This window comes from Rhipicephalus sanguineus, chromosome 7 (assembly GCF_013339695.2).
Source record: "Rhipicephalus sanguineus isolate Rsan-2018 chromosome 7, BIME_Rsan_1.4, whole genome shotgun sequence".
Classification (NCBI taxonomy): Eukaryota; Metazoa; Arthropoda; class Arachnida; order Ixodida; family Ixodidae; genus Rhipicephalus; species Rhipicephalus sanguineus.
The window spans coordinates 14,078,578-14,150,666 of NC_051182.1; the positions used below are offsets into that span (position 1 = coordinate 14,078,578).

The following is a 72,089-nucleotide window of genomic DNA, read 5'->3' on the forward strand; positions in this document are numbered from 1 at the left end:
TCCCAGTTCACTCGCAGTTAGGGGTCCAGCAGTATGAAAGGCGCTCATTCGAGTGGTCCCTGTAACAGTGGACCGTATTGTACATGCGCGTTACGTAGTCGGCCTTCTGCATCTGCCGAGCAATTATTCTAGGCGCAAGAGGAAAGCAAAATGCCTTCCACCGAAGCAAAGCCACTACCGGGCCATCTCGTCCCCGGAGTAATCATTAGGAGCGCACGACGGACAGCGAAACCAGCTCTCGAAATGCACGACCCGTCGAGTCCAAGAAAAACTAGAAAAAAAAAAAGCGAGCGGTGCCAATCGAGAAAAAGTTTTGGAGTCCAGGAAACGAAAGAAACACGGAATGCTTTCGCTTCTTCGAGTCGCGAAGCACGAGCCAGTCGTGGTCGTCGTGAGGTTCCCAAATGGTCGCTACACAGATAACAGCCACGAAGGAGAAAGGGGGCGATAAAATAAAAAGAAACGAACGCAAAGAAGCGTAGAGAAGCCAGCCGTGACTTCTCGCAAAAGAACTCTCTCTCGCGGCGAGGAATGGCGCTGCTGTGGTTCGATGACACACGCAGCCGTCGCCTTCTCTCCGTGGCAGGGATGACGAGCAGCAGGAGATGCACGACGACGCTTTCCGGTTTCCAGATCTCCGCGGGGGTTTCGCTCAGAATGAATGGAATGGAAAGAGGAATGTGGCATTCGTAAAACTATGTCCCCTTGAGATTCCGCCCCTCGCAGGCATAAGTACTAAGCGAACTAAGCGATAGTACTTGGAGTAAAGAAAAAATACAAGTCGGTTTACTTTTGTAACCATCGTTTACGTTGATTTGAGCACGCAATCATTGACGTCGGTCCTGCATCAACGTTCATACAATGTAGAAAGTTTCAAGTTGTGGAAGTTTAGTGCACTAATCACCACTAAAAAAAATATGCTGCACTATAAATAAATATTCACTTAAAGGGGTACTTACACGGAAAATTTAAGTTGTCGTTTTCTTGCTTCAAATGAAACGCCAAGCTCCCAAGAACCTAGAAAATGTACTGCTAAATGTGAGTGCGCCTTGAAAACGTATTTACAGTATATCTTTAAAAAGCTTGTTCCGGTTCCTACTGCATCCTGACGTCACAACACGGTGAGTTTCTCGTCACGTGCTCGCTCAAGATATCGTGACCTTTCTACGGCCGCTTCGCACCGTGGCTCTATATTCTAGGCACTATAGACCCTTTTCATAAATACGCCACCTGACGGTGGGCTTTTCGTCAGTTTCGCTTCGCAAAGGAGCATGGGATAGCCAGCGCCATCGTGAGGGCATGGAAAGCGAGCCGTCAAATGCGTGAGTGCCGTGATGTTTGTGTTGGTGCCTAGTTCTCCGTGTCATCCGCTGAAATCTCACCGTTTGCGTGCTTGAACGAGCTCTTAGTACTCTCCGTTGGTCTTTCTGAGGTGCTTCCGATGCACAATGAGCAACATTTTGTATCCTTCAACGGGTTGGAGGAGCAGTTTGGCTCGACTGCCGCGGGTGCGGGACCCGTGACCACCGCCAACTCGCGTGCGCGCCCGGACCAGAAAAAAAGGCTCGCCGAAGCTACAAACTTCTCACCGAAGGAAAGGAAGGACGTCGCTGTCGCGGAACTATGCGACCGCAACCGGTGAAATTCCTGCAGGTCTGCCGCAAGCCACACCACGCAACTATTTTCCGGACGCCACGCGTTAGGTATATTTGCGGCGACAATTAAAACAACACTCTGACCACGATTAAAAGCAAATAAAAGCACGACGTTTCGGCCCCCGTACGGGAGCCTTGTTCACAAGTGAAAAATGACTGTGTGAGCGGTCCGGTTATGTATGTTATAAAATGTGACGTAAGCAACGTGTGTAGGCGTGTGGAAAGTTTCCGTCATTTCGAATGAGTGTGTGCGCCGTTGTCTGGATCGTGATAGATTCGAGATGAAGCCGATGACCAGTTCTTTTCTCTATATGTATATTTGTATGCAGTGGCGTAGCCAGGGGGGGGGGGCACACCGGGCCCGTGCCCCCCCCCACCCCCCCCCGAATTTTTTTTTTGCCATGGCACACAGATCACAAAATGACACTCGACCACATCTGCCTGCCCGGCCTCCACACTTCAGATCAAGGTGGCGCCCCCCCCCCCCCCCCCGAAAAAAGAATTCTGCCTGAGCCCCTGTTTGTATGTATTAAAAAATGTTGACACGTGGCTTACGGTATGCGAGTACTGTCGCTAAGTAAATGAACGGTACGCAACTTCATTTTATTTTTCTGGCTGGCCTTACGAACCCTCGCAGTATTTCTGCACAATCTATCGTAATTCACCGCATGCAGGCACTCGGGAGAAGACTATTCATTCGTAAAAGCAAGGCTACACATGGCGCTGTGAAATAAGCACGTCCGTTTCTGTAGCGCGTTTACAAAACGGCGTCCGCACGTCCGTTTGACACCACGTACGGAGAGAGAGCACGTGCGTTTGTTATTCAAGTTTTATCGCGTACCTTATCGCTGTTCTCGTCGCGATATCGTCGATGGTGGCACATGGGAACGCAGCACGTCTGCACCATTGCAGCACCTCTACGAAAAACGTTGATGAGAGTTCACGATTCGGCGGTGCTGAAGTGTCACGCACTGGCACGTTGCCGAAGCCTGCGTCGTCTGCTGCGGTGCCCTCACAATGGCGGCAAAGTGTAGTTTGCGTGCGCAGCGCTAGGGGCGCCCTTTTTCGAAAAGGGTCTATAGTGGCTCCGTTGGTGACGCATAAGCGGCCATTCTGGAAGTTTTGGTACCTGACGTCATCACAACTAGCCAGACTGCTGCGTGAAGAGAGAGAATAAACGTTTATTAACTATTCCTATTAGCACCTAAAGTGGGTGGGGCCCTTCTTCCAGTGCTCCACTGGCTATTGCAGCTCGCCGGGCCTGGTCCAGGGTTGCCAGTTGACTTCCCAAGGCCTGATCCGAGAGTCGCGCCTCCCACGACCAGTGTGGTAATGTGTGTGTTTTTATGAGCGAAGTCACCAGAATTAGTACTGTAGCCTGACGTCAAACTAGTTTCGATGTCGACAGGTCCGCCACGGGAAAATTGACTTTAATACCAAAATGAAATATCTTATCAGCAATTGCTGAACTTCACACTGGCTCATAGCCGTCTCTGCATACAAGAGATTTGTATGGCAGAGTAAACTAGCCTTCGAAAAATGGCGTTAGTACCTGCCAATGTGCCCTCCATGGCAGGAAAGAAGGTAGAAAAGTTAAACGTTCTCCTTGAACTATGTGGATCACGTAGTCAAGAGTTCGACGAAAGTTCGTCTGGTCAGGTATCATGATGAGGATGTAGATGCGGTCACTGACCAAGTCAAGGTGAAGAACACAGAGACGTTTCGGGACCCATACGGGTTCCTTGCTCACACTAACAAGGAACCCAAGTGTGAACAAGGAACCCGTATGGGTCCCGAAACGTCTCTGTGTTAGCAGCGTGGAGAGTTGGGCGAGTTGGTACGTGTTCATTCTGGTCGAAACTGCGCAATAGATTCGGTTGTTAGTCTGCGCTCGTTTGTCTTGCCTTCCTTCGTGTCCCGTCGTATTGCGCAGTTTCGACCAGAATGGTCTCTGTATTTTTCACCTTGACTTGGTCAGTGACCGCATCTACATCCTTATGTGGATCACGAGCGCGTGGAACGAAAGGCAGATACACTGATAAGCCGCCACAGCAGAGATGTTGTTCGCAGGACCACGGGGATAGTTCCGGAAAGGTGCGACATAGTCCGGATGTAGCATGCAGAGAACATGCGCTCGTGTCCAGTCCTTCATGACAGGGACTGCATTTGGCGCAGACAGCGGACTTGTTGTATGGGCACGCATACACGATACGCGGTATGGACTAAGTGTGACATGCCCTTGCAAGACGTGACCGAAGGGACACTTCCGCTTCGTCCTGTCTTTCGCGAGAAAACTTGTCATAAACGGGCACCAGCTAGCCCGGCACTGCATTCCGCTTACGTGTAGGTACACGCGTTACGAAACTTGAGCGATCATATGTAATCCGGTGGCACACGCACCGCAGCTTGCCGCATAATCAAGCCGCGATTACGTAATACCCAAGAAATTATTATATTTTTTTTTTCTAAAGTAACTTGAAGGGACACTAAAGTGAAATTAGTTTAGACTGATAAATTATACTCTGAAACCTCTATAGTGCCCTTAATTTCACCACTGTGAGTTCAACAGTCGATGGGAAAATTAATGTCAATAGTCTCACTTTTACATTTTTCGCCAAAATCTTCGATGGTGACGTCACAGATTTCAAAGTGTGTTTTTTTTTTCTCGTATTTTGGGCACATTGGCTACACGAAATTTCCAGAACTTTGACACGTTAAGTCTCCGGCTACCTCAGAAGACAACGTGCTTCAGTTTTAACCGATCTACGTAGGTCCTGGCAGACGCCGCCAAAATCTGTGACGTCAGGGTGTTTGGTGCGGAAACTTCAAGGCGGCGTCGCGACCCGCGTTTTCTTCTCGCGGCAAGTGTGCTGTTTCTCGCATCGTGAAAGAGTAATCTACTAAAGCGATAAAATTCGCTTCATTGTCCCTGTCGCACGCACAGCATCGGCTTCGATGGTGCGAGGACGCCTAGAGGCGAGCTCTCCTTTTTCTCCGACGGTTCCTCCTCACCTGGCGTGCATTCCCGACCGGTAGGTTGGCGGCGGCGACACCGGCGACAGCATGGGGGGCGCCGGCTGCGACGTGACCGCCGAAGGGGGCGGAACCGCGGGTGGCACAACGGGCACCGCGTGGTGGTGATGGTGGTGGTGGTGGTGGGCGGCCAGGGCCACGGGGGTGGGCAGGGTGGGCGGCCCGCCCTGGCGGTCCAGAAGCAGAAGCCGCAGCCGATACTCCTGCATCGATGCCTGGTACGACGGCGGAGGCGGCCGGTACTGGAACTCCGGGTACAGCATCGCTACGCACAGGGGCAGTCACAGTTGAGGTCCCCGAATGTGCACAGGCTCAAAAGGTTACACATTCCCTTAGTTTCTACACGTTTCTTTCTTTTTTAAGTAATGCGAAGGTAATGCATGCAACTGCTTCCCACCACAGGTTTTTCGCCCACTTCAATTAATTCCTCCTTACATCACAACACGCCAATTAAGAACTATAAACCACGCCCCTGACGCTTTCCGGGCAGCCCTGCGCGGCGTTACAGTGCAGGTACGCGGGGACGGGTGACAAGCACTCTCGAGGAGGTCACTTCACGAGCGCACGGCGAGGCATTGCGCCCTTCTATGCACAGGGTCGTCCACATCTCAGGTGAACAACTCATTAGCGTTCAAGACCTCGTAGAAGCTGATGATTGGTATTTAATTCTGAACATTATTATGGCGCTTATCGACAGCATGACTAAGCGCCATATATATAACGAACATTTTCAAGTGAAGTAGAACAAGCTCTATAGTTTTACCGGCTTGAATACTAATGAGGTGTTCACCACAGATGTAGTCGACCCTGTACATATAGTCCCCCTCCTTCACTATTCCCTCACCCACCGCTGTTCAGGTGTCAGCTGCTCAAGCTATCGTCGGACGCAACTTTAGAAGTCCGCCTCAAAGGCGTATGCACACAAGCCTGAACCAATGGGCGTGCGCTCCGGACTGACGTCACGAGCCGGTGACTCCGCCCTCGGAGAATATTGCCGAGTGCATGAACGGGACTATTTCTTCAGTCGCTGAAGCGATTGGTTGCCGCGCTTCGGTCGTGTGGGCGGAGCCTCTCCTGACTTCTTAAGTTGTATCCGACTAGACTCCTCCTCCTTCCTCCAATTTTTGGTACATATTTCCTCGAATAAACAAGCACTCACGACTGCAACAAAGAACGAACCCATCGATCGATTCCCTTCTTCAAGTGAAGTCATGCGTAAGAATAACAAGTGCGTCTCATTTTCTCCATGCATTCTGTGACAACGTGATTACGTGGGGCTTTCTTGAATTTCGTTATTCACGCTTCTTTTGTAGTGTCGTAGTTGAACATAATATCATCGTATCGTTCTCTCCGTGTTTTTCCTCGGCCGGCGCTATTACACCGCAAACAACTCGTCAAATTTCGTGCCAGCAGCCCATGCCCACTGCGCCACCAGAGTTCGAGTTTATTTCACCATAATTCTTTCGTGTATTTCTTAGAAACACACACACACACACACACACACACACACACACACACACACGCACGCACACACACACACACACACACACACACACACACACACACACACACACACACACACACACATATATATATATATATATATATATATATATATATATATATATATATATATATATATATATATATATATATATATATATATATAAACTTTCGCGTGAAATGGGGGAAAAAAGAACAGCCAGATAAACTCAGCTTGACTAGCTCCGCCTCACAGAAAAAAAAAAAGAGGTTCCGCGTGAAACTCCCACGACAATAATGTCAGGAACGCCGTCCGGATTAATGTTGACCATGTGGGTTCTTTAACGCGTGCCTAAACCTAAGCACATGGTTGTTTTTGTATCAATTTCGCCCCAAGTTAAAAGTGGGCACAGCAACTCGGTTTTATCACTTGCGCGTCATTCCATTTCTTATTCTTTATAGGGGACTACCGAAGTGTCAAACTTCACTTGACAGAAATAATAATAATTATTGCTGGGGTTTTACGTCCTAAAACGACGATATGATTATGAGGGACGCCGTAGTGGAGGGCTCCGGAAATTTTGACCATTTGGTGTTCTTTAACGTGAACCTAATATCAAAGTACGTGGGTGTCTAGCATTTCGGCTCCATCGAAATGCGACCGCCGCGGCCGGGATTCGATCCCGCGACCTTCGGGTCAACAGTCGAGCACCATAACCACTAGACTACCGTGAAAGGTGAGCTTACGAAGTCGCCGATACTTAAGCGCGCACAAACAAGGACAAAGGGAGGTGACGACAACACTTTGTCCTCGTTTGTGCGCGCTTAAATATCGGTGATGGAAAACCAACTAGCCCAAAAATCAGTGCTCCTTACGGAGTGATTGCCCTCCAAGTCGCTTCTTATAAGTGCTTGCTGACGAGCACTTATTTCAACCACACAACATCGCTCCTTCATCGTTGTCCACAACGGGCAGAAACGTCTCGCTCGAGGAATATGTTTCTATAAATATCCTCTTTGATAAGGCTACGGATTAAGCTCTTGAGATGCATTCGAAGATATCCATGCGCGTGCTGGTATCTTTTTTGAGGCCGAGCGTTCTATGGGAAGTGGGCTTTCAGAAGCAGTCTTGAGGTTCGCCTGAACAGGCGGAGTGTGGACCGAAAGGCGAAGCATTAATGGCTATAGCAGCGCATCAGACATCGGTCTGATAAATTGCACTAAACATTCCGCTTAATAATTACATTAACAGGTACACACGAACACATCGCACTAGATGTGTTCGTTAAGTTGGTTGTAACTAATGAAACATGAAATTGTTCCTAACATCGCTCTCGATGACGGCGAACACTGGCTCCAGTCACAACATGATGAACGGCGCAAACAGGTGCGAGGAGGCGCATCCCGTTTACTCTCGCTTATACGCGTCCTGGAAACTTCCCATACAACGCGACCTGCAATATCAGGAGGCAGCGCACGCGATACGACCTCGCTGAGCCCTTACTTGCAAGCTGTACAGGCTCTCTCTCCGCGTAGCCACCACGACCATCGCTGAGCACGGAATAAAAGAGAGGCGCGTTGCACGCAGCTGCTACGGCGTGCGCGCTGTTCTTCCCCGTCTCCGCTACGACGCACTCGGCCGTGCGCTCTCGCCTCTTCCTTCGAGCACCCACCTTGCGCGCGTTTTACTCGTTCTCACAATGTACCGCGCGCGGGCCGCGGTGGTATGTCAACGCAGTTGGACTTGATACGGGACATCACGGCGACGGCGAAAGTTCGCTCGGAGTGTCACTATCATCCCCATTCGTTTACGCTTAAGGGACCTGATAGGGCACTACATAACTGCTATGGAAATAAAAACACCATAGTCAGTGTTAACATTAGAAAAATAAAACACTAGTAAAGTAGGACAGCAGAAGTATGATTAAAATCCAGAGAAAGTAGGACGTGGAAGATTAATTAACGCTGAGTCCACTTGTGAACTATAATTATAGAATAAGGTCTCATTTGACGAAGAATAAGAGCAGTGAATAATGGTCGCCAGTACAGGCTAATTCATTTTCACTGACTACTGTAAAATGTTGACTAGTGCAGCCGGTGCATGGTACGAGCAACCGGACGCGCGCCTAGTTGACCTCCCTGCATCCTCCTCCTAGTGCTTCGCACACGCGAGTTTCCATAAGAGAAATTCACGTGGAGAGAGAGATAGCTAGAATAAAGCTATGCTGGCACCACCAATTACGGGGGGGAACCTCCCTCCGCCAATCAGAGAAACAAAGTTATTCGGTTCCTATCCTATTTCCGATAGGATAGCCAACGCAGAGCGTTGCACTGTGAGGTTAGGCCCGTTGTTGGGCGAGGAGATAGCCACGTTCAGGATCGCCAAGTAAAAGGCCTTCTCTCTCCATCCTCTCTCTTACGCACGTACATGGAGACGTCTCGTTTTGTTGATTAAGGTGGCTATATCAGACTGCAATGTCCACACCCATGCTGGTACGATTCCACACACTCGAAAAGGAAACGGCGCGGTTGCCCCCCCCCCTCCCCCCCCCCCCACACACACACCGTGAGTACTTCTCTCTCTCTCCCTGCGCCCTATTCAGCGCGCAGGCAGTTCGTTCCGCCTTGATGAAATACGAGCATTTCTTCACCGCTTTCGTCGTCTCGTGCGACTGCCCGTCATCGGAGACCGTGCGAATGACCCGCAAGGACAGCTTTTCCCCGAACTTCCGGTCCGATGACGCAACGAACGACACCGCGTCGCTACCCACGCCAGAAGGAGTCAGATAGGAGTGATAGAAAAACGAAGGAAGCACGCCGGCAGTGTCCTGCACAGCTCTGTCACCGATGTCCGATAACCTTTAGGCCTGGTCGATTTTTATGCGCTTACCTTCCCTAATCTTTCATATCATTTAAGTCCGGAGCACTCTAGGCACCCGGCCTTTCGTCCTCCGTCTCGTGTAGTATGGTAACGCTGTGGTCAATACAGGCCTAAAACAAGGCTAACAACCTCCAAACCAGTGCGAAATAAACTAATAAGGCCTAAAATAATATAAACTACACAAGTAACCAAGAATTAATCGCGATATTTTACCTAAAATCGCGAAAAAACGCTTCAGAAACATCACGGCCGGGCTAGACCGCACGCGCGCGCTTGCGGTCTAGCCCGGCCGTGGAAACATGCGGCCGATACCCGCGCCGCGCAAGAGAGGGCGCCACTGCCTCGGCAAGTATGCCATTGTCAAGGGAATCGATGGGTCGCCCGTGCTTCCTCAGCTTTGACGCCAGTGCAGATGCATTGAGCGCGGGATTTAGAACTGCACCGGGGCCTGCACAAGAACTATAGATTTTTTTTTTTTGTTTTCGTTAGGTAGAAGGACTGCCACACGGCGCTACTTTCCGGACATTTGCTTGAAAATATTTTATAAAGTAAGGATAAAATAAAATGTTAGCGAAGCTAAGCTCGAGGGTGCGGGTTGGACTCCCTACAGTGTGGTTGGATTTCAATGGGGGCGGAATGCAAGAGCACCCACGGCCTTTGTTGCACGTCAGAAGAACCCTGCAGGTGGGCGAAATCAACCTGGACTACGGCGAGCCTCAGAATCACATCGGCACGCAAAATCCTAGGATTTAATTAAAATTTCAAACATAAAATGAAGGAAGAACAAAAGTTATCGGACCACGCATCACTGGTACGTCATTAATGTTGTCGTCACGACTCGGCGCAAGAGCACTGCCAAACGAAGTAGTACACCTTAAGCATAACGGAGAAACATTAACAGAGTGTACGGTCACCTCAGAAAAAGATTAGCACGAGCGATCACTGGCCGGAGGGGATCTTTTTTCTGCGGTGACCACACATACACGACAATGTGAAGCTGATAAGCTGTATAGAGCAAAGCACACATGCATCGGTTATTCCGCGTTCGCCCGCAGTTTCTCACGCAGCTGCGTAACCATAACTATCAGCGGCGGGAATAGACAAGGGCGTGTCCAGAGTATTTATTTTTGTATACGCAGATAGATGGTAGCTTCAATGAGGCATAACTGGTAGCAAACACGTAGTAAGTCAAAAGTCTGGTCAGGTCTACAAATGCATTGTGTGACGGCACACGTGGTGCCATCTTGCAGCGGGTCGCCGCCGCGGAGCAAGACTTCTGCGGCACTGCGCTTTGTTCCTCAACCCTTCAGCATGACTCTCTCAACCGTCACATATGCTCAGCTTTTACTCCCTTTTCAACCGGCCAATACCACCTTCTGCGCTCTGTGCGCTAATCTTTGTGCACGTTCATCATTTCACACTAAATTACCGCAGTCAGGTCGATATTAAGTGTTTCGCCGCGATGCACACTTCGACCTAAACGATTCAGTGCCGGTCTCTCTCCCTTCGTCTCACTGCGTTTCATGTCACGTAAGCAGAGCAATTTGCACCACAAAGTTGGGGTCGGCGTCGGCGAATACGTGACACGTGACACACATGACACGTGACACAAAAGGGGAAAAAAAGTAAAGCGGAATCTGGTGAGGTTTTATACCGATGTATTCGAGTACGGTACCGTACGCATAAATTTCAGCGAGCCTGCTACGCGCAAAAGCTCTCCCAGTAACCCACAGCCGAGGGATAGTTCCGGTCCGGTGAAATATATATACATGTGCAATAATTACGCACACAGCGAGATACGTCACGTTCGTACACATTTTCAATGCACCATAGAATTTGCTTCCGAGAGAAAAACATATTGAGTGTCATTCGTTTTTAATGTGAACATGTGGAAGCACTAGTTAAGAAAAGCGATGTTAGTAAGTTCCAGATATATAAATGTAAACATATGGAAGAAGTACTAGGTAAGAGGAGTAGTATTCGGAAGTTCCAGAAACGACGACTGGCGCCGCTACTGTTCGAAGAACGGGAGGCAGTGCTGACATCGGTGGCCGAATTGTCCTTAAAGTTGCGACAGCCTGGTCAATGCGATTAGGTAGCCGTTTCAAATATGGAGCAACTTTAAAATAAAAAAAGTACAGAGACAATACATCATGGGGTTTATAAATAGTTAGCTTATGTGTTTCAAGATTATATTAGTGACAGACGCCGGAGCGAATCAGGGTTAATTTTCAAAGATCTCGGTGTTTTTTTTTTTTAACTTGTTTCCGTAACACTTGGTAAACAACGTGGTCCATGTAAGGCGCCCTCAGCGTAAATGTACTCGCAGCAGCCCCGAAAAATCGTTGCCACGTCAGTTTATTATGCGTAGGCAACAATCCGTGAGCCGAATAAAACTGACAGCAAGCAACAAATGGACTCCTACTGAGTTGTTCAACAACTTCTTCGGGCACCAGATGTCGCGTATAGATCAGCGCTGCCCGTACGTGCCTTGTCGAGGCTCCGCCAAAGAGACGCACAAATGTCGTTCGCTGTTCATTATTCTCTTTAAACTACGCGCAGATAAGCCACGAGAGACTCGCCCTATCTTCATTTTCATGGCGATAAAGCGACGACGGCGCTCAAATTACTACGCACCAGAGTGAAGCCAGTTTCTAAAATAAATATAGAAAAAAGAAACGACCCAGATATTTTCGCCAAACTACCGCTGCTGCCTCGAAGAGAAGTGGTTGCGCACATTTTGACTGCGACTTAACGATGAGGCGTACGAGGACGTTTTTTTTTTTTTTTTTTTCCCGTTATATTGCAACCGTCGCCGCCGAAACGCAGCGTTTCAGCAGCCGCCTGCTGAATGATTCATGGCGACATCGATCCGACAGTTTCCGGCGACGATCTCGGTTGATGACTGAGGAGCGAGCGAGGCCGTTATCTCCAGATGGACGAGTACGCTCTCCGAACGAGAGAGAGAGAAGCCCTTAGCGAAAGAGTAAACGCGGAACGTTTTTCGCTGGCTCATTAAAACGGCCGCTCGCACGGGGACATTTGACGAGAAGCGCGGCCGATAAGGAAGCACGGCTTTCCGGGCGTGTCGGAAGCTTCCGACATTCCTTCAAAATACTGGCGTAGCCGAGGAGCTCAATCTATCCGCAGCAATGAAATTAGTACAGAAAGTGCCCTTCTTAATAGATTTGTTCGACGATGTGACAGCGGTGACAAGATGCAAATCGAGAATTCATGGGAGATGCACCGACTCTCGGAGGATAGCTTACTGAAAAAGAAAAGTGCTAGAACACAGCACGAAAAGAAACCTGAGACGGCATCGGCATATCGAGCGCGTATCACAGTGGTGCGACTCTTGGCACATTCTGGCAAAATACCCTTTCGGCAAGTCCCAGTTAATTATACCTGTATCTTCTAATACGAACGGCTTAATGATGTCGCTGGACAGCACGCTGTCCCTCATAGCGTCAGAGTAGACATCCACACATATGACAGAGCCCGGCGAGTTCGGCGACGTTCACAAAATTTTCCAAACTGACCGACTTTTCCATTCTGACGCTGCCTTAATTCTTCGGTTTCACCCACGGGGGAATACATATTCATACACTTCGCGGTACTTAATTGCAGTCGTAAGAGTCGGGCAAAATGAGCTGATGGCCGGAAGAGTGGGACGACCGGTGCGATTGAAGCGGATCGTCTGGCGAGTTCGTAAGCGCTTCATAACTGGCAAAAGGCCAGGAGCGAAACTCTCCGAAGAGCGCGGTTGAGGTAAGTTACAGAAAAGAATGCAAAGCCCCGCAGAACCGAGCCTAGCTAGGCGATCTACGTAAATGGTTCATTATCTCATTTATTTATTTTTACTTATAGCAAGCCTGCCTGGAACCTATAGAGGACACCTGCTTCTAGACTACTTCTTTCTTGCAGGTATAGTTGAGCAGTGAAAGGCCATCAGCCAAGTGTCGCCACGGTCGCTCGCACGATGGCGAGGAGGATGAGGTCGATACAATTGCGCAGCAGGTGCGTTACGTTTGCCATTCCGTTACTCAAAGCTAACAAAAATAAACGCGGAGAATCGGTTCTCTCAAACGCCCTACACAAACGGCATCATATTTTTCACAGCGGAGATGTTAGGGCTTGCGACCAAGTGAGTCGCAAATGGCCGCTTTGGTCGGAAAGCGGCTGCTCTGGCTCAGTCGCAAACCTCTGAACCAATCAGATGCGCAGGAACAGGACGTCAGCTTACTTTGCGGGGCCACAGCAATGCGAACAGACGTGAATGCTGCGTGGTGACGGGCATAAGTCGCAGGCAGGTGTGAACATCGGTCGCCTCGAGTCGTTTCTTGGTCGCCAGTCGCAAATGGCCGCGCGAATGGTGGTGAACGAACGCCGGTGTGAATGAACCTTTATAGTCGAGTTGTGTCCGTCCGCAGCGACGTCGTTCGCAGCATAGCCAAGCCGGGAAAAGGGGCACGCGCATAGCGACAGAGAAAGCGTAGCATGGGCGAGCGTGAAAGCCTAGCACAGCAGAGTTGGAAAGGGAAGCGAGGCGGAAGGGAGAGCAAAGCGTAGTAAGGCAAGCACGAGTGAGGCGAGGGGGAAAAGGAAGCGAGGTAGTAAATCGGCGTAGGACGTTCTTTCAGCTCCGCTGTCCATTGGTGTTTGCGATTGCAAAGCCACGCCTAGAATTTTGTAATCCGATGAATCGTTTGCCGCCACCGCCTTGCGACCCCTTGCGTCTGAGCCACGAGTGACGCGGGCAAACTACTAGCACTGCTTAACAGTCTAACAGCGGTCACGTGCACGCGAGGTCAGCTCCTCCTATCAAGACACGTGCGCACCCGCCGATAACGGTCCAGTTACGACGTCAAAGCAAAAAGAGGTCGTTCACCCTGCTCACTTGGACGAGTTTATCCACACAGCACTTACAGGGGTTTATATATGTCAGAACACATAATTACGAGGCAGGGCGTACTAGGGAAGTGCGGCTTAGTTTTGCCTACCTTGAATCCCCTGGCGTGCACCTGAAACGAAGAACACGGGTGTTCTTGCATTTCGCCCAAATCGAAATGTAGCCGCCGAGGCCGAAAGTCGAGCCTGCATTCCTAGCCTATACCGGAAAGTGCAATCGATGCCCATATTTAAGTATTAAAAAAAAAAGACACGTTGACCTCTGTGCGATATTTCATCTCATGTCTTTCTTCCCCGCAATGTTGACATTTCGTTGGGCAAATGAACTGTACAACTATTTCTTTGCACAAGATGTACGCTAACTACCTTTCAACGTGTAGACGGTTCTCACATTTTTTACGGATAACTACAGCACAGCCACTTCGCAGTGAAACACACGTTGAACGGTGTTCTAATTTGGCACTTGCCAGCGTACACACAACAGATGTGCTACAGTATGGAGGCAGCCCGCGAGGAACTGCTGCTAAGGGAGAGGTCACGCTCTGTGGGCGCACACTTACAGTCAAGGCTGACATTTGGGTTAGTTGGTACAATTCCACGATAAAAAGAAGCTAGAACAAAACAAGGACAAATAGTTGCGGTGCATTGTCTAGTTCCTTGTCTTCCTTGTCTAGTGCTACAGTCTTATTTTCCATTGAGCCAGATTTCGAGAGCAGCTGGGAACAAAATAGGTCACTTGTGGTATTTTAGGCGCCCTTTCCGCGAGGATTCGTGTTCGTAAGAAAGTTCTTAAAGGGACACTAAAGTGCAAAACGATTTTTCTCATGTTAGTAAAGTACTCTTTCACGATACCAAAAACACCACGCTTGCTGCGAGAAGGCACTCAGTAAGCGAGAAAACGCGCAAAAACAAAATGCGGGTGGCGACGCCACCTTGAAGTTTCCGCACCATTCGCCGTGACGTCACATGTTTTGACGGCGCCTACTAGGGACTACGAGCTCCTAATCGGTAAAAATGAAGTATATTGTCCTCTGAGGGGGCCACAGACTTAACATACCAAGTTCGGGGTAATTTTGTTGAGCCAATGGCGCCAAAATACGATAAATACACATTGAAATCCGTGACGTCACGCGGGGAGATTTCGGATCGAAATAGAAAAATGAAACTTTGAACTTGATTTTCTCCTCTATTAATAAACCTATGATGGCAAAATTAACGACATTAGAGTTCTCAGAGCACAATTTATCGATCTAGGCCGTTTCATTGTTTCTCTTTAGTGTCCCTAAGTTAAGAACGCTCGTAAAAGGAGATGCCAGCCTCACGGGGTGTTGGGCATGTTATTAGCGAAGGCTGCTGGCCGATAGCATTTACGAATGAAACGCTCAACTAATTCGCGCCACGTTTGCATTCACTCAACCTGTGACTATTAAGTCATCATTGGTGCGGCACTCACCAAGGTTCGGTTAAAGATAAGCTCCGTGGTTCTACGATTGTTAATTCAATCGTTTCCAACTTCTCGAATGAGCTAGTCATCTCGTTTAAGCAAATCAACGCAACTCTATTAATTACGCACCTTCTCCAGAGGACATCTCGCTCGCCACAGAAGTCAGCAAGACTCTGCTGCCGTCACGGCTCTACTTTTTACCCACCCTCATCCCGTGTTCTGCCGCTGCAGTGAAGGGTAGAAAACAGGACGTGCATCGCTTTATATACTAGTCGCTCCAGCTATCCTCTCTCTGCTCTTAGGATGGCAGACCGAATGTGCACACTTTCTCCACACACACACACACACACACACACACACACACACACACACACACACACACACACACACACACACACACACACACACACACGCACGCACGCACGCACGCACACACACACACACACACACACACACACACACACACACACACACACACACACACACACACAAGAAAAAAAATAGATCTGGCTGATGAGTACACTTCCACTGCACAGGCAACAGCGCAAGGCTTTTCGTAGCAGCTCGGTGCCCGCCGCATCGATTAGGCCGGGAAGCTCCACCCCGCGAATGCAGGCGCATCACGCCAGCTTCCTGGAAATTGATTGTTTGTCCGCTTTCTCCCACCCCGAAAAAGAAGAGGGCTGACAGGGCGAGCAGCTCTTTCGCCGGGCGTGATAGCAAAAAATCGAGCCCCAGACGCCTACAGCGACGCAACTACAGGCAATTGGAGCTATGACGTCACTTCCGCGTAAGCACAAAGCTCGCCATTGTTCCTTCCTGTTTTTCAGTTTCCATAATTTTTGGTATAACTTGGTGACGTTTCCAATTGCATATCTCGGCGTGACACTCAGTTCTAACCTGTCTTGGAATCTCACCTGCTTTCCGCAAGCTCTTCAACATTAGCTTAAAACTGTTGCCACTAATGTTAAACTACACTGCCCTTGTGCGACTAAGATTAGAGTGCGCGTGCATAATATGGGACCCTTACACTAGGCGTAACATTGATACTCTTGAACGTATTCGAAGAGGGGCTGTAAGATTCATACTGAACAAGCTTTCCGCGTTAGACTCATCCTCGTGATTTAATGCAAGCCAATGAAATTCCCCTATTACAGGCGCGGAGGCAGAAAGCTAGATTAGGATTTCTTTATCAACTTTTCAACAGAAAACTATCTCTAGAACCATATCCCCGCATTTGACACAACTAACTAGCAGGCTCGCCACTCAAACGCCCCAACCCCGTATTTCGCTCGCACTGACCTATTTATGTTTTCTTCATTCCCGAGAACCATTTAGAGAACGGAACTGCCTTACCAAAACCAGTGATGAGAATGCAAAATAACGTTATTGTTATTATTATGTCATTGCTACTGCTTTTGTAATTGCATTGACCACCCAGCTGCTTGGACCATCAGTCCGCTGCATTGGATAGAATAAATAAATAATAAATACCGAACGTAAGATTAATCATTATCATCATTTGTGTTCGTACAAAGCGACAAATTGCTATACATATATGCACTGATAGACTACGTTGCCTGGTGGCCGGTCAGTGAAAATGCACGAAAGCAGGCTAGCAGTTACATAGACATTGTGTATAAATACAGCTACATGACCATAATAGCTAGGTAACATACGCGAGACCCAGATACGACAAGAGCTGTTTACAAATCATGAAGCCGAAAACGAACAAGTTTCAAAATATATATTTGGGATATTTTGCTACCTTATATATTTCACGTTAATTTAAAGCCTTATCGAAAAAATGTCGCAAATAACGTTCAAGCCCGCCTTTACAATAAATAAAATGAATTGATTTTTGTTAATAAATTACGCCACTAAAATAAAATTGCGAGAGACTGCTCTGACGATGAGCCAGTGAAGGCGTATGAAGGACGAGGTGTTTTCTTATCAGCTTTTGCCGTGACGTCGTGGATTTTTGACGTGACGTGTGCTCGAGCATATAGGTAATTCTTTTTTTTCCTTGGCAAGAACGTAGCGTGTATTAGCGCGGTACATAAAAGAGAGGAACACGACACAGACGTAGAGATAGGTCTGTGTCATGTCCCTTTCTTTTATGTACCGCGCTAATACATGCTACGTTCATGGGTGACCAACTCTCCCGATCAGCAACCCTTGGCAAGAGTTGACGGCATTCTCAAGTAAAGACCAGATATGCCGGAGAACTTTTGCGGCGCCCCAACGCCAAGTTACATCACACCGACGCTAGGGAGGTTAAACAGTTCGAAATAACCGGTTTGCTACCCTAAACTGGGGATGGGGGAGCTTTCAGGTGCAAAGAAAGAGAAATTAAACTAACGTGTAACTCCAAGTGCGATCGGTAACACGGACAGTGTGACACAACTTATAAAGACAACGTCGCGTTCACCCGACATGGAACGGTCTAGCGGGTATTTAAAGAGGCAGCAGAGTGAAAGAAAATAAAAAATGACAGTCAACGCTTCGTTTTTAAATATCGCGCCGAAATCCGTGCACATCACAATATCAGCGTGACGTCACGGATTTAAGAGTGTTTTGTTTTCGTACTTTGGCCACATTGGGTCGACAAAACTTCCCGAAACTTGGTACGTTATGTCTCTGACCCCCTGAGGGGACAATGCATCTCCATACTGCCGATTAAGAACTATACCTGGACCCGAGCAGACGCCGTCAAAATCTGTGACGTGACAGCGAATTGGTGCAGAAACTCCAACGTGGCGTCGCCACCCGAATTTTCTCTGTGCGCGTTTTACCGCTTACCAGGAGCCTTCTCGCGGCAAGTGTTGGGCTTCAGGCACTGTGAAAGAGTAATCTAGAGAGATATCACCTTTTTCCCCCTTAGCGTCTCTATCTGAAGCGACTTGCTCCCTTCGAGGTCGTATACACAGCATGCGAGCCCACCTGCGTACGGGTGTCCCCCTGGCCTCCCTCCGTACGGGGGCACCCTGGGCACGAACCGGCGTCCTCCCGGTTCGTCGCCGCGCAGTCCGAGCATGGCACGGCACGACGGGGCCTCGTGTGACGTCAACCGCCACGCGATGCCGCTCACCGTGATCAGAACGATGCCGACACCTGGTGGTGGGGAGAGAAAACAAACCACGTCACTCACTCGCCTCCATACACAGCCTGAACACGTGCCTATAATAAAATTAGTGTAGTCATTAGTAAGTACACTCACTGCATGAGAAAGGCCAGGTGATACACGAATCAGAAAGAAGTACCACGCATAATTAATTAAGAATCGCCATGCGGTGCTAGTCCCGAATGCATTCACGGTGCATGACCCGCTGCATCAGGTGCCGCACTGGGGCTGAGAAACAAAAACGAAAAATTCAAAGTGATACAGTCGAAGGTTTCTTTCAAGCGCGTCGTTTCAAACTCTTCGCTTCTGTCTGAGCAGAAGTACTTCCACTAGTGTGTACGTGAAAGAATAAGTAATACTAAAGAACTAAGCTCGTCTGGTCTGGCAGCGTGTTGCAAATGAAAATGAGGGTCACTGACTTGGTCACTGATAATGCACTTTTAATTTCCGAGAACAACAAATCTTTTATTCAATTTAAAGGTCTGGCTGGATAGCCTATCACATCCGATTCGTGGCAACTCCGAGGCTATTCTACTAAAAAAAAAGAAAAAAAAACGAAAAAAACAGGTTTAGTAACAACGAGGCATTGTTCCTAAGCGACGCGACCTAGCAAATAAGGACAGCGTAATGCTTATACAGAGGAGAAAGCTCTTACAGCCGCTCTTGTTGGCTTACTTTAGCATTGCAGTAATAATAACACTGAAGAAATTCCAATCTCAACGAACGACGAACGCGAGCACCAGCGTCCTAATCATTGTGTGTGGAGCGCGCCTACAATGTTCATCACACCCACGCAACGGGTCCATGGCCTAAAGCGGCATTGTTCGGCGCACACTCTAAAAGAGATTCGTTTCCTTAGATTGTCTTTTCAGAATACGAGGGAAGATCGACGCGCGTTCTTTCGAGAGTCTATACAATTAGGAACGCTTTGTTGCCGACATTGCGAAATGTGCCGAATGTGATTCGGCGGCGGCGACGCCAGGAGAATTACCAGCGACGGGCACAGTGCCTTCCACTCTCAATTCCACTCGTCGCGTTCTCATCGAAAAAGGACGTCAGTGAAGTTCATTGTTGCAAGCTGGTAAATTGGCGGTGAAACACTATAAAAAAAAGCACTTCAAAAAATGTGTGATACTTCTGTGAGGGATACTTTTTTACGTATGTAATGTGTTCTTTTTCTTTTGTCCGCAGTAACTACTATGTCATTAATATTATTTACTTGTTCCTGTTGTAATTCACGAACTTCCGTATTTGATGCGCGAATGGGCCTTTCGAATAAATAAATAAATAAATAAATAAATAAATATTTGAGAGCGAAAAAAAATAAACATGTTACATCACTTAGACTTGTCAAAATGGTTGATTGGGCGCGCTGGTGATTCATGATACCTGAAACAAGAGCGCGTAGTTTAAACGGGAACTAATTGTCTTTGTCTTCCTAAGTCCCTGATCAAGTTACGCGCTCGTATTTCAAGCGCTATCACTTAGACATTTCTCATGGTAATCATTCAGTAGGTGTCCTTCTGAACTATCCGCGAGTGAAATTTCCGTCCAGCACATGAAATACGATAGCCTTTTGAAGTTGGAATTGAGCGTAGCTTCACGTACAAGAAACATGGGAACGAGGAAGGGCAGACCAGTCTGGAATAACCGCCATGCTACAGTGGAGAAAGGGTTGCCGGCCGAGAACAGCAAAGAAATAGCGACATTCGCCTATCTTGGAGACATACCATTCTGCGGGCTCAGATTCATGAGGGCGGAAACGGTGTGCTTCTAAAGCACGCATGGAGTAAAATATACGTGCACCACATACACAAAAACAAAACAAAAAAAAACGCTAGAAATATTAATGGCGCCCACACTTCGTTCGATTAGACGCGTCGGCGACCATGCACTGCGCGCAACATGATTCGCCGGCTCGATAAGATCAAAGCGGTCGCCGAAACCGACCCCATTTCGCCCACTCAAATATGAGGGCCATAAAAAATGCCGAGAAGGGGAAACAGGCGCGGCATTCGTGACGGCGTGTGTCGCGGTCTGTGGCCGCGAGTGTGCGACGGAAGCTAGAGGAGACGTCACGTTTCGCCAGACGACGGCTCCAATGCGATTCGACGCCTGTCGATTGCAAAGGGTCGACCACAGTTGAACACCTTCATTAGTATTCGAGCCGGTAAAACCAGATGCTCTATTCCACTTCACGAGGGAAATGTCCCTTTCACATGACGTACAATAATGGTGTCCATAAACCCAATAATAATTTTCCGAATTATGTATTAAACATCAGCTTCTACGAGCTCATGTTCAATACATAATTGAAAATGTACGGTGAACACTAATCAGGTGTTCACCTTACATTTGGACGACCCTGTGCGCGTTTATCTATCGACAGGCGCTTTGGCCACGGTGTAAGATGTCAACTGACACCGTGGATCTTCTATACGGAGCGCAGATATGGTGGATGGTTGTTCACAAACGATTGTGTAGCATGCATCACCAAAACACTCACTTTTGGCGCTAAATGTGCATTAACGAAAGAACGCCACCATCTTTAGGACCCTTTCAAATCTTTGGATACTGAAGTCGTAAAGATCGGAGAACTCTTTGTCGCAGTACAACAGTAACGGGGGGAATAATAGGTACGTAGTTAGTTATATGGCAGTATACTCGAACAGAGATGATTTGCCAATGGCGTGACGAGTATCATCACAGTTAGCGAACCAGTACTGCGTACGGATAAGGTATCCGGTCCATCCGTGTGCCTGTCATACAAGGCAAAACAATTCAGGCTGACAACCACCGTTACTCGATGCGCACCACTTCTCTGGAACCGTGGAACAACGAAGGGAAGAAATATAAGCGGGTGAACGACACGTGGTTCGCTGCTAGCCCATATACACTTGCTACCCCCTGAGCCCCCTCTGCTTTGTTCCTGCGCGCTCGCCGCCCTTGCATTCGCTACGGTTCAGATGACGCACGGAATACCAAAAGAGTAATGGTTGAACGAAAACACGATGCTGCCGTATTATACTTCCTCCTACAACTTGTGACGATCCTGAAAGCAGCACTCACATCCACGTATTCCGATGGATTTCCGTGTTTTTTGAGCCGCACTGCGCGTGGAGTGCATGCTTTGCCTTTCATCTTCCGAGTTCCCCTTCGCTCGCTGTGCCGTTGCGATCGGTCCCGACTCTTGCATCCCTCTCTCTGCATCACTAACCGATATTTCTCCGGGCTGTTAAATGTCCTCAAATTGCGGACATGCCAAAGCGGGACGCAGCTTGAATAGGAAATTTCCTCATGCCAACAGGGAGCAGATTAAGCGGCGTATGCGTCGTTCCTATAGCGATAGTATATGTCGCGCTCAAGAGAGGACTACGCCCAGGTTGCCTTACACGTGGGGAGGGAGAAAGCATGAATGCGCACAACTCACGCCCGTTTCAGCGTGCGTACACAGGCGATTACTTGAAGAACATCACGAGGGCTCGTTGGGCTCTCGTGGCTGATGAGCTGCGAGGCCAGGCTCCCAAGACGTTCTCTTCGGTGAAAGGCCGATCTCAAGGCACATCGGCACTGCAATAAACTATTCGCGTCTGTAGTTGTCGCACATACCTTTATAGCACGTCGACTCGAGTTTGATTTGCGTGCGTATGCAATAAGAAGATAGCGTAAACAAGTCCACGTGTCGCCTACCTGCATGTGCGAGGGAGGACTTCTCGGAAACTGGAGCATCTATACGGCATGCCTTGGACAGCGTGGCATGGCATAACGACGTGTCGCCGCGAGACGCCAGCTGATGTGACATTCACGACCGCTCCTCCCTTTGCACGTGCGACTGAAAGGGCGCCGCCGCCGTAGATCGTCGGAGCAGGACATGTACGAGCCATTGAGCCGTATAAGCGAACTGCCGACCTTAGGCTAAAATTCGTTCGACCTTCACCCAAATGTTCGCTCTCCGCGTCGTCCTTTTTATTCTTTCTTTCTCGTTTTAATTTGTACAAAAACAAACTACCCACGGGCAACCGTGTCACAGTCATTTGTGGGCCTTTCGGCTACCGTGTCAACCGGTGCACCCCTCCGCTCATTTCGTGCATGACGAATGCGAGAAACACACACACACGCGAGCGAGTCGAGAATAAAAGAAAAAAAATAACAAGAGCAAAAGAGAGACGGCGGCAAAACACGGTAGGAACAAAGCACGCGTGCGAGCCATAAACAAAGCGCGAGAAACAAAGAACACGGCGAGAAGCGACGCGTGCAGCGCACGTAACGAGAAAAAGAGGAGAGGGGGAGGTGTCAAGGTCTGTGCAAATCACGGCACCCACGTTGCGATATGAGCCGCTCCAAGTGCCATTTCTTTTCTAGCCCTTTTTTTTCCCCTACATTCTCGGCATTTCGTATATACGTTCATTTAGCCCTTCCCACCACTGTGAGTGAGGGAGAGAAAAGTCGAGAAGGGCACAACACGTTCCGGCCCTAAAGGAAACCCCGCCGCCGCTGCATTCATTTCCACCGCCAAAGTGACGCCGCCGGGACTAATGCAACGTTCGCTGGTGAGCTCCCGCAAATGCCGACTCCGCAAAGCGGCCGTGATGCCGCTTCGTCGCGAATTAACCTTCTTCCGGCTTTTTTTGCCGCGAAGCTTCGTTGGTCGACTCCACTCGCTGCATCGGGATGACGCGGCTGTCTGCGGCAGCGAATTCCCCGCTCGCTGCGCTGCGAGGGATCTACGATTACACGGGCACGACGCGAGCCTAATGAAACATCGCTTAATGAATCAAACAACAGGGAATGCGTCGACGCAATCTGGAGTGTTACGGAAATGCGCAGAGCCACCAGCGGTACATGCAACAGTTGGGGACTCGAGCAATAGAGAAATGAAGTGAGCCCGGAAGCCTGGAGCACGAACAGTCCGTTTGTCGTATAGGAAGGAAATGACGTTAACCTGAAGCACAGTAGACAATGCGTGTGTCGGCTCTTGTCTGTGTTCCTTGCGTAACCGTTGGACAGTCCGCACACGTGTCACAAACAGCTGCTTTTCGAGCGACATGAAATATCGTATATGAATGACTGAGGGTAGCAACAACCACGACAAAAAGCGATGAAGCCAGAAGAAAACAGTGTATACAAATGCAGATATATCTATTGCGGTGAAGCCACACGAGGCTGCATGCATGCGCGTTATGATCAGCTAGGCTAAACCACAGTGGCCGTTTTCCCGCCCCACCTTTTACGTAACATTCTCGGAATAACTACCGCCATGACCGCGGATGTAAATTTTTAAGTGCTATATATGTATAAAAAACAAAAAAAGAAAGAAAAAATTCACGATCTCTCACTAAAGGGAACCATGTGGGGATGCGAAGGAGCGCATGGGTCGACTGAAAGTACCGTTCATCACGGGCACCTTGCCCAATGTTAACGCGTCCTTGCATGTGCAGCACACCATGAATTCACTGTAGTTACTGTTGCTGTTACTCGTCCCCAACTATTGTTGCAGCACGCCACACGGGTTCATCGCGCGTCTGCAGAATCTCGTTCCCCAACGCCATCACGTGATTACTGAGAGAGTGTAAGGGTGAGAGGCCACAGCGTCTTACCCAGCCCCTTACACAGGCCCGAACGCGCTAGGGCGTGCCAGCACACGTAGTTTTGTCTTGCGTTACGCCAAGCTAGGACAGCATACGGCAGCCCGGGCCCCTAAAGTGCTCTGCACGTATCATCATCAAGGCGGTCGAAGAACAAGACGAAGAAGACTTCTCCTTGGTGCGAGCGCGCTCTCAATATGTTACAGATGGCTATGGTAGGTTTTAGAAAGCGGACGGTCGCCAATGGCACGGACAAAGCCCAGCGCAAAAGCTGCTTCGAATCTAAAACACGATTACGTGGCGCACCACATAGTGTGCGGCTTCTGCGCATTAATTTTGACCGCCCGGGGCTTCATTAAGGTAACTTAAAACGTCTTGTATACCTTCCACATGGAAATGCGTTGTTGGGAATCGAACCGGCGTCCTGACCCAGTGCGGTGCAACGCCAACACTGCAAAATCACCACGGCGGTATGGCAGCGGATCAGCAATCGTCAGGAAGTACGTTTTCCATAAAAGAGACGGCAATGCGTGATCTGAGTACGGCTACGAATTCTGTAGAACCAGCAACATATAGAACACTCCACATAAATTACCGAATAAAAAAAAAAAACGTTGCACCTAAACGCCCGAGTCCTTCGACGGGCGGGATAATTTATCGCAAGCGTTCGAGTCTGAATTTTCAGTAAGCCCATTCACGAAGACCTTCGCGTCTACCGCAACGCCTTCGTGCTCGGGGTTTGCTGCACACGGTGAACGAAACAATTATGCCCGCGAACGGCATAAACACTATAGATAAGAGAGAACGAGGCCCGTGCAGATAGCAGCAAAATACGCCGCGCATTTGGAGCAGAGAGAACGAACGGAAAAGCGGTGCGCACGAAAAAGGAAGGCTGGAAAATGGCCGCCTTCTGAAACAGAGAGACTGGATTTATAACAAAGCAGCCTGCAGTCCGCAAAGGTGTATGCGCTGCACGAGCGAGCTGGTAATGCGCGAAAGGAAACGACAAAAGGAACACAGCGCAAGCCTTAGGATTATTAATGAAGAAACAAACGTGTATACAGGAGTATTGTTTAAATCAAATTCACTACGAAGAAAATTGTTGGCTTATGGCTTTCAGAAAAGAGCGCTTGTCACCTTCAAAAATTTTTCTCGTGATTTTATCGAAACATCAAGGTTCACTTTATCCTGAAAGCCAGATGAGTGGCATAAAAGTTGTATGCTCAAGACTGTGTAAATGCTACGATCATGTGTTTTACGTTACGTGTGATTGTTTGTCTTCTGCGTTTATCTGTGTATTTCAAGGCATAAAAAATACTTGACTTTATACGTAGAAGTCATTCTATACCTAAACTCGTGATGCAGTCTTTGTGACTCATGTGCTCTTGGATTATGTTGTGCTTCGACATTTCGTGTTCTATACTGGGTGACATATTTTGTGTCATTTCCATTTTTGTCTCTCTCTTTCCTTTTTTGCATCCATGTTTCGTTTGCTAAGCGGGAAGTATATCCAGTGCCGCCGCAAGAGCACCAACCTCTCGTCTACATCGTTTCCACAAAAGAAAAAAAAAAACGAAAAAGAAAACGCTACGTTTCTTGGTATTCCACGTCCGCGAGAACAGCGCGAACAAAAACTGACCGAGAAATACAGTCGAACGCCGCGTTGACTATCGGAGCCCTTTATACGCTACACTTTACTGCAGCCCGCGGCTCGGTACCACGAACAGAAAACTCGTTCGGCACAAACCTTGATGCACTGGCAGTTCTGAGTGCACTTGCAGCCACATGGATGAAGATGCACAGAATCTTCCATTAGAACTCGAGAAGGTGCGACAGCAGTGATTACGCGATTTAAAGAATAGACACGAGACTGCACCGATCATGAGGTCCCTCATCGCCTCGAGAGGCATCGACAACTGTTCTTGGTGAGAAAAAGAAGAAACTCCAGCTGGTTTCCATGCTCAAACTCGAGTTCAGTGCTTGTATCGAGCATTAATCGCAGTGTTCCGCAAAGCCTAAAGCTGCGTGAGCGTTATCAATGCTCGTTGGTTAAACACTTAGAAGTCATGTGATTCGCATATACATGTATCTGTAAACCTTAGAACTTTATATAGGACGCTTGAAGCGACTTTCAAGAGTATAGTTTTCAAGCCATCTTAAGTACAGCGTGTACTTTTCTCGTATCTACTCCGGCGCACAGCCAGATGGCACAAAAATGGACAGGCCGAGCAGTTGGCTGCCCAGAGGATATGTCCCTGGCCGTAAGCATGCCCTGGTTGCACCTTTCCGATAAGGAATTTCGGTTTCTGGCGCGGCGTAGGGACGGTCATACTGCATGTGACTACGTAATATTCTTTTCCTATCTGGCACTTTCTTGGGGTCTTTTTTGCGTGTTCTTGTTTGTTTTTTCATACCCGTTTTTTTTTGTTCCGTTCATTTCACCCCCCCCCTCCCTCCTCTCTCTCTCTCTCTGTGCGTGCGCACGTTTGGAATGTATTTTAGTTGGAAGAGAGCGCAGCGCCTTTGTTCCCTCGCCTGCCCTGTGTTTCGTGTTCGCGCTTAGTACCATAACGAATGCCTCTCGCCGGCTACACCCTGAGAAGTGTCGGGCAGGTTGGTAAGCATGTACTCCTAAAATTTTTATCGCGCTATAAGACGAGGACAGAATAAGGAGGTGTAGACGGGACAAGCGCTGACCCCGCTTACATCCTCACCGTCCCCGTCATTGCGCGCTAAACATTTTCGACACACAATCTATTTACTCGAAATAAAACTCAACCAATGCAGTCTCGCGTTGGCTCCAACGTCCACCATCGCCATCGAAACAATAGGCGAACTCCCAGAGCGCCGTCAGCCGTGGCGCAACGCATCGTCGGCGGCTGCTACGGACACGCCGTACGGGCCGCGCTCAAAAGCGGACTCGAGCGGAGAATAAAAGCGAGAAGGGCCGCAGCTGCTGGAGGCACTGGCCTCGAACGGCGTCTCTGCCTGGTGGGTGGACTTGGGCCCTTTCACCGACGGCCCGATCGAGCCGCCGTTGTGTGCGGAAAGTGGCCGCACGGATTTGAGACGGCCACCACAAAGCTGCAGGCGGAAACAAAGGAAGAGTGGTGCGCGGTTCGGTTACAGGAGTTGTACACAGTCACCCCGCGGTGACACCCTTTCGCTCCAGGAGGAAAAGAAACGATGTAGCGCCAAGACACGCAACAGTGTTTGTTCAGCAGTACAGTGCCAGGAGAACGGTTTTAGGCGGCCTCTCAACGCGCCTTCCTGCAACGCTTTCACGACGCGAGAAACAGAATGAACGAGACACGCTGCACGACATATATGATCCGTTCACTGGGTCTCGGAAGTGAATGTGACCGAGAAAATGAACAGTACTGTCCACGTCCCGAAACACACGAGCACGTAGCAATTAAGGCAGCAACAGAAGCGTCCACGTAACATCTGCCGCGACAGCGCACGTCGAAGGAGTAAACTGATCTTCCGAGTTCTTTACACTCGCCATGCATAATAAATATGCAAATTAAGAGTGACTTCATCAAACACTGCACTGCTTCGCGCGACAGCAGTATTCTCTTAGATCGTATTTCAATGTAACAGCGCACCGCAAAACGAGCAGACCGATAGGAGAAACAACGCAGGCAACAAGCGCTGTTGTGTGAACCGATACCAACTCGTCCAAGCTGCCGTCTTACTGCAGTTCATTCTTGCCAAAATAATTGGGCTCACCTAGCCACTTTTACGCACCTGCTGGAGAACACGATCGCGGTGGCTGCGCAGTCAGAGGCTGCATGGAACAGAATCATATATTCTAAGCAGAAACGAATGAACGAAACGAGTGCCCGTTCACTCAGTCTCTGGATGTCACGCTGTCGCCCCGCCTGCGTTTGCACAAGGCGAGAAAATCACTTGCACTGGTGGTTGTTTGTGCGTTCCTTGTATTAATGAATATGATTAACTCGAAGGCAGTGGTGTATGGCTGTTACAGGACTGGCCGATGACTCGTACAAGACGCGTCAGTGAGATAGGCTATCAGTGCTAAATAACTGAAATTAAATGCGGCGATATGCCCGTTTTTCCGACTGTCTGTATGAGTAATCGAGTGATGTTTCCCCCGATAGCAACGACGTCGTGTTTACGTGCGACGTCGGGTGGTTAGGCTTTAGCACGAGTTATGGCTATGGGCGTGACCACCGGCTTGAGTCGTTGATTTGCGCAGGGAAGGACTTATGTCTTTCCCCCTGGAGCGCAAATCATAATCCAAATGATTAGATTGCAATAAGCGGTGTGAGCAAGAAAAAAAAATAATTTTTTTTTGTAGCGCTTCTGGCTACTGAGCCAATTACCTCAAGAGTATCGCATGCAAAAGTGAAAGCGAAACTACACATTTCCTACACAGATAACGGCTACACAGATAACGGCTCGTGCTGTGCATCAGAGCGAGATTAGGACAAACCAGTTGGCCCAACCGGAGAGCCTGACACACGAGTCAGCGAAGGCAGGTAATCGGAAAACTAGATAAGGGGCGCCCACTCTGTTCCCGCCGTGGGTGCGATTAAGGCAACAAAGGCGAAGCCCGAGGCGCGCCGGAAGCGAATGGGGCGTCAAGGCCTCCGGAAGACAGTCGGAGTAGCAGAGACACGGCATAGTGCACGGCCGCTTTACAGCCAGCCGGCAATAAAATGCTCGGTGAGACATTCGCGAGGCAGCGGGCCCAAGGCCGCGGCTGCCGAATCAGCCACGAACGGGCAGGCCGCAAAATGGCCACACAATTGACCACCACCGGCGGAAGAAAGCGTCAGCTCCTTCGAGGGCATGAATCACCCGCAAGTTCGCCTGTCCGATGATTAGCGTCTTTTCATCGCAAACAAGGTGCGCGTGAATGACGGGCTGCGCGCACCGGATGCACACCCGTCAACGGCGCGTGCCTCGGGTATTTAAAGCTGCCCGCGAGAAAACAAACGACTGCCTCGCTCCCCAAATACTGGAAAGAAGAAAACGAGCGGGCGTCGTCCGCCGTGACGAAGGAAACGCAGCTCGGAAAATACGCGAGATGTCCTTGCGTCGTGTCAAGGTCATCCGTTTCGCAGCCTTCGGCGAGGTCCGCATTTCCGCCATCCGTCGACCCCAGGCCGCTAAAGAAAAACCGTTGTTCGGCGCTCACGCATCCGATGCGTGAGGTCTGGCACGTCGGCAAATCGCTAGGTGGTGCACGTAACAATTAGGCTTCGAATGACGGCGACGCGGCACACAATACGAGCGCACGTCCAGCTCCCTCGCCGAGCCGCGCATGTCACCTGCGTCGTTGCGATGAGCACGACGGCTCCGCGATGGGCGCACGAGGCACGGACGCTGGAAACACTGCGTCGATGTTACGTACACACACGCGCGGCTCCATTGTCCCGCTTTGTTGGAATGCGCTCGCAAACACATTCCGCCGGTCACGCTCGAAGCTGTTCGTTCATTAGCGCGCGAAATAGACTGCGCTCGGAGCAGAGATATAGTTTACGTACGAGCGTTTCTCCACGCGTCGTACGAACGAGGGCGCCCCCATTCGGGGCTTTCACTCGATTGCAACAATGCGCGGCACGGCGGAAGTAGCACTAATGCAGCACAGAGTATCTTTAGATTGTCACATGTACCATGTAGTGTATGTCCTCAGTAGAGCACTGCACGGGCCATGATTCTCGGCCCGAGCCTGGCACTCGCTGAAGTTTGCCTGCCCGAGCCCGGCCCGGTGACTCAAAAGCGAGACACGGGCCCGGCCCGAAACCGGAGAAAAATTTCACCTACCCGGCCCGGCCCGATCGCAGATCGGGCCCGACAGGGAGCCGAGCCAATAATCTAGGTGCATGGTGTTGCACGAACAGGGAATCGACAGCAAGGCGTTTTAAATAGCAAATATCTACGTTTTCTTGGTGCAGGCTGCGCTTACAAGTATGCTTTTATCTACGGTAATTCCTTGTACAAAAGGGTCTCACTGTGGTAACAGTTGACCGGACATACCGGGTACGATAAACGGTTATTCGACAGCGGTATACTGTGCAAATTTTTTTCCACAAATACAATGGGAGTCATCAAGAGCGTTTGGTAGCAGATATTGTAGCAAGAAAAACGATTTTCAGCATGAGTTCAGTTTCAACAGGAAGCGCAGTAAGAACAGAGGAGACAGAGAACAGAACGCTCTCTTCACTTTGTTTTATTGCACTCTCTATTGAAATTTTAAGCGTGTTCTACGATCACACGCAATCGTGCACCCTTCTGGACATGTAGCACCAGCGCCTCTCTAGGCGCTGGTAGCACCTGTCTTCAGCATAGTAGCACCTTGCCACGGCAGCAGAAATACACGAAACAAGCCAAATTTATTAGCCTTGTTGTAAATGCGCTAACCTAGGTAAAAATTATAACGAACTCCGTGCACCACGTGTACTTTTCAAAATACGTATAAACAGCCCAAAGGACGAAACGAACTATTTGTTATAGCATTATTTCCCCATACCCCACCACTGCTATTCATGCAGTCTATACGGCCGAAGAACTTGTATGTTTATTTATTGTTTACTGTGTTTCTTGTTTGCTTTTACTTGTATTTTTTTTACTCCCTCCGTTCTGTAATGCCTTTGGCCTTAAGGGTAGCAATAAATGAAAACGGAATGAAACGAGCTTTTTGTGGCATAGTGTACAGTTCATTTCTTCACACGTGCGAAAAGAGATACCGGCTTTAAGCACGCCAATGCTCTCTTGCTTCAGATATCCTGCCGCGCTACAGTTTCGTGAACTGCTCGCGCACGAAATCTGCCTTGCGAATTGTGAAGGCCTAATTCTCAGACTTCAACCACAGTGGTAGCAAATTTGGGAAGTCTTCGTGGACCTCTGCGGAATCCCTTCATTTCCCTCGTTCCCAAACGTCGTGCCATTCTTCAATATAATCTCTAAAACTCCTCTTTGATGGTTTCTCCTGGCAGGTTGCGGCAGTGTATGCTATGCATGGTTTGTAATGTGCTCCTTTTTTTATTCATTACATTATCGTGTGCGCTGTGACGTAGTGCACACTTATGCACACGCGCTTAGCCGGCCGGGAGCCACCGCCCTTGTATATAACTACGCCCTTCTTGAATAAACGTTCTTCTTCGATGCACCATGCTCAGGCGCATCCACATTGTTAACGATGTAGAAGGTGCCGATTGGACTACGCGGGTATATAGACGCAGGAAGTGGACGACGATATTTCGATCTATTTTCGGGGTTCGTTCCAGTTTGGTAATAAAGGCGCGAATAATCTTCCTGTATGCACATGTTTCGAGGTAATAGGACATCACCCCGGACGGAATTCGTAACTGTCTTTTTTTCAAGCCAGACATATCGTCAAGTGAATATGCTTCGTTTGCCCCACACCTTGTTTGATGGACCTATGCTATTCCTGCACATTCCAACGCTGTTGCGGCAGTGTTGGAATATACCATATAGCGGCACCATATAGCGGACCATATAGCGGAAAACGACAAAATCTCAGACGTTAAAGTGACCGACAACCAATTTTTACGGCGCCTATTTTCTTTAGAACAACCGAAAGTTTACCGGTGAGACTGTCTAATCACGGAATGGTAGCGTGGAAAACGCCGTGAAACATTTGTAATCAGAATTTTTCTATCTGCGGTGAATATGAAGTCGTATACACACTGACAACACATGCTGCAAACAGCGAGCGCGAGAGCGGTTCGTGTTCGAGCGCGGCGGTTTGCTGCGCCTGCGTGCACTCCGCGCGCATGTGCTGCGGCTCGACATGTCCCACTGGTTACCGCGAAGGCAGCGCCGCTTCTCACCTTTTACCTCGTAAGCAGCACAGAAGAGAGCGGGGATAGATAATAATATACATACTCTAATTTTCAGGATTAATATATGGCGCGCATGAGAGCATCAGACTAAGTGACTAAGTGGTTCAGCATATATTGATCGGCTCCATAATCCAGCTTCAAGGCTGTTCCGCTAGGCTACGCGACATAACGGTTTTTTGTTACTTTTAAACACGATTCAAAAATATTAATCCTACTCACAACGCTAAAAGCATGCTGGGATCTGTCACTATATTACACGGTTTTCCATTTCTACCAGGATCTAATCACACGTTCTGGCCAGTTGTCGGTCCCTTAAAGAATGCGGAGACACAAAGCAGGCCGTGCATGTCCATGTCGCGTCGCATGACCACTGGGAGCTGTGACAGAGCCACGGAAGAAGAACGTGTCTTTATAGCGATTCTATGTAACGAGACTGCGCGCAGACCTTTCGTTTTAGTGGACTACGGGAACTTTCAAGAACGTTGCCCTGCTTTGGAGCTCTGTGATCGTTCTTCCGGTGATAAGTTATATATACAAATTTATTATAATATATTACATTTATTACTGCGATTACAACATTACATTTAGGATATGAAATAATAACGAATGCAAATGAAACACAGAATAGTGAGATGCTAACTGTATAAGCGCCTAGCCTGTAGCCCCATATGCAAGAAGCCAGGCCCGTAGCCAGGAATTTTAAAATTTTTTCGGGGGGGGGGGGGGGCACTTGCTGAAAACCTCGACTATTTGATTGAGAAAAACACCTATTTTTATTGTTTATTTTTGGTAAAAACACCTACTTCACCAAATTTTCGGGGGGGGGGGGGGGCTAGACCCCCCCCCACTGGCTACGGGCCTGCAAGAAGCACAAGAAGTTCAGTACTTGTCCCTCATAAAACTTCTCCAAATAGTTTGCCCCACATAAGAGAAAACGTTTTCTCGTGATACAATATGTGGAACATATATGTATGCACAACGTATGTGGAACAATTTTAAAGGGGTACTGACACGAATATTTTCTGTTATCGTTTTTTTGCGTCAAATGAAAGGTCAAGCCCTCAGGAGCCTAGAAAAGGCAGTGCTAAGCACGAGTGCGCCCTGAAAAAGTAATTACAGTATGTTTTTAAAAGCTAGTTTCGGTTCCTACTGTACACGGACGTCACAACACGGTATGAGCTTCTCGTCACGTGCTCGCACAATATATAGTGACGTTTCCACGGCCGCCCCGGGCCGTGGCTCCGTTGGTGACGCACAAGCGGCCATTTTAGAACTTTTGATGACGCACAAGCGGCCATCTTGAAAGTTTTGCTACTAACGTCATCACAACTAGCCAGACTGCTGCGTGAGGTCACCAGAATTTGTACTGTAGCCTGACGTCGAGCTAGTGTCGATATCAGTAGGTGCACCAAGGAAAAATTGACTTTAATATCAAATTAAAATATCTTGTTAGCATTTGCTGAGCTTCACACTTGCTCAGAGCCGTCTCTGCATACTGAAGATTTGTATGGCAGAGTAAACTCGCCTTCGAAAAAAGGTGTCAGTACCCCTTTAAAGGCCAACTCCGGCGATTTTTCGAGGTCGATGGATCTCAGTGAAATTCGCTGGGTACGTTCCTTTGCACGTTTCCGTCATTTATGCCAAATTACAGGCTTGAGACACGCGCAGATTGTTTGCAAATTAATTTTAAAGATTGTCTGCAAACGCCCTCCTGGCTTCCCACAATTATTGGCAACATTGCGTCTGTGACGTCAGTATTGGCAAGGCGGCGGAAGTGACGCAGCCGAGGGCACCGCTAACTTCGGCTCTTAGGCCGCTACAGCGAGCGTCTGCTGTGCACAAGGCGATAGACAGCGTTGGTTTGGCCGACGCTTCGCTGGTCGTCCCGGCTGTCACAGTTTTCATACTCCGCGCCGGCGTGACCGGCATGCCTTGCACGACATCCGGTTCGTTCGTAACAACGTCTACGTCATACATAGACAGTACACTCGGTTGGGTTTCGGTTTCGGTGTTGCGCTTTTTTGCTTATTTAAAATTATTCTCCAATTTGCCGAGTATTTCTGCTATCGGGCCCGTAACAGGAGCGTCTCAGGAACATAAAAGCACCATTACTTTGACATGGCCAAAAAATCGCCGGAATTGTCCTTTAAGAGCTGAGCAAATTCCAAGCCAGGCCCGACCCGAGCCCGCCACCTCAAAACCGGGCCCGACCCTAAGCCCGGAACTTCGGGCCCGAGCCGGGCCTGGGTTTTCGGGCAGGCCCGAGCCCGTGCAGTGCTATAGTCCTCAGTAATGGGCGGCCGTCGTCTTTAAACACTGCAGCCAGCGTGGAAGAAAGTTTCTTGTGCTTGGTTCGCGAGGAAGAACGAAGATTGCGCAAGACAATACTACTACAGGTTCTTAAGTTGGGTGAACAATCGCAAGGAAGGAGAGGGGGCAAAGGCTGGGATGTTAACCAGTTCAAGAGAACCGAAGCAAGGTGTGTAGACAGCGATAGTCCTCGTCGGTTACTCGTCCTTGTTCACGTCGCTTAGGTCAACCGGTACGCTACCCTGCACAGGGGAGATCGAAAGAAGAAAGAGAAGGGGAGCACGCGTCACAGAACAGAGCGGCAGTCTTGTGCGGTATACCGATATCATGATGCGTGCACAGCCGCTCGTGCAAGTCTGTTGTTCGTACAACAGACTTGCACGAGCGGGGACCTTTCGGCATGACATTGGAGGATAGTTACTATAGCGGCCTGTGGTCCATGCTAGCGAGAGCGGGTGTTAACAACCAGCGCCTAGGAACAGAGTAGCGCCTCTCGTATTTCTCGCGCCACATTTTTCTTCTCCTAAAGCAAACACTGTGAGGCCCTTGTCTAAGCAAGTTCTCACGACAGGCTGCGCGAGAGCAGTTAAGCGTCGATAGCGTCCTCTTCAAGGTAAACCCCTTCAAATCAAGTCAAAGTGAGTTTTTATTCGGAGATTTAAAGAAATATGCGCACCCAGTAGTTGCACCAATGACCTATACGGAAAACGTAGAAAGGTCAGCAACGTGGCATGTCTTGCTCAACGAGTACGATGACCTCGCACATGACCAAGTGTCACTTGTCCCGTTAATGGGGAGGCAATCGCCGGGCAGATTCCAAGGGCTGACCTATCGGCCCCCCGAAACGCGCCACGAAAGCGCGGACAAATTAGAGTAGGTCATTTTAGTGCGCCGGCGTCCTTTTCCGTTGCGCGCGCTTGTTGAGCGAACGGCTCGATTTGGCGGCATCGGTGTATAGACCACCTCGTGACTCTGGCCAAACTGTTTTTGAAGCTGTCGAGCTCAACGGCTGGCGCCGTGAATTCCCGCTGTCGTCTAAACGCGGCCGCGCACGCGCCTTATTAACGCGCTCGGTTTATGACACCAAGTATTAATTTACTCATTTACAAGTTCATCTGTGGAGGAAGAGGTATTCTTTTGTAAAGCGAAAGCGTCTCGTTGCGCGGCCTTTTGATCGAAACACGGCAGGCGAACCAAGTGGCGCAAAAACCCACGTGGCCTTCGACACTGATGACGTCATACGATTACATCATGCGACGTTATCAGTTGACATCGACGCTTGGTCAAAGGTGGGCCGACCCCGGGGGCAGTGGAATACCGTGCGGGGACCAATACATATCGACCGAGAAGAAAATGAAAATGGCTTTCGTAACAAGGGACCCTGTGAGTTTTGCTGCAGCTCGTCCACTTTGCTGTATACGGCGTCACTCGGTTTTTGAGCGCGGGATGTCGGCGACAGGAGGTCGACCTTGGCGAGAGGCGGAAGCGGGAGACGCGTGGGCAGCAACGCGAGGCAACAACAAAGCCGACCCAAAGAGGAAGGAATACAACACTGCGCACTGCTTGGCCGACGAGGACACGCTCTCGTGAGCCTTATGCGATAAAGTCGGCTCGCGTCAGCTTGTCGGGCCAAGAAGCGGTCGCTGGGTTCGTATAAATGCTGGACAGTTCGGCAGGGAAAACGTCCGATCAGTTGTGCTAACACTGTTCGAAGAGGCGGGACGACCAATCCGTGCACCTAATGGGGGCCAAGTGAGCTCGCGACTGAGCCAGCAGTTGCCCAGCAAGCTTCACCCTCCAACACCCGCAGCCTTCGACAAGCTACACTGCAAACGCCGCAAGCTCTAGTGCAAGAGCTGGCTTTACTTACTTATTTGTTATTGCCGCAAAACATAAACAAATGGAATAAACATGCTGCCCTCAAGATGTACATGCACATAAGAGAACAGAAAAAAAAGTCCAACAGCGGTCTCGAAAACTACGACCTAACACTGAATTACACGACAGCTAACCACGGCACGAATACCGCGATGCGCAGGCATTAAACGATTTCACTTCAGCATTCCGCGGGAACAGTTTTATACTGAATTGCGTTGAGGTTCTCATGAGAGAAAGAAGAAGCCCCCAACGTGCGGGCCCCCGTTGTGCGAGAAAGACACCGAGAGAGGAGAGCGCGCGCGACGGGGTCGGAGAATTGCATTTGGGCGGCACAGGTTCGGCCGCAACAAGGACGGCAAGCGGAGCGTGCGCCCTCTGTGGGCGGCCGGACGTGCGTAACGGAGCGACACGACGAGCATCGAGAGATAAGACACGTCTCTGACCCGCTTCGACGACACGACGCCCCAGAGGGGCCGAGGCGCTCTGCGCGAAGAATTGCTGCTGTGGTCGCGACTGCACACGGAAACGGCCACTGTTGTGTCGCGACTGACGGTGACGATGACACGTCCGGTGATAATCGACTAGCGCAATCGAACGCTACTGGGAACAGGGTGGGCCGTGCGAGCCGGGTGTTCGCCGTACTATGGTTTCCACGAAAACGGGTCTATACCGACGAGATTGCAATGCTGCTCGCAAAGGTTTGCAATGACACATACGTCTAAGCGCGAAGGAAAAAGACGCGTCACTGCAGAGTATGCCACATTGTTCGAGGAGAAAATTCACTTTGGCTGCCGAAAATGGAGACGACGACTGGACCCTGCTTTCACAGGACCCGAGTAGGATGCATCTGCAACGAAGAAATAGCGCGAAAGAAAAGGGACGAGCAAGGAACGACAATCACGCGCCCTATTTATTCACACACACATTTGATAGCCTTCTTACAGAAAACCAAAGGGGTGAGGGCTAAAGGGGCGAGCATGCGCCTGACTCAGGCCCTGACCCCTGTACAATCAGTGCTCGGCGAAGCAACATAATTAAAAAACAAACAAAAAACAACAGCTTATTTAGACACTAAACACATGATCGAGTAACATAAACAACATAATCAACATGATTAACATTAGTGGAATAAATAACATAGGTGACGCAAGTAACATAAGGAACAATACAACATACTATTCCGCCTGCATTGCGTCCCGTAATTTGTCCTGGTCCTATAGTCTATAATTTATCACACGTAGGGTTGCGGTCTGTAGTCGTTTGAAGATAGCTGGACTCCAAATTTGTCCAGTTTTCTTTAATTTGCATGAACATATAAAGTGAGAGCTTCTCCGTGTAAAGAAGACTTGGTGGAACTAGTTTATACTTAATTTTATATGGAGATGTGGTATCATTGAACGGGGTGCGTTCAGGAGCACGCACGGCTCTCTTTTGCAAAACTTCTAGTTTACTTAAATTAGTTTTCGTAGTAGATCCCCAGATCAATAACCAATAGTGCAGATGTGACTGAGCTAGAGCATGATATATAATTGGTTTCAGTCTGTTTGGAATTAAAGAACCTACTTTCCACAGTGCACCAATTGTACGAGATAGTTTGTTTTGGAGGTGAAATATGTGGTCATTCCAGGATAAATGTTCTCGAAAAAATACTCCCAAAAATTTAGTACTGCTCGTATTTTCAAGCAATGAGTCTTGAAAACGTATAGGTTGAAAGTAGTATTTATATGCAAGTTTCGAGCTCTGAAAATGACATATTTAATTTTTTTCGTGTTTAGCTGTAACTCATTTGCATCTAACCACAGGGAAAGCTCTCTCAGCCATATATTTGCTTTTATTCCGGCATCTTCCAAACTTCTACTGCAAAAAAATACGTTTGTAGCATCAGCGAAAAGTACCATTTCCTCAGTGTGGGGTATATTACAGATGTCATGCACATACAAAAGAAATAAAAGGGGACCCAGTATCGAGCCCCGCGGAACTCCCGTAGTGATTAGATTGTGGTCTGAAGAACAGCTGTTTACTGTTACGTGCTGTCTGCGATTTTCTAGATAGCTCTTTAATAACAGATGAGCCTGGCCCCTCAACCCATAATAAGGTAACTTAGCTAGTAATATGCTGTGACTGACGGAGTCAAGCGCCTTCTTTAAATCTCAGAATATTACAACCGGAAACTGCTCCTTTTCAATGTTTTCCACCAATTTTTCTTTAATGCCTAGTAGTGCTAACTCGGTGGATTCAATTACTTTTGAGAATACATTCAAAACAGAGATGGGACGATAATTTGCCAGATCATCACTTTTTCCACCTGTGTATAGGAGTTACGCGTGCAACTTTTAGTTCATCGGGAAAGTGACCACCTTTCAGAATGCAGTTACAAACGTGGGCTAGGGGAACTGAAATTGTTGATGCTACTGCTTTTATCGGATCAACCTTAATCTCATCGGGACCGGCAGCAGTTTTACTTTTAATAGATTCAATTATCTTATTTATTTCCAAAGCACTTGTGGGCGCTAGGTATGAAGTATCGCGACAGTTTCTCTTAATATAATTACTTACGTCAACATTTGTCGTATTATTTAACTTCTTGCCGCAAGTCAAGAAATGCTGGTTAAATTTGTTTGACAGGTCTTGACCTCTGATAGCTTTGTCGTTAAATTTATTTCGTCTTTCGCGCTGTTTATAATCAAGTTAACAAGACATGCGCGTCCGGCTTGCTGCCCTGCAACGAAGGAAAAGGATAAAAGGCGCATAGAAGGATTGCGCGCACAGCCGAAGGTGCCTATATACAAGCGGTTGCAGAGACCTGTCAACTTTAGGTACGTATAGCTTTTTTGCCACATTGAGGCGCAACGTCCAAACTCTGGGCTTTCAAAAATGGTGGGGAGTGCACACGATTTAGTGCTTTACGGAGAGTGAAGAAAGCAGTGAGCGCGCACGGTGCTCGTTGTGGCGCAACAGTGCCCAGGCAAGTCAGCCATTGCAATGCGAAACGAGCAAGCGTTCGCAAATAAAACGCCCAAGTGGCATAATAACGTTACCCTGCAGCGGGAAATTATGGATGGCAGCTGTAGCTTTGGTAAAGTTCGTGAAGGCAACACTTTAGAAAACCGGGAGACCACTGCCAAGCAAGTGTGGCAGTCCCAGCCAGAAAACGAAGCCCGCTTTCAGGTCAGTTGCTGACAGTATGATCTGAACCACTCAGTTGCCTTGACGGTCGTCCGACCGGGCTGCCGCAGGAACACCGGTATGTCCTAATATCCACTGAAATGTTACCCTACGTTTTTCTCATACGACCTTTAACTATATCTCACGCACCAATCAACTGCTCGTGAGTCTTGCTCTGTATTGGGCAATCTCCGAAGGGCTGCCTTTGAGTCGCAGAATGTAACCAATCTGCGTGGTCGTTCTTGCAAGACGTGTTGTTGTACAGCAAGATTTGATGCCGTTTTGTTGTTAAATGCGGCAACATATAGTATTTCATTGCAATTAGTGCGGCCGGCATGATACCTGTTGAACGTAGTGGCCGAGCCATTACGTCTTACTTAACAATAGCAGCGTTCAAGTTATTCCCGTGTGATCGGCTTTTTTAGCTATGCCCGTAGTCGTAAGGCACCCCTGTAACTGATTGATTAAAATTTCATTACGCCGGAACCGATCCGGAGGTCGGTTCCCCTGCTTAGAGGAGGTCGGCGGGGATCCCTTGGGATACCGCGGCCTCCCACGCGCGTGAGATTATCCGGCGTTGTTGTGCCGAGTCGGTGGTACGCAGCTGGGACACACACGCGTGTGTGACGCAGGTACCACAAGGGGTACCACCTGCGTCAGGCCTTGTTGCCGACAGTGTACCAATACTTGGTTTCCCGATTGGCAATAACTCCCGAGGAACACGAGTTTATGCAAGGGGCGAAGACCTCGTCGTGGACGCACAGTGAGAGCCCGCCCCTCGGTCAGCTGCGGCAGCGCACCGGCCTGAAAAGCAGTGGCGGTCAGCGGCGCGACCTTGCCCGAACGATGACGGCGAGCGAGATGGGCATGCATCTATGCCGCAAAAGCAGGCTCGGATGAGAAGGCAACAAAAGAGATGGCGCGGAGGACGTTGTCGTCCGCGGCCGTCGCGCAGCGGCACCAACGGTCGCAGCGGGACGCGTGGGGAGGAGGCAGGCCCTCCCTCAACCACCACAATGGCGACGACGCACGACGGCACGCATTGTGCGTCGCCGGACGGTAGAGCAGGCAGGGCCATCTCCCTTTCCCTACCGCGGACTCGCTGTAAATGCGTGCAGAGTGGGTGACGCCACAGCAACCAGGACACATGAACCGAGTCCCATACACGTCTGATTTCATTCGTCGAGCTGAACCATTACAAAGCGACACTGGGACGTCTTGGTGGAAGGCTCGCCATTAAACTATCTATAGATGCGACTGAGCTCGTTGGAATCTGCGCACATGTCTACAGACAACGCGAAAAGGTGTGGCATTTACTGTCCGCGCCTTTTCCATAAGCTTTTTCCCAGACCGCTTCGTCATCCCTACGTCATTCCACCGGCCCGCATATCTCAACACACGAGTCATCCACTTGAAATTGCCCGGCCACGGATTAAAACGACCACTTTTTCTATGCCCTCCTTTATACGGACTGCAAAAGACTGGAATGACCTTCCTCCTGACGTCGTCACCACTGCATGCTCATCAACATTTTTTGATCAATTGTGTTCTATTTTTCAAGATGAAAGCTTTTGGCAATAAAGAAAAAAAAAACTTTACATGTTATGCAACACCCCCTCGGGCGGCAAATAAAGTGATGTGGTGAGTGACATGTACACACTCTTAATTTTATTCCGACTTTTGGCGTTGCCTCCAAGTATCGACGCAGCATCGTCGTAAGTAGATGAGGTTTGTATTATTTGCATTTCCGTCTCTGCAATCGGTAACCAAATACGCAACCTAGCAAAAATATGTCACAAGCATGGTGCCGCGGTTTAGGACATTGCGATACTTACCAAGGCTGAAAAATGTGTGTTGCCTTGCTCTTTGAAGTCGCCTAGATTAAAACACGACTTTCAAAAGGCACACGCAGGCTTGTATACATAATGTGCTTCTATAGTTTGGATACTGGACCCCGCTAAGGCAGTAAGAAGTAGGGAAGTCGTAGCACTGAGTAATACGATTTGTGATGTGAACTGTACTTCGGTAATTGATACGCTCTTCAGGCAGAGTAGTGAAATATATTTTACACTCTTTGCATTTTATCTAGCGTTCTCGTTACCAATATCCCCTTCGTTTACCCGAGCAAAGCATAGCCACCCGTCTAAACACTAGCTAAAATCTCTACAATCGGACAGCGAACAAGAAAGGCGTACTAACGGCACACGAACGGTCGAAAGGCGTCGCACGATGAATCGGTACGACATTTACGTCATAGAACGATGCGTTCAATGCAATGAAAGTTCAATGCAACATCTCGAAACAACACAGTGGAAGATAAAACAGTGCACAGAAGAGAACACGGAAAAAAGTGGATTGCTTTAGCAAAGTTTTGACCACAATATTTGTATACCGCTTCTTACGAGAACGCGGCCGCCAAGGCGTGGAACCGAACCGGCTCGCGCGTATTCACACGGGGCGCGTTAGCCAGTGATTCATTGGAGCCGGTAGCTGCACGCAGCACAGCTGTGGCAAGAGGCAACGCAGCCTGCACTGTATGACGCTGCACGGAACTCGTGCCATCGTGCCGGAGGCATCTCTCCTGGCGATGAGATTCCAGCGCGGGTCGCGCGTATAACCATTGTCGTCAAGGGCGAGGTCCCGTTCCCGCCCTCGTTTTTTATTGGCAGTCTCGCCTAGGTCGTATATACGAGCTGCGCTATCTCTCCACAGAAAAGCCGCGCGCTCCGATGACGTACGAGTGACGACAAAAGAAGCGGGCGGCACAATGGCCGCCGACTGATAGCGAGCACAGTAGCCAGGTCGCCTCCCTCCCTGGCTGCCCATGTGGGAACGCGCAAAACGGCAAGGTGTAAATAAAAGCAGGCGGTCGACCGCGAATGTAGAACAAATTGGCGGTGGCCGTTTGCCCGTTCGCCGTCTACAGATCTAAATTCGCAGGACGAATCATGTTCTGCGGAGTAGCGTGACGTAACCTGAGCCGAAAGTACTTCCGACGCGAGTCACTTTTCTGTTTCGATTTCGCGTATGGCGTGGCGTCATTAGGCGTCACGGTGCACATGATGCTCGTTCGCGGACTTGGGTCCAATGTGCGAATTATGATTAAAAGAGTTTTAGCGGGAGGAATGGTATACTATGTATATAGCGGCTGGGGTTGCAACGTCTCGGGTAATAAGACGCGGAGTAGAGCCGGCCAAGTCGGCGCCATTGAATCCCCGTCTGTCGAGTCTTACATCATGAGCGCAAAGTATTACAGACAATGAAATACACAACGACAAGGTATGGAAACTTCCGATGAAAGCAGAAGGATTCGTTTCATTCTGCGTGTGCAAATTCGAAGTGGACGCCTTGAGTTAAAGGCGAGTTGGAAGTTAATGCTTCTGCGAATCATAACGCGTTTTGTTGCCCGTGCTGTTCATGGCTAAAGAGAAAAAAAGAAAGAAAAGAAAGCTCAGCATTACGGATTACGTGCTAATCCGGACCACCAGTTTTATTTTGGTTTGCGTCGTCAATGCTTTTTCCGTGCGAATAACTGGCGCGTCTATGATGTGAAGCCCGCGGGGCAGTGAGAGGATGGGCTCGGCGAAACACTCTCCATCCTCGAATTACCCAGAGCTGTGCCAACCGACGAGCGGAGCGAAAACACACTTTTGCATCTTTTCCCTCCGATTACGACGCAGGGCAACCGTTGAGAAGGCACCTGACGACGAAAGGAAGTTTTTGTACAAGCTAAACATATTAAGATAACGACAAGGAAAGGCAGGGAGTTGAACCAGGTTGCACAGGGATTGTCTCGTCACACCTGCTTTAAAATTCGCGAAAGGGAAACACTGGTCATTTCTACAGGTTGATGAAATGCGGCTAATTTCACGTGGTAAATTGAAAACGAATTGTCAAATAGCGCGTAATTTTTTTTTTTTTCCGGACGAGTATGAGCAAGCGCCGCTAGCTCTCAGGTGGCCCTTCCAGCCAGCTCGATCAGGTGCCGCAACGAAACGAAAACGATCATTGCTTTTAAATGATGACATTGCGTGGTACGGACGAATCATGAATGTATGCACTTTTTGCTTCAATCACTGCAGGCCTTGCGAAAGCCTTAGATGCCTCATCAAACGCGACAACTGACCGTCGGCGGCGTCAACGCGAGTGATGCAAAAGATCATCATCACGTGATAACGTCACCATATATGACATCGCAATGGCGTCGCAGATCGCCAAACTTTGCGACGTCACAACGAAGTCGCATAATGTGACGTCGCCGCATGGCTCCATCGCTAAGTCAAAAGCGGGCAGATCACGGAGGCAATGCTAAACCAGGAGATGTGCAGACAGTTCAAAACCACGTTATGTGCAGAGCGCTTTCCGAGGGGGGAGGATCCATACGTGTACTGAGAAGAAGAGAGGCATCAGACGAATGCGTAAGACCCCCTGTGAGTTTCTTTTCTTTCCTCTTTTTTTCTCAGGTACAGCGGGAGGGGTCAAGGGGCCGTTCAATTAAAGGTCGACCCCTTTTCTGGTGCTCCGTGTTCGCGCGCCGTTGGTGGACAGCTGCGGCCGAGTCGATAAAAGATGCACGCGGGCCCGAGAGGGAGAGCGCGGCCCAGTGACCGAGTGTGCGCGCCCTCGTCCTCCGAGTCGGGGCCGCACTTGACGTCAGCGAGTGAACCGGAGGGACTGATTCTCGCCGAGGAATATGAAGCCACATCGGACGGCGCGGATCGATTGCGCGCGTCACGAAACCGATCCGGCGTCGGCCGCGTTCGCTTACCACGACGGCGATCGGCAAGAGAACCACCGTCAAAAGGCACGCCAGCCGAGAAATTCAATTTTTGATTCCTATCAAGAAAAAAATCCGCACAATGCACTGAGTCCTTTGTCGCAGGCCTCTATTGTCGCCTTCAGCGTACTTTTGAAAACAGTCAACAAATATGGTATTTGCACACTTCTCCGGAAGTTCGCAGCGAAAATTCCCGTCTTTCTTAAACTGTCTTACTTCGTTTTACGTATCTGTTCGCTGGGAAACTGAAGTTACAATAGTAATCGTTTTCCAGAAAAGTCTAAGCACTTTACGCTCGCACGCAGAACTTCATTTCCCAAAGTGTGTATTGCTCTGCAATATTCGAGTGACTACGATAATCTACAGAAATGTTCATTAAAATGACAACAAATTCGATCATTATTTTAGCTAAGATAGGCTCGAACTCCGTGGTGTAAATTAATTATCGCTAATGCCGGCAAGCTAACTTCACGGTAAGGGAAGTGTGCCGTTTACTTACTATAATCGGGGCCCAAGACAAAAACAAATATTGGTTACGCTAAAACGTCTCTGGTAACGCTATAACTCCCGGCTGCAAAGAAAAGCACCACTCCCGGCTGCAAGGAAAAGAAAGAAAGAAAGAAAGAAAGAAAGAAAGAAAGAAAGAAAGAAAGAAAGAAAGAAAGAAAGAAAGAAAGAAAGAAAGAAAGAAAGAAAGAAAGAAAGAAAGAAAGAAAGAAGAAAGGAAGGAAGAAAGAAAGGACACCCGTTTCGAGCTAACGGTTTCATGGAGGCAGCGCGAAATTGAGCGACGCATGGGAGGGAAGCGATTAATCATTGAGCGATGTTCCTTCGATTGGTCTGCAAATGACCACACGCCCGGCAGCAGCCTACATAGCTCTCCGAGGAGGAGTTCGGTGCAGTGCAAAGTAATGCAGCGGGCCACCGAACGGCGACACGACGTTAACGCGGTCAACCTGCTTTATAAGGCAGAACGCAAATTGTACGGAACTACAGCAGAAGCGCGGTCCTAAATTCGCTTCTCGTGCTTACGCTTGCGTACTCAACGACGGGGCATCACTGATTCCGCAGAAAGCGCACGCAGCAGAAAAGAGAACGACAACACGTCACACACGAGACCCACTAAATTGACCTGCACCACACAGATATGTAACACAGAATTCACTAACGCCAATAGTAAGTCTCGGACGCGAAGTCTGTGGATGTGATCGCACTTCTGCGTCATTGTTCTCGTTTCAGAGCTCAAATAGCGGCAATCTCGAAGAGCTTCACAAATCACCCTGACGAGAAAAAAAAAAAAAAATCCTTGGGAATCTTGGTGGAGCGAGTTTCTTTGAAAACGCGTAAAGACGATCGCGACTGAACGAAAACGGTAGTTGTCCCTTGCCTTTATTGCGTTCGATCTTCATGTAGCCAGTCCAGAGCAGATATCTTGGTCAACCTTTTACTTTCCCTCCCGTTACCTAGGCCTCGCGATATGAGTATCGTGTCCAAAAGAACATGTAACTTACAGAAGGATTCCTGCATGTTACATGTCTGAGGGATAACATAAATAAATGCGTTGTTGTTACTACTACTACTACACTACTACTCGAAGCAGCAAGAAAATCTTCACTATACCTGAACACATTTCCAAAGCTAGCAGCAAACGCCTCGAATTGCTCTCGAACAACGGTACGTCGCGAAGATAATACAAATGTTATACGTCCACATGGTTCGATCGATGCTCATGGAATGCGCGGCTGGTTACAGACGCAAAACCGTTCGCTGTTTCTCGAAATTTCCACGAATCGCTCAGCACATTCGCTGTCTTTCTGTTTTCCACATACAGGAGGCACACGCCTTCCACGTAGTACTCCGCAAGGCATCCGCCTTTTTCCTGAACAAGACTTTAAGGCGAGGAAGCAAGAAAACGCGTTCCGAATGAAACAAACCGCGCGAGATGAAACAGCTGGAAGTGTACACGCACGGCCAAACCCATGCCTCACTTCCCGGATGAACAACACATCGAGCGTGCATGCACGACCGGTCACAGCCGGCAGCTGCGATGACGGTCCCTTTCCACATGGTCGTTTCTATTCAACCAGAGTGCGCGTATCTTGTCTCCGTGTTTGCACGCCCTGTCTTTTTAGAATGAATACTTACCAACTAGCTCAGCTCTCTGTTATTCTAAAATTATTCAATTGAATACAGTCGACACCCGCGATAACGAAATCCCGAGGGAACGAAATTCTCACCGCAACGAAATATTTTCGGAGCACCGGCGAACGCCCAAACAAGTCAATGCATTTCGTAACTCGCGACTACGAAAGATATTCATACCGCAGTCCCTCATTAACGAAATTTTTGAAACACGAGTGCGCAAATAATCTACTCTCGCAACATTAACTACATTCTAAAACTGCTGAAATGCATTCATGATACACTTAAATTGTGCAAAACTATCGCTACAGCGCACTTGAGAAGCAGCCGCCATCATTGTTTACAAAAAACATAAAGCTGGCGACAATGATGATGATGATGGCTTGCCGAAACACCTGCTCGTTATCGCGGACTACGTAGCCAAATCCACATTAATCATGGTACAGCCACTGTAATGTGGTTTCGTTCGTTGGCTTGGCTCTATGCTTGGCTTTGTCGGTTTTGCGCGCACATGGTCGCGTGTGCGGAGCCATTTGTGGAGCGTTTGCTTGGTCGCTTGGTGCAACGTGAACTGTGTGTTGCGATTGCTTCGTCCGATTTCGCTGCCTGCGAAGATGCCGCCTCCAACGAAAAAGCGGAAGTTCATCACGCTGGAGGATAAGGCTACAATCATCAGTGAGGTGGAAAAGGGCAGGAAAAAATGGACGTCGCCGAAGAATTCGGTGTTGCATGCAGCTCGCTGTCCACGATTCTGCGCTGATCCAGCGGAGCCGGAAGAAGGTTCGCCTGTAGGCGCACTTGATGACGGTACTGGTGACAGCGCAGTGTCGCCGTCACTGACCAGTGCATGGGGCGAACTTTGTGCCGTGACAAACGAGATTCCCGATCGAGGGGCATGAAACTGCTGCATGTTAAGGCCCGCCAAAGCAAGCTTACTGACTTTTGGAAATAAATTTGTTATTTGTAAATTCCATGCCTTTTCTGCCGCATTCTCGCGCCAACGAAATTGCCGCAAGAGCGAAATTTTGTGCTTTCCCCGCCGATTTCGTTATTGCGGGTTTCAACTGTATACGGATCTCTTTCATTGTGACCACTAAAGCTTACGACACAGGCAAATGCTCTGTTCAGGCATAAATTCCTGTTTATTTCACAGCCAGAGAAATGACGAGGACCGTTAACCAGATATTAGCACCCGGTTTTGCTACTTTGCACTGGGGTGGGGAAATAGCTGAGTTAATGGCCCGCTGCACGGCCACAGATTGAAAGTTCGATTTCAACGCTATGTCGCGTGAATTCAGCTGCCTCGCAACGGGTCCACTGTCACGTAAACATCTGTCACCGACTGTACTCGGACCGGGTATGCCCTGCTAGTGTTAGGCCACGTGAACTAACGCCCTCTTTCGACATTTACACACATTTAAACTGGGCTTGACCCGATCAGTCGATGAACCAATTAGAATAAGACGCCTTCTTTCATTAGAGCAATAGCGGCCTATTGTATACATTACAGGGCACAGTAGATAAATCGATATAAGTTCTCTTGCCAGAGATAATACATATACGCACAAGACACGAACGTGCTCAGCCGAGAAAAAAAAAGTTAACGCAAACACGAACAAAACCAACGTAGAGGCGTTGTTCTTATGTCACATAGTCATTGTTTACTGTTGCTATTTATTGTTATTATTGTTATATATTTCTTTAGAGGGAAGCTGCCAGTCAGCGTTCGTGCCTCGTTGCCATACATGCGCCTCTTCGTAACAACGTCCCCGATTTACACAGAAACGATGCAGCACCAATTCAGCCCGATCAGATAATGCTACACGATATTGCCTCGCAAGCATGACAGGCAGCGGTGCGAGCTTTCGTGATCCAATATTATCGGCCGCGATAAATTACACGGGCGCATCGCACAGCCACCGGGAAAGGCGGTCACGAGAGGCACGGGGAATCCCCTTATCGCCAAAGGCCATCGGCGGCCACGCAAGGTCCGGCAGCCAAAAACAACGGGCCCACTGGGGGGCCCCTTCTGTCTCGCTCGCTTTGCCGCCGGCACGTAGCACGCAACTGCATCGACGAGGCCCGCCAGTGTCGAGAAGGCGGTGCACTGTGATCTCACAGTTATGGTGCTCGACTGGCTAACCCGAAGGTCGCGGGATCGAATTCCGGCTGCGGAGGCCGAATTTCGCTGGAGGCGAAACGCTAGAGGCCTCTGTGGTCATATTCAGGTGCAGGTTAAAGGACCCCAGGCGGTCGAAATTTCCGGAGCCCTCGACTACGGCGTCCCTCATAATAATATCGTGGCTTAGGGGCGTAAAAACTCAACAACTGTTATTATTCTCGTGAGAGTGAGCTGCTCCGAAAGCCATGTTCGCTAGTAAGCCGTTCTATAATTAATCTACCTTTGAAGCGCAAGAACGGCACGTATACAGCAAGGATGGCAGATACTGTACGTTGCCTTGTTTGTTCCGCTTCGTTATGCTCCAACCAACCCAGCACCATACAAGAATCAATCTTTATGTTGTGGAAAACAGCGGTGGTCTTCTCCCTTGCCCAGTGTAGGGTAGCAAACCGAGCTCAGCCCTGGTCAACCTCCTATCCTTTCTTTTATCCTGCTCGTCTTCTGACAAATACGAGTACACAAGCCGGCGTTTAGTGGTTATTAGGTGCCCCATGGATAAGATACTTAACGAAATGCGTTATTTCCGAATGTGCTGTCGCGTAATACACGATTACGCAAATTATACAACTTCATAGTTGAAAGTACACGAAAAACACAGTATACAAGATTACGCAGCGTAGTGCACATTGTGAAGAACGTAAATATACCAAAGAAAGTCGGCAGTGAGTAAAATTTGAAGGCGCAATTATAAATCCTCGGCGTTTGAAGTTAGCTATAAGGGAATGCAGCGAAGCACGTATTTCCTGAAGGACCCGTGCAGTTCATAAGAACATGGTCGTACAGGGCTGCAATCTAGCCGTTGTTAGATACGAACTGCGCACCACTGCAGCATCCAGCTTTTCAGCGGATAAGTGCGGCATTCCCACAGAGGCAGGGGAGTGTGAGTCATCCCCAGAGCGACGCCTTGCCGTCAGAGCCGAGGTGGTTAGTGTTCCACGTACATCGACCCTGGGACGATGGCCTCGCCGTGATGCAACATGATGCACGGATGCATTGCATCTCTAGGCGCGCGCCCTTACCCGCAAGGAGTGCAGTCCCCCGGCAACACGGCTCTGGGTCCCCCATTGGCAGAAAGTGACGCCACCTGTTTGGGAATGCTGATTGGACGGACTTGACATCATCTCGCCCCAGTTCTTGATTGGCTGGAAGTGACGTATGGGAAAGCTTTATAAGAAGCACAACCATCGAAAGCCGGGTCGTGTTCTCCTGGCCGTGGTCCGCAGCGTACGAGATGCTGCCGGCCGAAACCATGTTTATCTGCAGTCTTCTCATCCTATTTTATTAATGCTCATATTGTAAATAAATCTACGTTCTTCATCGCACTTCCGCGTCAATCAAGGCCAACTCCCGCACCTCAGCGGCGGGATGCAATAACTGGTGGCAGCGGTAAGGATGGACCCTCGATCCAAGAAGTTCTCAGCGACAGGGAACGGACTCCGGAAGGACTGAGCGTCTCGGTACGGCGAGTGAGGAAGCCTTCAACCCGCAGTCCTGAGCAACTGGGAAGAAAGACAGAGTGGAGTCTTCGACCCAGAAAGTCCTGAGCAACTGGGAGCAGCGGACGGATGAACCAATGGCATGGTGTTGCATCCGTGGGTGAGCGTGTGGTTTTTTTCCTTTTGATTCGCCAGACTTCAAAACTTGTGTGTTAATTTTGATTGTTCTAGGAATCGAGTGATTTGTCGCAACTGAGTGTTTGCACAAATTTAAGGAAACAGTTCGAACCACCGGTCAGAGCAGCTGAAATGGATCTGAGAAGGTTGACGAGGTCAGACCTGCTGTTGTTGTGCGATGAGTTGGGAGTGGATGTGGACAAGAATATGAAAAAACCAGCTATCCAAAAGGCAATTAAGGAAAGTGAAAATGACGATGAGAGTATTCGGATTGCTTGGGAAGTGTTGCAGGACGCGCAAAAGCGAGAGCTAGAGCGGGAAGAACGCTTGAGAGAACATGAGCGACAACAGCAAAAACACGAAAAAGAAATGGCTGAGATACAGGTTGAAATCCTGAAGTCGCGTGCAGCGGCGGGTATCGAAGGGGACAACCTTGTGAGACCAAGCGATGTCGAGCCATGTCGGATGGACCAGTGGATTAAACCCTACAAGATGGGAGAGGACATTGCGTTGTTCTTGGTCCATTTCGAGAGAACTTGCGAGAGGTGTAAATTTTCTCCGAGCACTTGGTCGCAGCGCTTAGTGACGTTGTTACCCTGTGAGGCAGCGAATGTAGTCGCAAGATTGAGTGTGAGTGATGCGGAGGACTACGGGAAAGTAAAAGCAACGCTTTTGAAGAGGTACCGAATTTCCGCAGAAGCATTTAGGCAGCGTTTCAGAGACGCTAGCAAAAAGAGTAACGAGGACTACTCTGAGTTCGCGTACGGTTTGAAAACAAACCTCGTGGAGTGGCTTAAAGGAGCCGAAGTCTATCAAAGTAGAGACAAAATCGTGGAGTGTATATGTCTCGAACAATTCTACCGCAGTATTCCACAGGCAGTGAGGCTTTGGATACAAGACAGAGATGGTGTAGATACGATAGACAAGGCGGCGCTGCTAGCTGATGAGTATGTGATGCGGCGAAAGCTCACTACTGAAGACGAGCGTTCGCAAGGAAGAGATAATCAGGGAGGATTTATCTATCCCAAAAAGCAGAAACGGGAAAAAGCTATTGAGAGGACCGAACCTGCGGAAAAGACACAGGAAGGGAACCACGATAACGGAGTTAGCAACACTCCCGAAGAAAAACAAAAGAAGGCTGACGCTCGAGAATTCGAGAAAAGACGGCCGTTCCGATGTTATAATTGCCAGGGTCTAGGTCACTTTGCTGCGGAATGCAAGAAAGAAAAGGCAGTAGTGCTTTCCTACGTGAACGAAAGCGAAGAAAGCTTTGAGCTTCTTCGTCCATACCTACAGGAGTTACGTATTAACGGAAAGACCTGTAGTGTATTAAGAGACAGCGGAGCAACCATGGACCTAGTTCACCCTTCTTTTGTAAGCGCAGAGGACTATACAGGGAAGGTAATCTGGATTAAATCAGTGCTAGAAAAACACAGCGTTTGCTTACCAATAGCGAGAGTCACAGTATCCGGTCCTTTCGGAGACCTGGAGACAGAGGCAGGCGTCTCGAAGGCACTGTCAATGAACTATCCTTATCTCTTTTCAAACCATTCGGAACGTTTGTTACGGGATCGTGGTCGAGAGTTCGGAGAGAAAACGGTGCAAGCATTCACGCGCTCGCCAGCCCGCCAAATCGCCGCTCAGCTTGCGGACGAAACAAGCATAGGGGGCCAGACGTAAGGAAACGCATTCCCAACTGGAACCTAATGCCGCGGCGGAAAAAGCAAAGAGCGTGATAGACGAAGGGCGCGTAAGTTGATTCCCGCTAAACACCGTCCCCGCAAAGCTATGGCGCCAGTTGAAATAACAAAAAAGGAGACCGGCTCCATACTTCCTCCTGGATCGAGTAGCGTTGTCTTGCCTCCTCTCAATGTAAACAGAAAGCCCGTGAGCGCCGTGCGAAAGAGAGACCGGACGCTTACAACTTCAAACTACGAAGCGAAAGAATGCCATTCTATGCGGAACGTAAACATTCGCAAAGAAGGAATGGAATTCATCCGCGTAGCTACACTTTGCGTGTGTATTATTCTAGTGTTTCTCATTATTCATTCAGTTTCTCTAAATTTTCTTTGCAACGACAATGGCATGCGGACCTTGTCGGCATTTGAGGAAAAATGGAAAGCTGTTTTGAAGGGTTGTTCGAATTTTTGTGTCAAAATTGAGCATAACGACAGTGTTGATTTCGAAAATGTACAAGCCTGGCGAGTCGAAGGTCAAGGGCCTGCGCTTGCGCATGGAGCAGCGCTATGTTGTTTTGTTTGTTTGACACACTTTGTCCAGGACGTGGGTCAAGGAAGTCACCGAACAACGGTCGCCGCCAGTGGGCTACAGGCTTCACCTCCGTTCTTCATGGCCAGTGAATTGTGTTCACCGGCCATTCCGAACTTCCGGGGCGAGGAGGAGCTGTTAGATACGAACTGCGCACCACTGCAGCATCCAGCTTTTCAGCGGATAAGTGCGGCATTCCCACAGAGGCAGGGGAGTGTGAGTCATCCCCAGAGCGACGCCTTGCCGTCAGAGCCGAGGTGGTTAGTGTTCCACGTACATCGACCCTGGGACGATGGCCTCGCCGTGATGCAACATGATGCACGGATGCATTGCATCTCTAGGCGCGCGCCCTTACCCGCAAGGAGTGCAGTCCCCCGGCAACACGGCTCTGGGTCCCCCATTGGCAGAAAGTGACGCCACCTGTTTGGGAATGCTGATTGGACGGACTTGACATCATCTCGCCCCAGTTCTTGATTGGCTGGAAGTGACGTATGGGAAAGCTTTATAAGAAGCACAACCATCGAAAGCCGGGTCGTGTTCTCCTGGCCGTGGTCCGCAGCGTACGAGATGCTGCCGGCCGAAACCATGTTTATCTGCAGTCTTCTCATCCTATTTTATTAATGCTCATATTGTAAATAAATCTACGTTCTTCATCGCACTTCCGCGTCAATCAAGGCCAACTCCCGCACCTCAGCGGCGGGATGCAATACCGTGCCATTCTGCCCGCTCCAAAGTCGCCACGGCTTCATCTCTGATGACCTCATCGATATAGCGCCTCTCTAATTGGCGTGTGCAAAAGTACGTAGCGTAAATGCGCAAACAGAGTGAATTTGACCGAAAATCAGCTTACGTGTTCGCGCGTTCGGCTCACTCTGCGTTTTCCGCTTTTCAAGAGTGAAAGCGCTCTTTCTGAAGGCAGGACAGCTGAGTCTTCAAAGCATGCGAAGACTTGCCTCATATGCCTGTGAATTACGGAACACGGCTAGTGGAAGCCGAATCGTTGCTGCACAAAGGAAACAGCTAGAGGAGCACGAGGCGTTACGAGGTGGAAGCCAGCGGAACAATCGCGCCTCGGAGATATGTGTGCACGCCCTCGCACCGATGCGCCGTAGAGAAGAAAAAAAAAAAAAAAAAACACTGCCTTCTCTGTATGCGAGAGCTCATACAGCGGCCCCGCACGTGGAAAGCGGCAAGTAAGAGTCTATCTGCACCTCAACAGCTCGGAGTCACGTGACCTGAACAGCAATGTGCCGTATGACGTCACACGACCGCAGCGCAATTTGAATGAAACGTAAGGTGCTGCCTGGTGTTGCGTAAATATTACTGTCTTAACGCGATAGCGTTCAAAAGCCCGTGTCACAGACATTCCAGCGTCGGTGTCGGCGGCCTTGTCCGTGAGCGAGAAATCGCGATGGATGGAAAGAGTTAATCAAGCCGGAATCGAACCCAGGCATTGTGCGTGACAGTCAGGTGTTCTACCACATACCCACGCCAGTACCCGAAACTGCTTCAGAAATCAAACCCTGCGCAGATACCGTGTATATTGCGAGGGGTCACGTTAACAGAGATGTAATTCTGCGCGGGAGAAGTACGGAATCGCACCAGGCGCCACACTGTGTCGATTGGGCAACGAGTGGGGGGTTTAAAGGCCCTCCCAATATAAAGCACTCAGCCACGATTAATAATGATCAGCAACAATAGCATCAACAGAGCGTGCGGCTGCGCGTGTTCACTTATACCAACACGTAGTGGGTGTACTTCGCAAAATGAGGAATTATGGCGCACTTCGCAACAGCAATTGCAGTAGGCATGTATTCTAAGAGATTTTCAAACGGCCAATGTTGCGCGCACAGACGTTCCTTTCCTTGCGGCATGGCTGAGGTGTCTACCGAGAGAGCGAGGCTAACGATTGAGAAGGCGGTGCGAACGAGGCTCGATTACGCTGCCGCGTTCGTTGCGACTACGTGTACGCCGAAGCCTCCACCAAGGGTTGGGAGACCTTAGAGCGTGGGCCCGAGATCTTGTGCTTTCGAAAACAACAACTGTATTTACAGATATGTACAGTGAGTAAGATGATTACAGAGACATCTTCAAATGTCGACTGACGACGAGGCTTCTCGCCGCAGTTCAGTGCGCTTTGTGCGCTTGCGCATCGTCGGCAGATCTCGTTACCTTTCGAGAATATTAGCCGCTGCCATATCCCGCACTCCCGCGATACTGTCAAAGGATTGCAAGGGTGTACTTCCAATAGGCGATGCAGTCCGCTATGGTTACGAGCTCAAGGGGTTCGCAGGTCGCTGAAATACGTCGCTTTCTCCAACGGCTCTATTTGCAAGCAGTTCCAGATGTACGACACCTTCCGCATTATAATTTAGTCACATTTTTGAAACATAAATGTATACAAGCTCAAATGTCACCTCCTGATGTATACGACGTCGACTTCCGTCTGCGTTATTTTTATTGTTTCTATATATGTGTGACGCACGACGTTTCGGTCACAACTGTGCGGTATGCATACAAATGCACTGTTCGCTGTGTACAAAATGAGGCCCGATCGGTCGCAGCAGACTGTATATGTGCCTTTTCTTTTAAAGTCACGCGACTACAAGACGCAAGAGGAACCAAAGGTTGCGGCCGTGCTTCTGGTCCTTTCGCGCTGCCCCTTTTCCGAGTACTCGAAGCCGTCACGGAGTTGAAACAACCAGAAATCATGACACTTCCGCGCCGACCACTCGGAGAAGGCCCGTCAAACGGCCTGGGGAAGGCGGTGACCTCTGGCGAGAAATGGCCATCGCATTTTTCCGAACAAGCATAAGCGAACTTCAGAGCGACGTCTTCACACACACAGAGCCAAGACCGAACCACACAGCTCTGACAAGGCAGCCGAAAAACAAAGAGCCGAACAGTGCGCGCATGTTGGTTGCCACCCGCAGCTGAAGAACGACTGCGGACAGTGGTCGAAAGCAACTGAAACGAGAAACGACAGGCGCTCCCGAGGCGGCGGCACCGCGGCCTCCAACGAAAGGCAACGACCTCTACGTGACCTTGTTTAGACACGCCCACACTTGCCGGGACAAACACGAAGAAAGGGCGACGCGTTATAACGGAATAGCATGGCGCGCCACGCATGATTGTCCGAGTAGACGACGGGCACGGGCAAAGAAATGCAGGCAGTCGGAATGAGACCGCAAGGGAGTCCGAACACAAACAGCTGCAGAGCGCGGAGAAAACGGACAAACAAACCGCCGCACGAAAATGACGGCTCGAGAGACGAGAGACGCCTTCCTTCGCAGCGCAGAGCGAGCGAGATGACACAATAATGACACCGGCGGCGGCGATCACGGCGGCGGAGACCGTCCTCTGCAGTCGGCCAGGGGTCGTTACCGCAAAAAGCCGACTCGGCCGGTATATCAAACAGGGTTATCACGGACGGGTCGACCACAATGGCCTCGCGGAGAAGAGAGGTCGTCGTCGCGTGGGACGACTCCGCAAAAGGAAAACGTTCGCCCAGAGTCACCTCGAATGGCCTTCCGAGGGCATCGCCAATGTCGGCAGCCGCTGCTCTTTATATAAGCGCAAAACGACGTAGCCGAACGAAACAACCCAAGACGGGACATCTCTCCTAAACATCGTATGTTCAAAGAAGTAGTGTGCACGCAAGAAGATATAGGAGGATGGTGTTTCGAGAGCGACCGCTATGTCATCGGCGCGTATCGTACTTCTGGAAGTGGCAGCGTCGTCTGCTACACGCACGGGCGTCTAATGGACGCATAGTGTTTCCATCAGACGGCGTATCGTCCGCTCCCGAGGGCGGCAAGTCATTTTCCCGAAGTGGGCGGGGCGTAATGCGCTCTGGATGGAGACCGCTGCTCGAGTTTTCGTTGCCGATGATGGAGCGCTCCACGCTGTTTACGAACTATCCGAAGCATCGCGAGACCGTGAACGAAATTTCAGCGCCACAGAATGGCCCCTCAACGCAGCGGCGCTGCCTTTATGTGCCGCCAGCTGGCGAGCAGGCTGCAACAGCTGGCTATTGTGGTCTCGACCCTTCCGAGGAAATTTAGAGCGAATGATGTTTCCCCTATTGAAGGCTTGCTCGTATATATATAATCAATTTCGCTGATAGTTGATATCGCGGCGAACTTGCGCGCGTTATCCGCCGAGATAGCTACGTTATATATATAGATCCGAAGTCGTGGGTACGATCACGCCGGTTGATGACGACGAAGTACGAAATAAAGAACGATCGTAAGCAGGAAAGGAAAAACGTCCCGACCATCGTTTAGAGACGCCTCGAATGACCCGCCAAGGGCATTGCCGATGACGGCAGCCGCCACTCTTTCGTTGCATAATCTCAAAACGACTTAGCCGCATGGAACAAAAACCTGGGTTTTTCAAGAAAAACCAGGGTGTCCGAAATTAACCCTCTTAATCAGGTGCTGGTTGTGGCACGTAAACATCAGAGCCTGTGTTCTGAAAAATGGCTTATGTTAGAGAATTCTTCGTAAAAGAAAATTCTGGCCAATCCACATACCGGAATATGATTACCAAATGCTGAGGACAAATAGCAAAGAGTATACTCACGAAAAAATTTTGTGAACTTTGCCCAGGGACCTTCGCGCCTGTAAACCGAAAATGTAAAAAGCCATCGTTCTTGTTCTGCGCTAAAAAATGTAACAGGGGGACGACACGGGAACACAGACGTGTCGTCCCCCTGTTACATTTTTTAGCGCAGAACAAGAACGATGCAGTACCAACTAGCCCCCATTGAATCCGTAAAAAGCCAGTACGGTGCTGCACCGACTTTGAAAGTATTTCACGTAAATTCACGTTTATAAAAACTTGTTTTCATCAGGGTACTTGCCCATGTTTGGTTATTCTACACGGGCATTAACCGAATTCACACCAAGCAATGTCAGCGGAAAGCGGCGATATTGATTGAATTTAAAAAAAAAAAAACCTGCTACGAGCCTTCAAACGCTATTCAATCGAAAAAAACTCACGAAACGAAGGCGATAGAACATGTTGGCTCCGTGTGGGGCCTCGTTAATTGGTTTTCATTTAGACAAGTTGGAGTAATCAGTAGAGAAGCCGCGTCAAGTCGCATCGTCGTTCCTATACCCGTACTCCATCCCTCGGTCGTTCTTCTTACGTGTAACTTTCTAGAGCAATAATGTGCAGATTATTCAGCTGGAGCAGACGTTCCTAAATGGCTTCTCTCGGTCGGGTGTTCGGAGAAGGCTGCGTAATCCACTTCCGGCCGCGCTGTGGGCGGAAGATAGGAGGCGAGCTGCTATTCATTTATACCCGACACCGAACAAGGCCGCACTTCGTCGCAGACCGTCAGAGCCGTCGCACTTTATTCACTCGTCGTGACGAGCACAGCGGCCGTCCACACAAAGGCTTCTTCTCGGACGGAATTTCGAGGCAAATTACAGCGTCCCCGTCGAGACAGCGCGACGCTCCATTTGGCCGCCTTTCTCACGCCGTCGTCTGCTCTCCTTCGTCTGCCAATATAAGCGAGGCACACACACTGCGCAGCCAATCAGAAGGGGCCGAGGATAGCCGAGCGGCGCGTGTGTCGGTCGTCTGCTGCAGGTTACAGCAGACGACGGTCGTTTGGCCTAGAGCATTAAACTGCGAAAATGACTGCCGCAGGCACCGCACGGTTGACCGAATTGCGTCTTCCCTCTCTCTCTGTGCCGCTGGCTCGCCGGATTTCCATTTGCACGCCGGGCCACCATTACGGCGTCGCGATTGCGGGACCACCCCGCGATGCCCTGAAAGTGAGCCGGGCTTCACCTTCAGCATCAACTGAAAGTCCCCGCGGTGTGTCTGTTCTTTTGCTTTTAGTTCTTTCTTTTTACTTTTTTTTCTTCGTTTTTGTTGAGCGTCGACGCTGTCGAAGGATTTAGCGAATAGGCCAGCTCTTGTGGTGGCGTGTTCTGAAACGCCTGCACGTCTGGTGGCAGTAGAAAACAAAACAAAAAAAAAAACGCAACATCGTGCACAACAAACAAACGCATACGCCGTGACAGTCGGGAGTACCGGCCGCAGTACTCTCTCGGCAAACCACGGCCGCGGTGTCCAAAAATAACGATTTGTCTGAGGCCACAAACACAGGCGACAACAATGCTAATAGAATATTGCACGCCCACAGGAGCGCTGACGATGCTACAGATTGACACAGAGGTTAATAAACACCAGTAAACAACAGTAAGTACACTGCCGCATACTGTTCGGGAAACTTACGAAAGCGACATTTTCTTGGGAAATTAAGTTCACTAGTTGTCGCAACTGCAGGAGGCTTAACATTCGAGCTTAAAGGAAGGAACTCGTTTCATGACCGCACAACGAGCGATATTGTGCAGAAGACGCAGTGGAACCACGCGAGCGTGTCGAGATTTTCAGAAATAATGCGGCTGCAGTGACGACCGCGATATAAAGACGGCATACTTGGCGTACCATTCATCCCAACAGTAGGCGGATTACGAGAAAGAGGAGATCACACGGCGGCTGTCCATCCGTTGGGGCACTTTGACCCAAATATGGCCGCCACCTGGACAGGCGGGTGAACGGCATTCCGGAGCGATGCGCCGAGGTGCACGCATGCGCGATGCATACAACTGAGCAGATCGCCGAGCACGCTGACCCTGATGCAGAGCGAGAAGCGAAAGCCGCTTTGTACTGCGCGGCACACTGCGGAAAAAGCACAACTCGTTCGTTGAAAGCCATATTTGTATAAATAAGAACATTGCACCGTTACCTGTTGTATTGGATTGTATGAGCGATTATTTTATATTAAGAAACATTGCTCTTATTTTTCACCTGAATGTATCCTTCTATTTTCCCATTTGCCATTTTGATATTTGATATTTTTCTATTTTTTTTTTGCCTATCATAATCTGTTGTTGTATAATCAGGAACATTGTATTGCCTCTTTGTACTTACAAACTTGTTCGTTATTATTTTTACCACTCCCCTCTGTAATGTCTGTTGACCCTGAGGGTAAATAAATAAATAAATAAATGAACTTGTGACCGGTGAGAGTAAATTTTTAAAGGAGGCACTTTACTTAAAGCTAACTAGTACAGTAATTAACAACTCAGTCATTAGTTTACACAGCTGTCCACAGGTAAAAGCCCGAACAGCGAATTAAGAGAGCTATATATATATATATATATATATATATATATATATATATATATATATATATATATATATATATATATATATATATATATATATATATATATATATATATATACAATAAGCTCGTTGTTTTTGGCGCTTGAAAGTCAGAATTCTTAAAAGCCGGCGTAGAATATATGACACCGTGAGTCAACAGCGATATCGTAAATCATTAATGCATAAACCCGCGAGGTTCACGAAAGACAAAAGATGTCGTCGACGTGACAAGGCTACAGAGCAAATCGACAGAAAAATACACCAAAATAAAGCTTCCTAGTCGACGAAATATTAGTCCTGTCCCGTGTCGTTGCGTCTGCCTGAAGTGCCTCACGAAGAGTTGACCGAATCGGGAGATACACACTATACCCTTTTGCCGCCTTCGTGGGCGTTTGTGAAATTCCCAAATAAATGAAATGAAAAAGGCAGCGCCGCACACATCGCTGGGAACACAGCACCGCACGCAGTACCTTCAGGCACACACAAAGCGGTTGAGAAATTCGCTCGAGCTTTACAAACAACAACGACGCCTGAGCTGGTCACGAAACACTTTGTGCACCTCTCTCCACTACAGACAGGCCGAACTTGATGCGTCAGCATATCACATAAATTGTTCGTTAACTGACGAAGTACCGGAACCTTTAAGTCCGGCAGACTCGATCACCAAAAGTATGTGAACTCAAAGGGGACGGCGGCGTTGCGTGTCGAATATGTTGCTTCGCTGCAATAAAGAGAAATTTGTTGCTCAACACTCGTGCCGCCCGCGTCGTACGCGCGCTGTATCTAACTCCGTAGCACAAACACAAAAAAAAAAAGCCAGAGGGAGAGAGAGAGAGCAGACGCCAATAAAAAATCCGGGGACTGAAGAACGGAAAAAGAAAATCAAAGAAGGCAGAAATGAGCTGAGGGACCCAAACGAGTCATAATTCAGGCATCGGCCGTTACAACGCGTGCATTGTGGCAGCGACAACGCACGAACTGGCCTCGATCTTCTGCTTGTGCCCCGACGTGGCCTCTCTAAGAGAAGCGGCAGAACAGAGGCCAGGCGACCTTTAAGGGGGCCCCGCTCGTCGTCTCCGCTTCATCGGAGAGGCGCCGGCGGCGTGACGCGAAGGACGTCAGCAGCAGCAGCAGCAGCAGCAGCAGCAGCCACTGGCGACTTCGAAGGCCGCCACGCAAGAGGTGACGCTGCGCTGATCGACAGCTGAGCACACAAGAGGGCGATGCGCTTGGCTAGCACAGAAGGGAGAGAAGAAGGCAGACGGACCAAACATGGCTACCTTCACACGAGGGAGCAACGAGAACAAAGCGCTCGTCTGGCCCCTTCTCGCTGGCAACACTGTCCTTCTCTCATCATTTTCTTCCGTTTGTGAGCCTTCCCCAGTGCAGGGTAGCAAACTCCCTGCCCAGAAAGCGTGCACATGGCTTCCACGCTGACCGCCATGCTGACTTGAGCATTCAAGACGACTCATCGTGAAGGCCCATTCACACCAGCGACTAGAAGCGGTGGCGCGACCATTTGCAACTGGCGACCAAAACGCGACGCGACCGATCTTCCCACCTGAGTGCGACCCATACCCATCGCCGCACAGAATACACGTCCGCTCGCACTGTCATTAGACAGTTATAGTTTACCGTTAGCGTGATAGCGGCGGTTAAGGGAATAGCGTTACCGTGCCGCAAACGTTGGTTGCGGAAAGCGTGTTTTAGTTTCAGAAGGACGTTTTGCTGGGCGAGTTGGTAATATTCCATTATTAAACTTAGCGCAAAATAACACGGACAAAGTGAAGTGTGTATGTTACCACTTCACTTTGTCCGTGTTATTTTGCGCTAAGTTTAATAATGGAGTGTTTTAGTTTAGCGGGATAGCGTTTACGCGCCCAAGCCGGGACGGTGGCGCCACCTAGCGAAGGGTGAATGCGTTAAAAAAAAGTGAAAAGAACAAAACCGAGAATGCTCGCCTGTACCCCGCACGCATCAATATTACTCCTTTTTTAGGGGAACTAAGCGCGAAAAATTTCATGTTGCAGACTATCTTCTAGATAGGCCTAGGGACGTTCGAAATGGGAAGCGATCTCAAAAACTACGCTAAGTTATCCGTAATACCGTGTCGTCGAAGCTTTTTTTTTTTTTTTGAAGGCAAGGGAAGCCATCAATAAAGAAGTCGCACAGTCGTTGTAAACTGGTAGCGTAACTTCCGTAGAAGCCCACGTGTCAAGCCGGTGGCTAGTCGAAGCGGCGTGTTGCAACAGTCGTTTATCTACCACGCAAGCACGGTGTGACGTTAGGGGACAAACAGAATTAAAAAAAAAAGAGAAAAAGATGACGTCACAACCGGGAGCGGAAATAAACGTCACGTTTTAACGCGACGGTAAATTATGAAATTTTTTGACAGGGTCGCTATTCCGCTCTTACTTTTTTTTTATAGCTGTACGTTCTTTTTCTTATCACTATGGACGGCTCCATAATGCCCCGCGTAGAATAAGCAAGATAATGGGAAGACGAAAAAGACATATTTGATAAATAAGGTGTATTTTATTGGCGAAATATCTGCAGTTGAACAGGATATTACCCAAAATATATAACACAGAAATCATAAGTAGCATAACAATTCAACGCCGAAAAGGGGGCGCGAATGCACACAAACCTTGCTTTTTTTTTTTGGTCACACAATAAAGAAGTGAACAAATTCACTGGTAATTATTTTCACAACCTACAACACTGACAGCAACGCAGGCACCTAACACGGCCACAAGACAGTTCACCTACAACTTTTATTAACAATTATGTGCAACAATTTCATAGAAAACTTGTGTGCCGTGTTAATTTCATGGAAAGGTGAGGCAATGTGCAACAAACACGGTTTTGTTAATATCTTGGTGACCTCCATGCATTTGACTGTGTTCCAGTGACGGAGTAGGAAGATTACCCTTTAAAAAGGAACGACTAACTGCTTGAAATGCCTATAACTGGTCAACGCGCGACTGAAATATCGAGAAGCGAGCGACTAAGAAAAAGCGGCCATTTGCGACTCACTTGGTCACGCGACCGGTCGCAGGTGTGAACGAGCCTTTACTGCACTTCTTGCAGGGTGATACCTGCTGCCATGATAATCATTTAAAACGTGACACACCCTGCCGTCATCAGAGAAAAGAAAGAGCAGCCGACGGAACACGAAGTATCGTCGAATTTTGCCCATACTTAAGTTCCCTCAACCCGGGAGGCGCGGACTAACTTCCGGCGATATAGAGCCAGCGAGCAAATTATTCCGTGTTCCGCTCCTGTGAGCTCATTTTAGCGCCTACAGGACTGCTTCATATAGTCATTATTCTTGAAACGCACAGGGCCAACAATAGTACGCATACGTCACAAGGTCGACGCGCACGGTTTATTAATAATGCTTTAGCCAGGTGCACTCGGCGATTATTAATCATTTTGTTTGACCGCACTGGCGACGATCCAGTGCGGTCAAACAGAGCGTGTCACGTGACCTCAAATACCGCGCTTACTTGCAAGCTGCCAGGACTCGCCAGGACTGGTTAATGTTGGCGAGTGTTCGCTAAATGATCGCTAATAATCGTAAAAATTAATTGGCAACTCGTTGCTCCAAAAACAAAGTTGAATTCATTCAGCCTCAACCGAGTGCTTGTCCACTAATTATTTAGTACTGGACAGATAATGCGAGGTTTTTAACGACAAAAGGAGGCAAGGATCGGCGTGCGTCGGGAGCTCCGTAGGCAGGAAGCGAGCGGCGCTTTTGCGTTTTCGCCCTCGATTAACTGAGACGAAACGGGAAGCCCGGCCATTGTATTGTTGTTCGCCTGCAGCTTCCTGCTTCGTTAAACTTTGGGCTCGCTTTGGCCGTTGCAGCGAGGACAGCCGATCCGCTTAGACTTGGCTCCGGGCAGCCACTTAATACGCATTTCTGCCCGTTAAAACGAGACGGCATGAAACGCCGAAAATATCGAAAGTTGTTCGTACTATAATGCACGGCATCTTGGAGCGGCGGGCTTGCGTAATGAGGCGGAACCCGAAGTCTGTATTCTTGCGCAGTGGAAGCTTGTTTCGCCCTTTTCCTACACACGGCCGGGACGAAAGAGAGAGGCAGCTCGTGCCACGGACGCTTTGATCTTGCCGCCCTCGGGAAACAATGGAGTCTGCAGAAGTTGCACTCATTGCCGACAGACGGCGCTCGGGCTACGGATCATTAGCGTCGCTTTTCCGGCAGCATGATCTCGGCTGCCGAAGTATGCCCGGCAGCAAGGGGGGCCACACGAATCTCGGACAACTTCGCCGCTCGAGACAACGCACGCGTACATTTAACAGTGCAGAGTTTAGCGCAGCACTTGCCCGTGATGTATGAGCGAATTGCTTTTAAGAGCGAAGCTGTTGAAGCTCGCAGTAAGGCCGGTGTCGTGGACAGAAAACTCGGCGGGCATGTGTCAAGCAGCTCCTATAGCACAGCGTAGCCATGCATCGTACGTATTGTAGCAAGGGGCTGGGTATAGGAAGTCAAGGTGACGAGGACTGGTGCAGGGGTGAGAAGGAGGGAGAGGGCAATGCAGGAGAAGAAAGCTGACGAAAGAACTCCATCGCCAGGTGGCAGGTTCGCTGTTCTCTCAGATTTCACAGGCACGGATATGACCTTAATTCCTCTACATAGAAGTACACGCAGGCTACGCACATCAAGTAACGAGGGCCGCCGATATAAGCAGTGCTTGAGTGGTTGGCGCAGCTACTCATTCACTGCTCCCATTGCACACCAATAAGGTGTCGTAACCACAACTGTTCCTAACCACAACTATGCGCAACCTTATACCCACTAATGGCAAACCAATAGGCCCGAGTTGAAACATTGCTGCTCCCACACGTAAACGCAGACAGTTCACTCATTAACGACGCTTTCACTTCGCACCAATACCCAGGCTCTGCCGGTTCGCAGGCAATAACTCATTCTTCGGAGTAAAACAGCGCCGGCGAAAGCAACAGACCAGACGAGGAGAAAGACACGTAACACAAGGCGTTTTGACGGAAAACTGATTTCCATAAATGGTATACATGCGGTGTCCCTGTCGGAGGACAAGGACCGTGGAACCATCTGCGAATAGCATGCATGCACCGATTTCTCACCTTCCATGGGAAGGCAGCATGCCGGCAATTCGCGCAAATAGTTCAACGCGCGACGTTGCTCGCAGAATAGTGTGGCTTACGCTTCTCGAACACTGAAGTATTACGAACAATTGCAAAGGAATACTATTATGGGTGATCACACACACAAACGAATATCGAAGCTTCCCTAAATATCCATGCTGACTTATCCCGTGCAAGGAAACTCTGCGACATATGCAGCGTGCTCGCCATATGAATGGGCTGGATTGCAACGGCGCAGCTGTCCACACCGAACAGAAAACGTGATAACCAGAATAGGAAAGCAAAATATGTGCAAAGGCCAAAGCCGTGCTAGGATATCGAGGACGCGACCACGTAAGAGAAAAAGGGAAAAAAAAATCCAGATGACATTTCGCGCGGAGCTTGTGGAAATTGGACCACTGACCAAACTACTGATACATTGTCGTGGCATATACATACAGCGACAAAATGTGAGCGCAGTTGGATCGAAAGGGTGGTTTTTTTAAGGACGGCAAGGAAACGCCGTGCACGTGATGTCGGCACTCGTAAGAGATGGCCGGACGACAACACGTGCGCAATCAAACGAATTCGCTCCTCTTCAGACCCCTTGTCCCTGCACAGGGACAATGGTTCTCAGGTTTTGACGGAAAACTGATTTCCATAAATGGTATACATGCGGTGTCCGTGTCGGAGGACAAGGACCGTGGAACCATCTGCGAATAGCATGCATGCACCGATTTCTCACCTTCCTTGGGAAGGCAGCATGCCGGCAATTCGCGCAAATAGTTCAACGCGCGACGTTGCTCGCAGGATAGTGTTGCTTACGCTTCTCGAACACTGAAATATTACGAACAATTGCAAAGACGATGCCCTTTTGCGTTGCACGCCTCCTTTGGCGGAAGACGAGGTGCACTGCCGTTGCGACCTCGTTCAGTGCAGCCATTGGAGCATGGCCGTCGCGCTTCATCGCCTGCAGGTCGCCCCTCCGTTCTAGCATGGCGCCGGACATAACAACGCTCAGCGAGCACAGCTATGACGCAACTACACCCACTCGCTGGAAAGGAGGCACAAGATTTGTTACTCTCGATGCATGTCCGTCGTCTTAAACACAGCGCAGCAACACAAGGACCGAGGAAGCCACAACGGGACGGGCGTTGACTCTCAAGTTTACCAAAAGAACACACACGCAAACACAGCGCCCGTCCTCGTGTCCTCGTGTGTCAGCGCTGTTCTTAAAATGAATCCTAACCAATTCGCCCTTATGCCTCTTCTACTAAACTGCATTTCGGTCGGTTTAAAAGAAAAAAGAAAAAGAAATCGGCAACACACACCGACAAGCGTCCTCGCTGCTCTACTTTTTTTAAAGCAATCTGACGTGTTCCGATTAATGAATTTCACATTAAAGGGGTGGAGCCATCAAATTTTGACGCCTGCTGTAGGCTTCCTCTGTATACAAGGACACTCAGCACGAATTGTTGGACGCAGCAAACGTTTAGAATATATTCTAATTCGCTTCCAAAGTGTGTCTAAATGATCATTCTCACGATCGAGACCCATCGCTAGCGCGACTGACACCGACGTCACTGTGTAGGAAGTGTAACGGAAGTGTTTCTGTACCACTGTTTACTGCATCAATTAATTTTTTCTATATTCACTACTGTAGGAGGTCCCGATTCAGTCTCTGACTATGGGACCTCCTTCTGTATATACAAATTTTGTAAGTGATTCGATGACTAAATAAAACCACTTCTGATTCTGATTCTAGTGACGTCAGACGATATTAGAGTGACGTGCAGTGAGCGGTGACTCACAGCTCCGCTGCACCAGGCAAGCCAAGAGAGCATCGGCTGCCAACCTACGCTCATTTTTTCTCAGTGCGTTGCCGAAGTAGCCCAACTTAGTCGCAATTTGCAATGTGCTTCGCACTGTCACGCGAACCTGCGAAGGCGACTTTAGGGAATTTGGCTTGTTCGCACATTTCTTTGCTTTAGCATACCGGGTTACCGTAGCCGTAAACCGGATATGTGAGACCGGATATGTGGGGCCACATTGCGCCGCTAAGGTGAACCAGGCACGCACACAATTGTTGCTTGCCTAATCTAACGTATTCTACTTCTCTGCTGATGCGGATTCTCGGCAGCGGAGTAGTTCCGAAACAATTTTTCGCCATGTCGGTACCATCGTCCAGTAACCCAGTATTCCGCAAAGATCTCTGCGTATACCGGAATTCCGTACAGGCTAATATTCTCTATTAAACAATTTTAGCGAGTTTAAAAGGCGCTAGAGCAGACGATGCAACTCTGCGTGCGTAACAGCTTTGTGGACTAGCATGCATAGGCGTGCGCACACGGGGGGGGGGGGGGCGCAAATTCTGCCCTGTACATTGAACCTTCGAGTCACCTAAGAGGGGGAGGGGGGCGCAAAATCTGCCCCATACATTGACTTAATAGGGTGGGGGGGGGGCGCTGCGATGAACCTTTGGCCCCCCTAATGGGCAACACTGCGCACGCCTATGCTAACATGTGTTGAAGCTTCCTACACAGTGACGTCACTGTCGAACTCGGCGCCCAGAAACCGAAGCCGAAAGTCGTTCATAAAATAAGGCGATATCAAATTATTTCACGAGAATACATGAATCTGGGAGCATGTATCATGCTCAAGCAATAAGAAAAGCTTGCAGCAGAGAACGCGGAAGCCACAAATTTGATGGCAGCCCCCCTTTAACGGGCTACGCATACACTCCAGCAACTATGAAGCGTCGCTCGTTATGAAGGCTCGTTATGAAGTACGCCCTGATTCAGTTTCATAACTACGCCTCGAACTGTAATTAACATGCGTATTATTACTGAGCTCTTCTGCTGCAATTGGCAACGTCGACTGCCATTCATTCATTCTGTTTAGAAACAATCTTGGGGAAATCGCGTGGTAGACAGGCCATAACGGCGGTGTTATGGCCGCAAACTAAATATTAAGTATTTAATGCAAGTGAACACGAGAAATGGAACACAATAAAATATAATGCCACCTTAGAAAATTCAAGCGCGCGAGGGAACGAGGAAAGCGCTTGGCGTCGTTCTCTTGTCGCAGTTCGCGCATCAATTCGTCTTTCCGCTATACAACATGCATGTCCGTTTGCTCGAGTACAATAAAATTGTTGAACAGGTGCTTCAATTGATTGATAAATTCAAAGTGGTCGCTCGAAAATTCGTTCCGACGCTGAATTCCCGCAAAAAATGGTCTGAGCTCATGCGCAGTATAACGACTCATGCCAGTAGTCGCAAATATGCACTGCATATTAGACGCTTAATCCTGGCGCGGGAGTATGAGATGGACTGCTGTGATAGAGGCATCTGAAAACGACGAATCACTGAAATAAGCGAATTATCTTCTGTGGATACGCAGCAAAAAAAAAATGACACTTCAATAGGTCGCCACTTGTGATGGTGCTTCGATGACGAATAGGGCCTTTCTTTCTTTTCTATGTCGTTATGTCGTGATCAAAATCATATTTGGCCGCTGCATGCAGATTCAATGCTGCATTGTTTAGATTGCTCGCGGCCAGACGCCTGCTGTTCCTCCTCCAATAAAATCGTTAGCTTTTTTTATCGACAGGACGTTTGACAGGCGAGTTAAAGTGTGTACGTATTTCCTTTTTTTACTGACGAGGTTAGTCGACGACCTAGACGCTGCAGCTGGGGTTACCTTGCTCGGGTTGTTCAAGAATTAAGGTTGTTTTGGAGTTTGCCAATCAACAACGTGCGAAATCCTGAAGCACTTTACCACCAGCCCAACTTGCAGTGAAGTCCATTTCCACACATGGGTTCGATAGTTCTATGTTGTGATGTATTTTGCAAAATGTCGCTGCTGCGAAAAACGTTGCGATCATTCTCATCTTCTTTTTGTTTTCCTATTCTGCCCGAGTTGGACTTTACGCCCACAGTTCGAAGAATGTAGATTCCACCTCGCAGAGAACCCGCGTTATTTGGATTCCTATACGTACCGACGACGTTTATACACTGCGCATGCGTCGTGGCCTCTGCGTTATTTAATTTTCGCTCCGACGATTCCGGAAGCAGCGGACGACAAGAATTGAATTTTCGACAGCTGTCTAGCAAGACGAAAGACCTTCGCCGAAGCTGACAAGAATCTAGAGTCCCGCCTCATGTCAGCGCAAGCGATCGACCAATGGCACAAAATCTGCAAAACAAAGGCAGACAGTGCTACGCCGACTGTGCGCGCCGAAATCAACGAGAGAATTGAGTATAATCGTTAGCAGTTAACTCTTGACGACTTCACATCTGCGTCGTCGTGCTTTTCACTGGGGAGAAATTCAAGAGGTGCACGTTAAAGAACACCAGCTAGGCAAAATTAATACGGCACGTCTCACAATCATAACACTGCTTGGTTTAAATCAACATATATACCCCAGAAAGTGGACGGGAGGATGACCGCCGCCGTAGCTCAGTGGTAGAGCATCGGACGCGTTATTCGAAGGTCGCAGGTTCGGTCCCTGCCGGCGGCAAGTCATCTTTTCGTCCACTTTACTTTCTTCACATTTATATTCTAAATACTACAGATAACACCCCCTATACTTTCCTTGGCGTTATTGTCTGTTAGTTCTCATTAATATTGTGTCTAACAAAGATAAACGAGCCCTTGAAAAATCATCTGCTTTCCTTCAATCATATCGTGGTAATTTACCACATTAAACTTTATAATTTACAAAGCCTCACATGCGATGCCTCATCAAACGCAAAAATTGACCGGCTTCCCGCGTCGTAGTCAACACGAGTGATGCTAAAGATCATCATCAAGTGACGACGTCGCCATATTACGTCATCATGACGTCACAGATCGCCAAAATTCGTACTGCCATCATGATGTCACTGTGGCGTCACACGGTGAAGTCATCACATGACATCCTTGCTTGGTCAAAGGTGGGCCGATCCCGGAGGCATTGCAAAACGAGGTGAGGTGCAGAAAGCTTACAATGCCTCCGATCCTGGAGGCATCGCGAAACCACGTTAGTTGCAGAACGCTTTCGTTCGGAGGGTGACGCGGGAGGTTCAATACATTGACTTGGAAGAAAAAGACGACGAAGATGGCTTTCGCCTTCGAGTCAAAGGAGACGCATGCATAAGAGACCCGGCGATATTATTATTATTATTAGTATTGTTATTATTATTATTATTAATAGTAGTAGTAGTAGTAGTAGTAGTAGTAGTAGTAGTAGTAGTAGAAGTAGTAGTAGTAGTAGTAGTATGGTATTGCTGCTGCTATTGTTTACAGTCAGTGGTGCTGTACGAAAATAACAATAGAAAAATAAAAGCGATGTCACAAGTCCCGTGAATAGAATGCACCGTCGCATTTGCCATAAGAAGTCGGGTCATAGGTACAGGTGCAAACAATAACATGTGAAACTCAAGGCTAGTCTCCAACATGCTCTGTACAACTTATGCGAACTGTTCGGATGAGTGAACCAAACCGTTTGTGGTGTCCTGACTTCTTTCTTGTGTCCGTGTTTGCACGCCCTGTCTTTTTCGAACCAAACTGTTCGTTCAGTACCTGTACGCTCTCGAGGAACAACGAACGTGCGACATTAATGGGACATTCCATGGGCGAGGACGACGTGTAATGCCGCGAGCGGATCTCTTCGTAAAATTCTTCGAACCCCGGCGAGCGCCCGCGGCTTCCAGCATTTCAGGGAAGGGTGGGGAGGACACGCGTCGGCGACGGACTCCCCGCCGTTGGACCGTGACGTCTGTCCAGCGAACCGAGCACGCCCTGAATCGATGAACGAGGGACGTGTAGTGGCCATAAGAGCACCACGTCCGGTCCTTGCTCTGGCAGCGGTAGCGCAATGCGCTGCCTCCGGTAACAGAGCAGGAAGTGCCGAGAATATACCGGAAGCGCTGACGGATTCCGCTTCCGCTACAATACACTCAATGAACGGCAGAGCGCCCGTCCTGTCATGTCTTTCTGTGCGTTTGCCGCAAATCTTAGAGCTTGGTGACATTCACGAAGAAAAACGGCACAACACGAGGGCGCGTTCTTGGAGTGGTACATCGTCACCGAAAACAAGGACAGCTCCGTTAGCGCAAAGGAAGAAGACGACGCCTTACTTTGCGTGAACGAAACTAAGTTCGTATTGTTTCCAGTAACGTTGCTAAGACACGAGTTATTTCTCGTTAATTCAGTTTCCTAAGCTAATTATGTAACTGGTCATTACTTACCGAACCGATAGCAAGACAATTAAGCTGTTAACAATTAAAAAAGAATGATGTACCTACTTAGTAGGATATATATATATATATATATATATATATACTAGACTTAATTTATGCAGCCGCAAAACAAACCCAGCGAACATAAAGATCAGCAAATAACCGTAACGTGTTCTGCACGGCTGCGCACTGTACAAACAGGAAATCGCTTCGCAACAATGAAAAAGACTGAAAGCGTCACCGCAACGCCACAAAAACGAGACGGGCCAATCGAGTTGCAATGAGGGGATTTTTCGAACGAGCACGCATTTTAGAGCGACTCTATTCCAAATGAGCGAATTTTATTAGCCCCACGTTCCGGAATCCAATCGGTTTTTTCTTCAAGGGTTTATAGCAAGGATAAATGGGAAGGGGGAGGAGAGTGTTTTACGAAGGAGTTTTAAGATCTCCACACCGGCACATCTGACCCCTCCAAGAAGGAAGCGGGTTGATTCCGAAACGTCGGGCTCATTTGGTTGGAGACACTCTCAAAGTCGAAATCAACTTTTCGAACCAGGCAGACAATTCTGTCGGAATGTTCAGCTTTAAAGGAGTACTGACACGAACATTTTCAGCAGTGTTTATGCGTCAAATGAAAGGCTAAGCCCTCAAGAGCCTAGAAAATGTACTGCTAAGCGTGAGCGCACCCTGAAAAAGTAATTGCAGTACGTTTTTAAAAGCTAGTTTCGATTCCTACTGTACCCTGACGTGACCACACGGTATGAGCTTCTCATCACCTGCTCGCGCGAGATATCGTGACGTTTCCACGGCCGCTCCGTACCGTGGCTCCGTCGGTGACGCACAAGCGGCCATTTTGGAAGTTTTGGTGCCTAACGTCATCACAACTAGCCAGACTGCTGCGTGAAGTCACCAGAATCGGTACTGTAGGCTGACGTCAAGCAAGTGTCGATGTCGGTAGGTGCGCAATGGGCAAATTCACTTTAATGTCAAAGTGAAATCGGCGTTTGCTGAGCTTCACATTTGCTCAGAGCCGTCTCTGTATACAAGAGATTTCTATGGCAGTGTAAACTCGCCTCCAAAAAATGGTGCGCAAATGTAGACCCTTTGAGTCTACATTTGCGCAGCTCAACGTTCATTCGTGAGCCTCCCTGCAAATTCGCTTTAGTTACGCGTCTGCCTCACGCACAAACCATCATGCCAAAACGAGCGAACTTCCTGCAGCAAAATTCCGCTCGCGACCAGAATCGCCGCTCAATAACATC

The 72,089-nt window shown here is 48.9% G+C and overlaps 1 protein-coding gene across 1 annotated transcript; it reads right to left on the bottom strand.

Annotated features, from left to right (window-relative positions):
• Nucleotides 1–4,663: 4,663 nt before the first annotated feature.
• LOC119400592 (cyclin-K) lies at nucleotides 4,664–18,517 on the bottom strand. The gene is made up of 2 exons (XM_037667653.2): nucleotides 18,347–18,517; nucleotides 4,664–4,953 (listed from the first exon to the last, which is right to left on the bottom strand). The coding sequence occupies exons 1-2, from the start codon at nucleotides 18,438–18,440 to the stop codon at nucleotides 4,664–4,666; spliced, it is 384 nt and encodes a 127-aa protein (XP_037523581.1). The 5' UTR covers nucleotides 18,441–18,517.
• Between the last annotated feature and the right edge of the window lie 53,572 nt (nucleotides 18,518–72,089).

Bases quoted from the DNA above. Each gene is read 5' to 3' on its own strand.
- LOC119400592 (XM_037667653.2), bottom strand. From the start codon at position 18,440: ATGCTCGGACTGCGCGGCGACGAACCGGGAGGACGCCGGTTCGTGCCC. The intron at 4,954-18,346 runs GTGGGCTCGCAT...CCCTGTGCGTAG, and splicing joins AGGGGGACACCCGTACGCAG to CGATGCTGTACCCGGAGTTC.